At 49.2% G+C, this 70,396-nt stretch overlaps 2 protein-coding genes across 3 annotated transcripts; both read left to right on the top strand.

The window, feature by feature from the left end:
* Positions 1-11,302: 11,302 nt before the first annotated feature.
* Positions 11,303-41,236, top strand: Lrrc27 (leucine rich repeat containing 27). Its single transcript, XM_055608961.1, has 11 exons — positions 11,303-11,383; positions 11,441-11,572; positions 14,795-14,925; positions 18,320-18,378; positions 21,415-21,567; positions 23,828-24,188; positions 25,569-25,715; positions 27,890-27,983; positions 35,359-35,477; positions 36,957-37,080; positions 41,090-41,236. The coding sequence occupies exons 1-11, from the start codon at positions 11,303-11,305 to the stop codon at positions 41,234-41,236; spliced, it is 1,548 nt and encodes a 515-aa protein (XP_055464936.1).
* A 5,788-nt stretch (positions 41,237-47,024) lies between these two features.
* Pwwp2b (PWWP domain containing 2B) lies at positions 47,025-64,880 on the top strand. 2 transcript variants are annotated; one of them, XM_055608950.1, is made up of 3 exons: positions 47,025-47,177; positions 53,593-55,273; positions 64,149-64,880. In XM_055608950.1, the coding sequence occupies exons 1-2, from the start codon at positions 47,053-47,055 to the stop codon at positions 55,259-55,261; spliced, it is 1,794 nt and encodes a 597-aa protein (XP_055464925.1). In that variant the 5' UTR covers positions 47,025-47,052; the 3' UTR covers positions 55,262-55,273; positions 64,149-64,880. The 2 variants fall into 2 exon arrangements, with proteins under 2 accessions (XP_055464925.1, XP_055464926.1); XM_055608951.1 differs by having other exon boundaries at positions 53,593-54,974.
* The last annotated feature ends 5,516 nt before the right edge of the window (positions 64,881-70,396 follow it).

Below are 70,396 nucleotides of genomic sequence, written 5' to 3' on the forward strand. Positions count from 1 at the left end.
CTCCCACAAGCAATGAATAAGTGTTCCCTTTTCCCCACATCCTCACCAGCATGAGCTGTCATTTGTTTTATTTATCTTGGCCATTCTGATTGGTGTAAAGTGAAATCTCAGAGTAGCTTTGATTTGCATTTCCCTGATGACTAAGGATATTGAACCATGGTTGTCGGCCATTTGCGATTAATCTTTTGAGAACTTTCTGTTTAGATCTGTTCCCCCATTTTAAATTGGGTTGTTTTCTTCATGTCTAAATTTTTTTAGTTCTCTATATATCTTAAATATTAGCCCTCTATTTGATGTATCATTGGTAAAGACCTTTCCCCCATTCTATAGACTCTGCTTTGTCCAACTGATGCTGTTCTTTGCTATACAGAAGCTTCTCAGTTTCATGAGGTCCCATTTGTTGATTGTTGATCTTAGTGCCCGTGCTGTTGGTGTCCTTCCTGTTCAGAAAGTCATCTACTGTGCTGGAAAGTCCAAAGCTTTTCCCACTTTCTCTTCTATTATGTCCAGTGTATCTGGTTTTATATTGAGGTCCTTGATCCATTTGGGGTTTTGTGCAGGGCAATAAGGATGAATCTATTTGCATTCTTCTACATGCAATCATGCAGTTTGACAAGCACCATTTGTTGAAGATGATGTCTTTTTTTTCCCTGTGTATTTCTGGCTTGCCAAAAATACAAGTCTCCATAGGTGTGTCCGTATATGTGTGAGTCTTCAATTTGACTCTGTTAATCAACATGTCTGATTTTATGCCAATACCATGATGTTTTTAGTACTATTGCTCTGTAGCACAATTTGAGTTTAGGGATGGTGGTATATCCTATTTTGTTTTGTTTTGTTTTGTTTTAAGTTTCCGTATGAAGCTGAAAATTGTTTCATTTCAGTGAAGAATTGTGTTAGGATTTTGATGGGAATTGCATTAAAACTGTAGATTGATTTTAGCAGGATGGATATTTTCACTATATTAATCCTACTGATCCATGAACATGGGAGATCTTTCCATATTCTGGTGTATTCTTCAAATTCTTTCTTCAATGTCTTAAATGTTTTATTATATAAGGCTTTCACTTGCTTGATTAGAGTTATCTCAATGAGTTGGATTTTTTGTTTTTTTGTTTTTTGTTGTTGTTGTTGTTTCTTGATTTGCTTGGGTTTTTTTTTTTTTCTGATATGAAAGTTACTGTTTCCATAATTTCTTTCTCAGTCATTTGTGTATAGGAAGGCTACTGATGTTTTTTTGTTTGTTTTTTTTTTTTTGTGTGTGTGTGTGTTAATTTGTATCTTACTACTTTGCTGGACATGTTTATCAGCTATAGAAGTTTCCTGGTAGATATTTTAACGTCTTTTATGTATAAAATTATATCATCTGCAAATAAAGATACTTTGACTTCTTCCTTTCCTGTTTGTATTCTCTTGATTTCCTTCAGTTGTCTTATTGCTCTAAGACTTCAAGTACCTATATGAAATAGGTATAAGAGTGGACACTCTTGTCCTGTTCTCAATTTTAGTAGAGTGCATTGCGTTTCTCCACACTTAGGTTGATGTTGACCATGACCTTATTGCAAATTGACCATGAGCTTGCCGCAAATTGCAGTAAATTGCCTTTATTATGTTGAGGTATATTCCTTGTATCCCTAGTCTCTCCAGGACTTTTATCATGAGGGGATGCTGGATTTTGTAAAAAGCATTTTCTGTATCTAATGAGATCATGTGCTTTCATCCTTCAGTCTGTTTATATGGCAGATTATATTTATTGATTTATATATGTTGAACCATCCCTGCATCTCTGGGATGAAGCCTACCTGATTGTGGTAAATATCTTTTTATATGTTCTTGGATTTAGTTGGTGAGTATTTTGTTGAGCATTTTTGCTATGTTCACAAGAAAAATTTGTTTATAATTTTCTTTGTAGAGTCTTTGTGTGGTTTAGTATAGAGCATTTGTGGCCTCATATAAAGAGTTAGGCAATGTTCCTTCTGTTTCTATTTTGCAGAATAATTTGAAGAATGTTGATGTCAATTCTTCTTTGAAGGTCTGATAGAATTCTTCCCTGAATCTATCTGGCCCTGTTTTTTGTTTTTGTTTGTTTTGTTTGTTGTTGTTTTGGTTCTGGGGGATTTTTTTTTGTACTGCTCTATTTCACTAGGTAATATGGGGTTCTTTAAACTGCTTGTCTGATCTTGATATAACCTTTGTAGGTTATGTAAAACAAAAAACTTATTTGTTTCTTTTAGCTTTTCTAGTTTGATGGAGTACAGATTTTTAAAGTAGGTATGTCCTTACGATTCTTTGTATTTCCTCAATGTTTGTCGTGATGTCCCCATTTTCATCTCTAATTTTATTCATTTAGATCTTTTCATTTTTTAGTCAGTTTGGCTAAGAGTTTATCAATCATATTGATATTCACAAGGAATCAACTCTTTGTTTCATTGATTCTTTGTATTGTTTTTGTTGTTGTTGTTTCTAGTTTGTTGATTTCAGCCCTGAGTTTGATTATTTCTTGCTATCTCTTTTTTGATGTTATTTCTTCTGTTTGTTCTCGAGTTTTCAGGTAGTGACACTAACATGTGATCTCTCCTATTTGTTTATTGCACTTAGTGCTATGAACTTGCCTCTTAGAACTTTCATTGGGTCTCATAGATTTGATTATGTTCTATTTTCATTTTTATTCAATTCTAGATAGTTTTAAATTTCTTCCTTAATTTGTCTTGACCCATTTTTTTTTTCATTCAGTTCAGTTTCCTTGAGTTTGCATACTTCCTTTTGCTGTTGATATCCAGTCCATGATGTTGAATTGAGATTCAGAGTGTTATTTAAATTTTCATGTATCTTTTGGGGCTCAGTTTGTTGTCAAGTAGGTGGTCAATTTTGGAGAAAGTTCCATGAGTTGCTGAGAAAAAAATATATTCTTTTGTAGTTGGGTGAAATGTTCTGTATGTATCTACTAGGTCCCATTTGATTTATTATGTCTTTTAACTCCAGCATTTCTTTGTTTAGTTTTTTGTCTGAATGACCTGTCTATTGGCCAGAGTGGGGTATGGAAGTCACACATTATCATTGTGTGAGGGCCAGTAAGTGATTTCTGGCTGTAGTAATGTTTCTTTTATGAACTTGGGTGCCTTTGTGTTTGGTGCATAAATGTTTACAATTACTATCGTCTTCGTGGACTTTTCTTTTGATAAGTATATAGTGACCTTCTCTATCTTTTCTGATTAACTTTGGTTTAAAGTTTATTTTGCCAGATATTAAAATGGCTACTCATGTTTGCTTCTTGGCTCCATTTACTTGAATATCTTCTTCCATCCTTTGCCCTGAGGTGATGTTTATCCTTAATAGTAAAGTGTGTTTCTTGGGTACAGAAGAAAGATGGATCCTGTTTTCTAATCCAGTCTGCTAGTCTATATCTTTTTATTGGGGAATTGAGACCATTAATATTGAAAGTTATCAATGAGAAGTATTTATTGATTCTTATTATTTTGTTGTTATAGTATGTGGGTTTGCCCCTTCTTTAAATTTGCTGCTCTGGTATTATTTAATTTTTGTCTTTTCTTGGGTGTGTTTAACCTCTTCCAACTGGTTTTCCTTCTAGTGTCTTCTGTAGGGATGGAACGGTAGAGAGAAATTGCTTAAATTTGGTTTTATTATATGATGTTTTTCTTTCTCATCTATTCTGATCAAAAGTTTTGACGAGTACAGTAGTCTGGGATGGCATCTGGGGTCCCTTAGAATCTATAGAACATCTGCCCAGGCCCTTCTGGCTTTTAGTTATTCTAATAGGCCTGCCTTTATATGTTGGTCTTTTAGCCTTGCTGCTTTTAATATTCTTTGTTTGATACATATATTGCTTTTGTTGTTTTATTTATTATACGCCATGGAAGATTTTTTTTTCTGGTCTTATTTGTTGTTCTGTATGCTTCTTGTACCCTGATAGGCACATTCTTCTTTAGGTTGGGGAATTTTATGATTTTCTATAAAATATTTTCTGTGCTTTTGACCTGGTTTTTTCCTTTTTCCTCGATATCTATTATTTATAGGTTTGTTTTTCTTTCATGGTGTCTCAGACTTCCTGGATGTTTTGTACTTGAATGTGTTTTTTTGGTTTTTTGTTTGTTTTAAGATTTAACATTTTCTTTGTCTGAGATAGCTATCTCTTCTACTTTGTCTTTGAAATCTGAAAGTCTTTCTTTCAAGTCTTGTATTTGGTAGGTAAGATTTATCTCTGAGGTTTTTGTTTGACTTCCTAAATTTTTCATTTATGGTTTTATTTCATTTGGGTTTTCTTTAGTGTGTTTTAGTCTATTTCTTTGTTGAATTATACTTTAATGTTGCGAATTGTTTTCATTACTTCATTCCATTGTGTTTTCACAGACTTCATTAAGGGGTTTATCTGTACCTTCTTTAAGGCTTTGAACATATTAATTGCTGTTTTAAAGTCTTTTTCTTGTGCTTCAACTATATCCTATTTCTCTTAGCCACTGTAGTAGAGTTCCTGTGTTCTGGTGGAAGCATATTGTCTTGGCTGTTAATATTTGTGTTTTTGTACAGAAACCTAACCCAGGACAATGTAGAAGGGTCCCTTGAAAGTAGGCTGCTACAGGGTTCTGAATGGGGCAGGCAAGATCATAATGGAGGAAAGGAAGGCGAGAGAAAATTGCTGACCGGAGCCCAGCCTAGATGACTCCTGTGGGTCTCAGGTAGAAAGGGTTTCTAGGCCCACAGGAGGAGGAAGGCCGGATCTGCAGCAAGACTCAGCCAAGTCTCCAGAGAACAGAGGTAGAGTGAGGGGAGAGGTGCCTGCAAGCCTCCTTTTTATTGTTCTGTTTTCTCAAAATAGGGTCTTATATATCCCAGGCTGGTATTTTGAACTTTGGGTCCTCTACCTCCGGAATTCCGGGTTGCAGGCATGTGCCGCAGTATCCAGTGTATACAGTGCTGGGGCTGGAACCCAGGGCTCTGTGCACGCTAGGAAAGCACACTGCCCTCTGAGCCACACCACAGCTATGTGTTCATTTCCAGCACAGCAGGCTTTGTGGCCAAAGCCGGTTTAACAGATACTGAGTTCTGAATACGAATCACGAAAGCGCTTCCTAAAAGTGGACAAGCTGACCCTGAAAGGAGGTGACACAGTTCTTTGTTCCCTCTACATATGATGCACTCCATAAAGCAACAGCTCCCCCAGGTGTATTTGTTTCTGGACCGTACAGCTTGTGTGTTCTTTTTTTCAAAGACAGCTACCATCTGTTTTAAAGCTTCTTTGAAAACCAGTATAGCAAGCTGAGGGGGCAGAAGTGAGCAGGATTTTAAAAGAAATAGAACGATTCAAAGGTCACGTTCTTAGATAGCCACGGAGAACAGAAATAAAACACTAAATAGTCCCCAAGTAATTGAAAAGTCTGCCATCCGTCCAGATGCTTTTACCAAATGTGGTTTTACCAGGGTTACTTCTGACAAAACAGGTGGAAACCCACTTTCTATTCGTCTTAAACAATATTCAGCAACAAAACTTCTGGTGATCTATATACAACAGGAAACTGTGTCTGACATTATGCACAGACCCTTGCACTGAGCCTCCTTCTGTGGACCTCAACTTTTGATGGCATCCAGGAACCACCTTTGTTGGTGGCCTGTGACCAGTGCCAACTACCACGACCACCTCTTTGAAGTTAATTGCTGCCCCTCTCCCTTGCCCCCATCTTAAGTCTCAGTATTGCCAGTCACAGATATTCTCTGCCTGGCCACCAGGGGGCAGTGTGCTCTCTGGCCTAGGTGGAAACGGTTGCAGGGTAACCATTCAAACTGAAATGCCCTTGGCCTGGGCTGTGCCTTTGGGAGCCAGAAGAAGCAGTTGTGGTGTTCTAAAGGTACTTTGGCTGGCAGACTGACTGACAATCTTTTGGCTCAGAGCAGCAAAGAAGAGTCCAACAGATGCTAATTAGAGATCTAAATTGCCCCCATCTCCCATGGTCTTTACTAACAGGAAGATGAACAACAAAAGGAGAGCTTACAGTAAGAAATTAAAGAACTTATCATAAGCACTAATCATGATTGTGCTTTTGTCATTGTTTAACTTCTGCCCAATGCCCTAGGAAAAGATGGATTCTCCCTCCTTTATCTGCCTCACTCTGACACTATCATGAGCCTCCCACACCCATTTCCTGCCTCTCTCTGGCCTGGACTGAGTTACTCCCTCGTCAATTAGTCAGTTCTTCCCACCACAGTGAATCCTGCAGTCCGGTTAACAAAGCAGATTTCTTCATGGCTTTTGTGGTGACTGGGAGAAAACATGCCAGTGTGGAGGTCTCCCTGGCTTGTACGTGACATCTCCCTATGTCCTCTCATGGTCATACCTCTGTGGCAGTGTCATGGGCTCTTATTACGAGGACAATAGTCACCCTGGATTTGGGCCCACTTACAGATCCACATTTTATGATGACCTCTTTAAGAACCTTGTTTTCAAATGGTGACACTATGAAGAACTGGGGTCAAGACTCCAATGGATGAACAAAGATCCTGCTGCCCTTGATAGAGAGCTTCATTTGGAGACTCTTTCGGCCAATAAAGACTCATAAGTAAGATCATCTGCCTAGGAGCTTCCTGGAACCCTCAAGTGTGCCAAAAGCATCTATGTGTTGAGCCATACTTGTAGGCTGGGCACTTCTATGGGGCCAGTGTTCAAACCCTGATGAACCTTGCATGAGCTAGCCCATGCCCCATTTTCTGGTATATTTCCTCCTCTCTGATCTCACTGAGCCCAGCTCCACCCTCCTCTATTCCTCCTCCTCCCTTTATGAGTCCCGGAGACCTGGAGTCCGGGATGAACTCAGTTTTCCCAGTCTCAGCCCCGCCCCATGCTCTTGCAATATTTGTTAGACTGAGCTTGTTCTGAGCCTAACTGGACATGAGCTCATGTCCTGTCCACGACCCCATGCTGCACACCCCGGCCCATGTCCCACCTCCCCTCTCCCCAGCCATAGACAACGGAATGCTCCTCTGTGTTCTCTTCCATTTTATCAACCACTCTTGCTGTCATTTACTTTTGCTCAGCTTTAACCATCATAAGGGTGTGTCACACTGAGGTCCCTTCTCACTGCTGCTGGCAGCCATTGCTCACTCCGTATGAGGTGTGAGATGCTCCACTGGCTCATGAACTTTCACCAATCCATGTGTTCCCATGTGCTTTGCAGTTCTTTGATTAGTCAGGTGACACGGCTGTGGACAAGCTGGCCCAGCAGAGGCACACCCCCAACAGCTGCTCTAAAGAATCTAGAGTCATAATATGCAACCACTGGGCACAGAACTCAGATCTATACAGTTCCTGTGCTGGAGTACCCAGGGGGTTCCCCCACCAGTTCCCAGCAGGGGCACCCTGTGATTGCTAGCACATGGACATTACACCAAGAATCTCCGTTTGCCAATCAACGTCTGTAATATCGCACACCATACACACACAGTGGAGGGAGGGAAAAAGAGAATTAGACATGCGAAATGAGGTTTGCACTCTAGGGCAAAGATTTAGTGAGCTGGCAGATGGTCCACGAGAACAGAGATAGGTAACTCTAAGAAAGGACAATTCTGAGCTTGGGGGGCAGGGAGAACAGTGAGGGATTCTTTTCCGTCCAGTGTGAGTCAAGGTCAGGGTGTAATGAGATGATGAAAAGGCTGGGACTAGCCTGACCGGAGGACACAGACCCTGACAGGCACAGAGTAAAACCGGGGTGTGCACTTAGAGACAAGGGAGTGGGATTTCAGAGCAAGGGTGGGAAACGAAAGACACAGGTCCCTTCACTGAGATAGCAGCAGTGGGGCTAACAGCAGCCTTCTCGACAGCAGCCAGCAAGGAATATCTTTAAAACGCTGATAGAAAATTGCTGTCAGCAGGAACTCGGCACCAGCTAAACAGTCATTCAAGAATTAGATGAAAATAAAGAAGATACATTCATAAAGAGAATAGCCCAGAAACACTTGCCAAGAGAACTACTCGACAGAGGCGTTTTAGCTGGATAATAAGTGAGCACAAAAAAAATGTCGAGATAAGTCCCTACATGTAATTAACTACTGAATACAAAAGGCAGTTTGATGGGTTTTTAAGTGAAATCAGAACTTAAGAGTAGAAAGAGGCAATGGGCTGAGATGGTGCCGTGCTTGGAGTACAAAGTGGCTCCCCAAAGTGTGTACAGACACCAGTTCCCAGCCGGGGACCTTGTGATTGTACATGGACAATTATAATGTACATGGACAGTACATTAAGCTTCTCATTTTTGCCAACCAAATGTGTATAACGTAAGTCCAATTTTGAATAAAATTCTATTTTCCTAGTATCTGGGGAGATAGAATGTGTGTGTGTGTGTGAGAGAGAGAGAGAAAGAGAGCGAGCACACACACGTGGGTGGGTATATGCACATATGTGGAGGTTGGATGTCAACAGCGGATGACCTCCTCAGGAGTCATCAGCCTTGTTTCTTGTGGTCTTATTGACCTGGCGCTCTTGAAGTGGGTGAGGCTGGCTGGCCAGTGAAGCCTAGGAATCCAAGGAACCCTGTCTGCTTTACAAGCATACACCTGGACTTTTAAATGGATTCTGGTGATCTAATTCCCATTCCCAGGAGTGTGTGGCAGGCATTTCACTGACTGGGCCATTAGAAAGGGGGCTGTCTGATGGCACGTGTGGCCAGGCAGGAACGGCCTGATTTCTCTGTCACCACCTCTTGGCTCCAACCTTTATCAACCTGTCTCAAGCTATCAAGCATCTATATCTCTGCGGTGTGGGCTGGGACATCAGAAGACACCCAGCCATGTGTGAGCTGGGCCACTGGGCTTCCATAGCTCTTACGTTTCTAAGTTTTACCCCCTTGTTTGGGGATTTTTTTCTTTTTTTATTCCCATCTCACCTTCATTTCTAAGTAATCTACTAGTAAGCTAATTGAAAAACTATTACCTTCAGTATCCTGTTTTTGTTGCTTCAAAAATGCCTAGCAAAATTTTATCAATGTGCACACGCTGGCTGAAGACACAACTCACTCTCCTGGCCAGTTCATTTCTGGTGCTTTCCCTTATATTTGATCACGTGTCATGTTTCCCTGTGTGTGACACGGTACTCACTTAAAAACTGTGGAACAAGCCAGTTGGTGGTGGCATACGCCTTTAATCCCAGTAGAGGCAGGCGGATCTCTATGAGAGTTCGAGGCCAGCCTAGTCTACAAAGTCCGGTACAGCCAAGGTTACACAGAGAAAACCTGTTTCGAAAAAACAAAACAACAACAACAAAAACAAAACAAACAAAAATCAACTTTGGAACTTGCTAAGATCTCAAGTTCTGGCCTCCAGAAAGGAGTGATCCATATCCTCCTCACGGCTCACGAGCTTCTGGGACCCGCAGCAGAGCTTCTGTGCCCACCATATCTAGTCTTAAGGCAGTTCACCATGTTCCTGTAATCTCTCTTTTCTAAGGGGATCCCTTTCCTCTAGAGTATGATGTGGTTTAGGGTGTGTGGGCCTGATTGACCTGCCTCCCAGAATGCCCTGAAGGCTTGTGAATGAGGAGGCGCAGCCTCCAAGTTTCCACACTAGAAGGAAGGGTCTGTGCCGAACGAGGCCCTCCTACAACAGGGACGCCTGTCTCGGCCTCAAACCCCACACCGGCCTGGTGTGCCAAGATCACGGCACTGCGGCTGCTAATTCAGCGCAGGCGCAGAAGGCAGCGGTCAGCTCGGGGCAGCCTGAAGCTCGGGGTCGCTCGGCCTCCCTCAGGTCCCTAAGTCCTCCCGGAATCCACCAGCCCGCCCTCTTACAGTCTGTTTCTGGCCCGTCGCTAAGCGCACGCCCACCAAAGCCACCCCACCCCTCCGCCCAGCGGCTTGACGCCCGCGGGCCTCCGTAAGACAGCTGTGTCTCCGTGGCGACGGCGTGCGCCGCGCGGCTCCTTTGTTAGGCGATGCCTGAGCCTCTCGGAGGCGGGGCAGCCGGAGAGCAGGTGGGCGGGGAGGAGGTTTAGGAAAGGAGGGTGGGATGGTAGCTGCGTCAATCACCGCTGGCCCGCCCAACTAGATGGCACTGGCCACCGGTTCCAGGGCACGGTCATCGAATGGCGGGTGTGGGCTGAGGGGACAGGACCACCAGACAGTGGGTCTGCTATGCTGGGGGTCCTGTGAACATAGGACTTTGTCCTCTGCTCCTTAACAGTGGCCGCCACCCACCCACCCGAGGTTGGGTGGGTGAGGCCCAATTGGGCCTAATGCAGCCCAGGATGGAAACTGCATCACCTGTCCTCTGCTTCCCACTTGTCAACATATTTTTCTTACGATATAATCTAATGGAGGCGGAATTCTTTCCTCCTAGTTCCAAGGTGTGAAAAAAAAAAGAAAGAAAGAAAAATCAAACCATAGACTGTGCAAGGGCCTGGAGACCTTAGGGAGGAGAGGCACATCTGTCAAGCAGACCTAGGCTCCCCATGAATTGTCTGCCCTTGAGACCAGCTCCTTAACTGAAAAGTTACCTTCTCCTTAAAGCGGCTGACTAGTTGACAGATGATCTTAAACCTGTAAGCATTCCAGCCACTGTCTTTGCTTGGGTTAGTTTGAAAGTATACTTCAGCTAAGCAAAAGAACTAGGACGTAAGATTGGCATTGCCCAGGTTTCCTCTGGTGCCTACCTAGACACCTTTTTGGGCTGGGCTGGGCCAGAGTTGGGGGTAGGGGACTTGCTTTCTGACTTCAGGGTCTCCATCACAGTAAAGAACAGAGAACTAGGGTGGAAACAGGAAACTGCCTTACCAGAAGCCCCTCCCCATTTTGCAGGTGGTTTGCAAATTGAAAGGTCTCCCTCTGGTTTTCAGCCGAGCATGCTTGTTTTCCCTGGTATTTTCCAGTTAGAGTTAAACTGTAATCAGGTGTGTGCTTGCTTGTAATCTCAACACTTTGGAGGTAGATGCAGGAAGATCAGGATTTCGAAGCTCACCACAGTTGGAGATGGAGGCCAGTCTGGGCTACTTGAAGCCCCTTTCTCAAACCATAATCATCATTTTCTTCTTAAAATTTTGTGGTACAGTGTGAGGAACAGAGAATTTAGCCATTACTTTCTTGTGTTCCGGTATTTACAAGTTTAAAAGACAAACTCATGGTGCTATTGCTTTTTCAGCGAGTCAAGCCCCTGCAAATGTGCTCTCACTCTTCTGTCCCCCTCCCACTCCTCCCTTTCATCCATCCCCCCATGTGACTTCTGGTTGCTAGGACGTGCACCCCCCCCTTCTTGTCTCCAGGTGACTCCATACCAAGAAGGATGAGCGGTGGCCACTGGAGGGTATCAGATGGAAGACACCAGCACTTCTGCAATGGCTGAGGAAGCTACCAATGATCCCAAGGACGCTGCCAATGATGCCAAGGACGCTGCCAGTGAGGCCAAGGATTCTGCCAGTGATCCCAAAGAGGCTGCCAATGATGCCAAGGATTCTGCTGCTGCCAGAAATGATAATGAAAGGGGTTTTGAAGGGGTCATCTTTTCTTCCTCATCAGTTTTAGACTTGAGTCAGAAAGGCCTGTGCCACTTGGGAGAGTTCTTGAAAGTTCCCCACCTTCAAGTAAGTGTCCAGATCCTGGGGGAGGGGGGAGGGGGAGAGGGTGGCATACAGGTGCATGCAGCCAGCAGAAGAACTGGAACTGGGCTCTTTGTTTCTTTTGTTAGGAGAGGTGAACTCTAGGAGCAGAAGGGTTAACTGGGGTTTTACAGACTGGCCACAACAATGAGCAATTGAGATGAGGTGCCAGGCAACAGGGAGATGGGGCATCAGGATGGGGCAGCCTTCTCCAACCCATGGGTTGTGTTACATCATGAGAAAGCTGGGTGGAGATCAATGCCCAAACACCCTGGGTCTTTGATTTAAAATGCAGGCCCTTCTGCAGGCCCTGGGCACTGTGAAAACAGATGGAAGCTTCCTCTGATTTTCTTGATGTTAACACCCTGCTTTCCTTTGTGTCACTCCCTTCAGGGCACTCCCTAGTGGTGTTGCCTTATCCCTTAGCTTTCCTGAGCAAGCAGCATTGGTGGCAGACAGGATAGAGGATCCCCAAGTGGTGCTGGAACTGCCCTGGCATCACAGAATGTCCTTAAGCTGCATCCAGCTTCATCTGGAACCTAGAAACAGTACAGTGGTTTGTTGTAAGATGACAGAGTAACATACTTAAAGACCTTGTCAGGGACATTGCAGTGCTGGGGTAAAGCTGTTTGTTCTCTCTGTCCATGTCTGCTCTCAAGGTATGAGAGCTAGCTAGCATCCTTTTTTTTTTTTTTTTTTTTTTTTTTTTGGAAGATCTTGCTGTGTGGCCCAAACTGGCCTTCGATTCACAGTCCTCCTGGCCTTGCCTGGCTGTTTATTATCACTAGCCTCCAGGAGTACACTCTTAGTTATGAGGACCCACTTCCTCCAGCCTCCTGTTACTCATGTCACCTAGTGAGAAGTAAGGCTCTCCAGTCTCAAGAGTCAGGCCCAGCTGAAAGGAACCCATTGCCTTTGTTTGAAAAGGAAGGAACACATTCCAAAGTCCTTTAGGTCTAACCCAGACTCATAACTATCCAAGAAGACAAGTTTTGCTAGGAATGTATTACTATGACAAAAAAAAAAAAATCAGTGAGGTAATAACTACCCAGAGCTTTAGATCTTTAGGGGTTATGAGCTGCATTTTGCAACTGTGCAGCAATCATTCCCTGAAGCTGTCCCTTCCATGCCAGGGGCATTGATGCTCGGAGGACGTGGAAAGCAACGCTGCGAACACCAGAACCCGGAGGAAGGGCACAGCAGCGTGTGCTCCACTGGCCCCAGACAGTGCTGAGTCAGCCTTGCCAGGCTTGCTGGGGAAGGATAGTGTGTTACCCACTCTGATGTTCATTTTCCCATGTTCTGAAGGAACTCTGCCTTCCAGTCTAAGCATCAGGGTTAGCTTACACCCTGAAGAAAAGAGCGGGCCCGAACAGGTTAAAGCCTCCACTCTAACAAAGGGTCAAGCAGGGTCACGATAGAGTCTTACATGTGCGTGTCTTTGAGGAAATGTGTTCTCATGTGTCTCCTCATGTGTCTGATGCAGGCATACATAGGTGTGTGGGGACATCTGCCGCCATATGTGTGAAGAAGGCATGTACACATGTAAACTTGGGAGTGTGTCATAGGCCTGAAGATATGCACATATGTGCGCATGAGGATGTGTATTCTTATGTGCTGGGGGAGGTGTGTGCATGGGAATTTGCATTCTCATGTACACTATGGCATACATGTTCTGTGTGGGGTGTGTACTCTGGGTACTTGGGATATGCATAAGCATCCAGTCACGGGCATGCGTCACACCATGCTCCCCTAACTGTCACTCTAATCTCTAGAGACCATGCCAGATGCCAGCAGGCAGGAGCTGGTGTTTTCCAAAGTGATGTTTTACTTTCATATCTACAGAACGCCATCATTCCAATCACCATTCAAGAACCTGCAAGTCATTCAGATTAGAAAATGGGATGAGTAGAACTGGGAGCTGTGAAACCCCAACAGGGGGAAGGTGCCTGTGGCTCCTGGAGTAGGAAAGCAGCACAGGTGTCACGGCCAATACACTCCATTTCCTGTGCCACCCTGCCAGGGAAGGCCCATTACCCCACCCTACAGCCAAGGACACTGGAGAACAGAGAGATGCGGGAGCTTGCTTAAGGTCACATAGCTAACAACTTTTGAAACGTGGGAAGTCTGGGTTTAAGGTTCGTGTCCTGGGCATCTGATGCTGCCCAGGACAAGTGCGGCTACAGGTGTAAGTGTGGACAATGACGCTTTCACGGCATGTAACAGCAACATCGATGGAGGCATTTAAACAATAGTGTATAATCCAAGCACACCATGACTATAAAATTACACCCGCAAGATGGCCAGGTGGGTGAAAGTGCCTGTCAGACAAGCCTGGCAAGCCAAGCGTCACGCCCAGAACCCATGTCAAGGTGGAAGGAAAGATCTCGCATCCACAAATTTGCCTGTTGGTGTTTACACATGGGTTGCTGCATGCATGCATACCATGTACACATGCAACACAATAATAATAAAATTTCAAATATATTTATATATGATACTATATACAATGTATAGATATGTGTGGATATATATCTATACACACACATATATATACACATCTATATGTAGATATGTAGATATATATATATCTACACATATGTGTGTGTGTGTGTGTGTGTGTGAGTGGGTATAGTATTTTCCCTTATCCAGGAATGCCCAATAGAAAATTTCAGAAAACATATTTTAATAACTTATAAAATGTATCCCTGTGGCCATTCTATTGCATTATCGGTTATTGTTACCCTCTTGCTGTGCTCGCTTTGCCTGCCGCACATTATCGTGGGAATGCACAGACAGGAAAGCAGGATGTCCCAGTGCTTTCTGTGGTTTCAAGCATCCACTGAAGGGTGGACAACTCATAGGGCTCAGACCAAGCCACACGGGGCACGTCTTCTTGGCTGGGTGATGGCTTCTTTCTGCGTGGTTGGTCGTCATAGATCACACCACAGCAGAATGTGTCTGTGTCCTGTAGCTTCCCCCTAACTGGCAACCTGGAGTGAATCCACTGTGGCTCTTATTGCTTGTTCATTTGGTTTGCTGAGAGCGTGGTACTGGGTGTGGCCAGGGAGAAGGAAAAGTTATGGGCTTTCAATCTTTCTGATCCTTATTTGGTTTGACGCATAGTTGTGGTTGGTTTAGTCCTTTTGGAGATGGTTTTAAGTTTCACTGGCTGACAGAGCATCTTCTGGTCTCCTTCTGTGGAAGCAATTGCACCTACAGAGGAATTCGCTCATCAGGATTCCGAAGGATTTTTTCCAGCTGCTGCCCAACCTGATATGGCTAGACCTCCGTTACAACAAGATCAGGGCTCTTCCCTCTGGGATTGGCTCTCACAAGTAAGTGTTCCTTAGACACGCAAGTAGATTTTCAACTGGGCTGGGCACTTAGGGGGCAGAGGCAGGCAGACCTCTGTGACTTTGAGGCCAACTCCATCTACACAGTACGCTGCCATCTCAAAATTTAGAAGTCCAGATAGTTCAGACACAGCCCTGAGGCGCATGCGTGGCCAGCAGCTGCAAGTGCGGCTAACTGGATCTTGATGGGCTCTTTGATATGTAGAAATGGCAGCCTCGTCGCCTCTGCTGGAAAACCCACACGGTTTCTGAGGCAGCTGATTCCACCCTGACCCTACTGTGGGAAGCTAAGATTAGAAATACCCTGGGTATATAAAAACCCAGCCACATGTTGCTGTAGGCCTTGGGGAATCCCCCTAACTCTCAGGAAGAGTTTTGCCCCATTTTGAAAAACCAAAAACCTCCAAGCAAGCAGTGTGGACTGTCCTGGCACATTCCTGCCCCTCAGCTTCCCCAGAGTTTCCTGGAACTCCCAGTTGCAGAGCCAGTCTAGCCCACCCTTGACAGCCAGGCCTCTACCCCCTGCCCCATCTGCATGCTCACCACCTCCTTTCCTGGTTCCTTTCTTCATGCCATACATCCTCCTGCACCAGTGTTAGCTCTGACCTGGACACTCCCTTCAGACCATCACCTATCTGATCTGAAAAGGGCAAACAAGTCCCTAAAACAGTTTAGAGATTACCAGGTGTCAGGAACGTGGTAGGAGGAAGAGGCTGAAAAAGGCCTTTAGGGTTTGGAATCTATGTCCTCAACTTTATTTTGAAAGAACTGAACATGGGCAGGGATAGAATTAGACTTGGCCCCAGATCACTGCCTGAAGAAGGAAGCTGTAGGACAAAGGGTAGAAGGAGGGAGAGTTGGCAGGCAGCTAGGGCAGTGGTCCATATAGGAGGCTTGGCCAAGCTGGTTGCAGCAGGGCCTCACGGGACCTTAGAGCTGTTGGGATTGACATTGACATGAGGCTGAAAAACAAGAGTCGCCCAAGGGTGACCCCAGTTTCTGTGGGGGGGTATCCCAGTGGTGGTATCATAAGTCCACTGTATATCACAGCAGGCCTTGGTGGCATAACTAGCATACAGTTTGCAGAGGTGACCTGCTGGCTCTGGAAGCACCATCTCTTAAGTATCGATAAAAAAATGTACTGTATGGAAAACTTTTTAAATTAAAATTAAAAAGTGAGCACTTCACATAAATGATGGTGACAGCAAATGTCTTGCCTTCAGTCTTCAGCTTAGCAGGAAGCAGCTTGCTTTTGCTGTGTCTGAGCTAGGGGGTGCTCCAGGAACCCACCTCTGGAGCTCTGGAGACCTTGGGGCCTGCAGGACAAGCGTGGATGAATGGATGGGGAAAGGACACAGGCCTGGCCAGCTGGTGGTGGGACAGCTGAGCTGGATCTCCTGAATGGCTCTCTGGGCTGTTTCCACTCAGTCCTGTTTCCACCATGTGTCTGTGCATGTCCTCTGGTCTTCTGGGCCTTTGTCCTGTGTAGAGTGGCTTTCTTCCCCACAAGGAAACTACCATCTGTGCTGAGATAGCCGAGTGGTTTTCATCCACAAATTATTTAACTGTTAACACTGGGTCTAGGGAGTAATTGTTGTCCCTGAGGGTTAAGATCACATGAACTGTGCTGCTGAAGGGCCCACTTCCTGTTTCTCCCCCCAAAAGGTACTCAGTCCTCAGGTCTAGAATCATTGGATGTTGACAATCAAAACCAGCTGGTTTGTGTTATTTAATTTATAATTGGGCCTCTGATTTTATACCCATTATGTCATTAAAATTGGGTCTGCTTGCTGAAGGGCTGAAACATTAATTAGAAATTTTAAGTAATTATGGGCTCATTAAAGGATTTAAAGTTAAAAAAATAATTAAAACAATGGTATCATCAGAGCCTCCCACTCCCCGCCATGTGTGGCTGTGTGAGCGTGGGCACAGAGATTAAAACAAGGCATGTCGATTCGTTCTCCTGAGGCTCCAAGCTGGCAGGTGTGTGTGCAGCTGTACGATGGTTCTGAGGTAACCGGTGAGGACAGTCTGGCTACTCACAGAGCACACAGACTGACACAGGTTCATCATCACACGAGTATTGCTACGTAAAGTAGAAACCATCCTGCATACTTTTAGCTTTAATATTTGGTAAATATTAAATATTCTTCCAAAAGAAGCCAAGCCAAATGTCTCTGTCTCTGACGCTGGAGAAGTCCATGGCACGTTGCTGAGTCTCCTGTGTTGAGTCACCGTCAGCTGTTCAAAGAAAGCTGGTACATCCTTGCTGGCTACTTCCTTAGGAGCGGATTTGAAGGATACCATGGCAAAGCCAACAAGCTGGGTCAGGGCAGCTGCAATGACTTGCCCGCACACATCACATTAAGTTTCTTGGGTGGGAGAGATAGGTCAGTGGTTGAAAGGGCTTGCTGAGGCGTGGTCGGGCTCTCTGCAAATGCCCACATGGGCAGTTCATGACTGTAACTCCAGTTTCAGGGGATCTGACACCATCTTCTGGGCTCCACGGGTACATGGTGCATGTACATACATATAAAACATAAAAACCATGCAAAGACATAAATGTTTAAACAATAACTATTTCAAAAAGAAGTTTATTCATAAAAGCTTCACATACGGTGTGATATGGTATGTGTCTGTGATCTTAGCACTGGAAAGGTAGAGACAGGAGGATTATTGAAAATTTGGGACCACTCTGGTCTGTACATCAAGGTCCAGGCCAGCCATATTACAGAGAAAAACTTTGTCTCAAAAACAAGCTTCAAATAATGAGAATTCCTGAGAAAGTGGCACCATGGTGAATGAGGAAGTGAGCAGGCATGAGCTTTGCGCCAGGGTACAGGGGCATTAGTGCTCTTCAGCCCAGCATGCCCTCTCTCTGCTTCAGGTTCATCAGATGTAGTCACACTGAGTCCATCAGACCAGAAGGCAATGGTTTCAGCACCATTCAGAATCTGGGTTGTAGCTTAGACCTAAAGCCCTGTGCTTGGCTAGCACCAGCCATGAGACAGGCCCTACCTTCAAGTGGACAGCACAGCGAAGGAACGGGCTGTCTGAGACATTGTGCCAGCTTTCAGCCGAGTGTCCCTGAGAAGTGTCCCCTGAGAGGGGGAAAAAGCAATTAGCAGTGGGTTCAGTCTTAAGAATTAAATATGAAAAAACAGGATTAAAAAATAAAATAGGCAGACAGGGTAGGGGCAGAGCTCACTGTAGCACTCCTTCTGTCCTCTGACTGTTCAGGGGCTTGCTGGTGGTGCATGGAGGGGGTATGTGTTAGGACGTCTGTGGCCCAAGAAAAGGAAAATGAGGAGTTTCGACATATTTTTACAGTCATTGAATGTTCTGCTTTCTAAAGTATTTCTGTTTTCTCTTAAAGACATTTGAAAACTTTGCTTTTAGAAAGAAATCCTATCAAAATGTTACCCATTGAGCTAGGTAAGTACCACAGCAATAAAGTGAAAGGTGGCTTTAAGTGCTTTGAAGTTCCTGGGCTTGTGATGGAGATGAGAGGCATGACAGAAAAGGGTAGGCAGCAGGGCGTTCAAAGTCCCTCCCGCAGATTATTAGTTACTTTCCCAGTCACTGTGATAAACTACCCTGACAAAAGCAGCTTGAGGGAGAAACAGTTTATTTTGGCTCCCAGTTCAAAGGTTCACTGTGATTAGTGAAGGCGTGAGATCCATGACACTGCATCCACAGCCAGGAGACAGAAAGTGATGCTCATGTTCAACGCACTTTCTCCTTTTCCTTACAGTGCAGGATCCCAGCCCTAGGAATGGTGCTACCCACAGTGGTAGCGGTGAGGGTGCCTTTCTGCTTCATTTAACCTTATCACAATACTCCCCCCACAGGCATGCCCAGAGGGCTGTGTCCAGGTTCCTTAAGATCTCATGCCTATTGGTAGAGAAGCTGTTAACACTGTTATGCGCATTGTCTGTGGCAAGGCCAGACTGAACTTCACAGGTACCACACAGCCTAAGAAACGCTGCATATATAACTATGCATGCTCCCATCATGTGGCTTTGCTTTCTGTGGGAGCCAGGCCTCTCACCAGTTCTAGTACCCTTCCTTTAGGATCAATCTCAGTTCCTCGATTCTTTGGCTCACTTGTGCATCCAAGGCCCAAGTGGATGTGTGGGGCTATCCACACCCTTGTGTGCATTTTCTCTGCTGTAGATAAGGATGGTCATTTTTCTCCTTTGCATGTTGATCTGTCTCAGTTTCTGTTCTCTCTTATCTTTGTCTATTTAAGTTTGATTCTGCTTTTTGTTTTCAACTTCATTGAGTTGGAAGTTTAGGTTTTGATTTCAGATCTCTCTTCACTAGCATACATTTGAACTGCACTGTCCTAAACACTATCTTCACTGCATCCATTTGCTATGGCCTGTCATTCAACTCAATGTGTTTTCTGGAATGATTTACCCGTGGGCTCGGTTAAAGTTATTTTCTTCACTGCTGTGACAAATACCTGACAAGAACAGCTTGAAGGTAGAAGGATTTGTTTTGGCTCATGGCAAAGAAGGCATGACAGAGTTCACTATGACACGACTGTGCAGCTGGGATGAACAGGTCAGGAAGCAGAGAGCAGAGAGTGCTGGTGCTCACAGCTTGCTGCTTTTAACCTTTCAGTCAAGGACCCTGATCCATAGGATGGTGCCATCCACATTCAGAGCGGGCTCACCCTCCCCTTCAGTTAAACCTCTCTGGAGACACCTGTAGACATGCCAGAGGTGTCTCCTGGGTGATTCCAAATCACCGGGGTTAATTATGAAGATTAGCACAGCTTGCTACTTAGCTTATACCCAACCAGAGATTTTCTAGCTAGCTTTCTGTGGTGAGTGGTGCTTTGCCATTTAAAAGGCAGAGACTGTCAGACCAGATGAAAATGCAGAAGCCAATTGTATGCAACTCACTCACTTAAAGTTACTAAAATGCAGAAGGCTTGAATGCCCGTGGCTGGAAGAGAAGGGAGGCAGCTGGCATGAGGACAGAAGTGACTTCATGATACGAGACAGTGTTCAGTGTCATTCTGTCACTAAAGAACTGGGCATCTTAAAGAGGACAGATATCTTTGGCTTCCCTCAGTCTTTCTTCTTGACATTATTAGTTGGCCAGGAAACCCATCTAGAAGTGGGAACGTGGGGGAATGTGCCCAAAAAGGAGAATGTGGAAGCAAATAAAGACCGTGATGTGGTCTGTCATATACAGGGCAAATACAAAAAAAGATGGTTGTTTTTCACCTAGCCTTGAGACTGGGGTGGGAAATGGACCCCTAAGACATTCTTAGAAATTATAAATTCAGCCCAACATGGTGACTTATAGCTGTAATCCCAGAACTTGGGATCTGAGACAAAAAGATTGCTGTGTGTTTGAGGACAACCTGGGTTACATAGGGAATTATGATCCAGTTTGGGCAGCAGGGTGTGAGACCCTCTTTCCACAGAAACAGAAGAATAAACAAATGAATGATAACTGTCATTTCTCATTACCTGTTTCCCCATCTCTTCCTCCTCCTCTTTCCTCTTTTGAGACAGTCTTTTGTAGGCCACGCTGGCCCTGATCTCCCCATGTAACTGAAGGTAAACTTGAACTCAGGAGCTCCCTGACTCCACCTGGAATCTCAGGCATGTGCCACCATACCTGGTGTGTGCTGGGTGTGGAACCCAGAGCCTTGCACATATCAGGCAAGAACTCTACCAAATGCGCTGCACCCCAGGTCCATCAACACCCACTGCTGAACTTTCCAATGCAACTCTTGCCATGTTCAGTTCTAGAACTGTTGGTACTTTTTGATACTCTCTGTTTTCATTAGCATTGCTATTTGCTTAGGTGGTTTATTATATTTTCCTCTAATTAGTGATGCACCTTTATTTTTCATTTCCTTGGCTGTATTTATAATGGCTGCTGAAGCCTTCATCTGCCAATCCTGGCATCTGGGCTGCCTGAGAACAGTGTCTGTGACACCTGTTTCCTCAGCACATGTCCCATTTTTTTTTTCTTTGTATGTCACATAGCTTTTATGTTACAAAGGGACATTTTGGGTAGTGTAGCCACTTTCTGCTATGAGTTTCACTTGAAGGTTGCTGCTGTTCGGTTTGCTTTTATTATCATTAACTGTCTTGTCTCCCATGAAGTGTTCAGAACTGCTATTTCATCTCTTTATTTTGTATGTGAGCATGTAGTTGTACCATGGCATGCGTGTGTGCGTAGGTCAGAGGACAACTTGCAGAGTTTTTTCTCTCTTCCCACTATATTGGTCCCTGGGGTGAACCTCAAGTTCTTGGTGGCAAGTGCCTTAACCCACTAGGCCATCTTGTCAGCCCTGACAGAAGAGTTTTTAGAAGAAAACCTCAGACATCTGTCATCTCCTCTGCTCTTGATTGGTTTTCAGTGTGGAAACAGTTGCTCTCCTTTCCCTCCTGGGTCCCTCTCTAAGATGTGCGAGAGTATTGAAGTTCCCTTCCACCACAGGCCAGGTCGCCACACTGAAGGCCTTGAACCTGAGATTCTGCCCTCTGGAATTCCCTCCTCACCTGATCGTGCAGAAAGGCTTGGTGGCAATCCTGACCTACCTGCGCTTCTGCTCCGTGGAGAATGCCTTCCCTGGAGATGAGTTGCCTCAGGGTGTGTAGAGAATTTTCTATGACTAGATGAAGACTGGGGGTGCTGCTTCTCCAGCCTCTGTTGGGGCTCACATGGCAAAGGCTAGCCCGGGCAGACACTGGGCCAAACACCATGCCTTGCCCTGGCTCGAGCCCACTCTGAGTAGATGTGGTAAAAGGTCATGGGATAAAGGCAAGTGGAGAAGCCATTGCCTCCCATGTGCTTTGAGACATCCTTGTGCTCCTCCAGACAACTTTTTAGAAAGCTCAGTAAAACACATCCTGTTCCTGCCTAGATACCAGGAGCTAGCTTAATAAGCGTGTTGTCACCTTATGGTGAGATATTTAAACTGTCTCATTTTGTCAACATATTGACCAGCCATCGAGGAGGAGAGGGGAGGGAAGGGTGCATCAGTTTTCATCTCAATCCATCATCAATGTCCTGGGTTCTAAAACAATGTTTTAAAACAATCACATTCATAAAGGGCCTTAGTGTGTGTGTCCAGAATCAGCTCTGAGACAGGGATTTACGGGCCTGTGGATGGTTCTGGAAGTGTCCCTGGAAACTTGAGAGAGAGAGGCACTAGGCAGCAGGGAAGGTGAGGAGCTGTACCAAGCAAGCCCCTGGGAGGCTTGTGTTGGAGAAGGCATATAGAATGCTGGCATTAGGCTTCAGGTGTTGCTGTGACTAACTACATAGGGACCTATCTGAGGGCTAGCCCTTGTGTGGGACCTAAGGCCAGTGCCTTAGACTGCCTATGGAAAGGCACATAGGGAAAAGCAGCATGTAGCAAGACTCTGAGAGGTTGCGATGGCACCCTAAGTCCCTGACGGACAGTTTGCCAAGGACAGGATAAGAGAGGAAAGGCGGTGTAGAAAGCATTACAAGCCTGTCAGGAGCAGGAACAAGAGCAGGAACAAGAATGGGATTATGGGTTACCGAGAGGCAGGAAGCAGCAACTGCTGTCCTGGGGGGCAGGGACTTGGGGCAATACCTGCGGCAAACAGTTCAGAATACTAGAGGACATACATGCCAGACCCCAATGAGAAAGCATTCTGGGAGGCCATCTGTACTGTTCAGAAGTGAGAATGCCATGAAAAAGAAGTTAAAGCTCTACCCCAGGCTGGAGGAGACAAAGCATAGGAAGCTGAACACTCCACACATCCAGGAAGGCACTGGGAAGGCTGTGGAGGTGCAGGTCCTTGACGACATGACAGACAATAGAAGTTAGTGTGACACCCTGACTCTGGGGTGGTCCGTGACTGGAAGTCACCCCTGCTCTGATGTGTTTTACACAAATGCAAGAAAGGGGGTGGTCAACGATAGTCAAGAGTGGTCACGATGTTTAGCATGTAAGACGAAAAGATGCTAGATGGTAGAGGGGTCATTATTTGACCTCACACATCACCTCCTGTCCACCTCCTGCATCTCCTGGCTTGTGGTCCTGAGCCCATCTGAGGGCAGGTTTGCAGCTATGTCCCCACTGGGTGGCTGCCGCACTGACTCAGCAGTGAATGTTCTTTGGACTTTTTTTTTTTTTTCTCAACAGTTGACACAGAACTAAAGCCTTTAAAAGTCAGCAAAGCATTGCCATTACCACAGAACAGCAGGCACATGGGCCAGCTTATAATTGAAGTAAATGTTCATGATATCTTGGAGGAGGGGAGCAGAAATGCCCAAAAGGGTGGCAAGAATGCCTCATGCACCTGGGCTAAAAGATAATACTGTAGGCAGAGAAGGCGTGAGGAGGTCAGGGCTTTTGAAGCAGTGTGTCCATCCCCCAGCCAGCAGCTACTGTGAGTCTGTGGCAGCCTGTGGGGTCCAGCTAGTCCTGAGTGGACTCCCTCCTGCCTTCCAGACCTCTCAGCAAAGGAACAAAGGCTGTGGCCCTGGCTGCTTAGCCGATCCTGGAGAGTAGTGTTGACTTATTGGTCACCTCTCACACTGGTGTGACAGAATGCCTAACCACAGTAATTCAAGGAAGAAAGGCTTATGAGGCTCAGGATTTGAGGAGATACATCTTCATCTGGGGAAGTCATGGCAGCAGGTACCTGAAGCAGCTGATCACGATGTGTCTGCCGTGGGGAGGCAGAAAGATGAATGCTGGTCTCACTCAGCCCATAGGATGGCGCCAACTACATTGAGGGTGGGTCTTCTCAGTTACACCTCTCTGGAGACAACCTCACCCAAATACCCAGAAGTTTGTCCCCCAGGTGATTCTAAATCCAGATAAGCTGATCTCACAAACACTAAAATATCATTTTACACACCCCCCCAGAAGTCTCAGTGGTTAAGATGGGCCTCAATGACCTTTTGTACCCTGTGCTTTCTCATCTCCATATAGGCATATTCACTGAGAAAGGCCTTAATGCTCTGGGCCTCGAGGCAGCTGTGGCAAAGGAAAAGGCTGACTTCTTCCCACGTATGGGCAGGCTAGACCTAAGCAAATCCAGTGCCTTCTCTGAGAACTGGCCCAGTAAGGAGGAAATCAAGCGCTTCTGGAAGCTGAGGCAGGAGATCGTGGGGATTGAGGAGGTGGAGGTTCAGGGGAAGAAGCACCTGGCTGCCGAGCTGCCTCCAAATCTCAGGGAGGCACTAAATAACAAGGAGAAAAGGCACCAGAAGCGAGGACCCACAGTCAGGTAAGGCAGCACTGAGGCAGACTTCCTGATCTACAGAGCTGTGAAGTTATTTTCTAATCCTCTAAAGCACAGTGTCCACTTTTGAAAATGTTTATCTGTTCTAAAACCATTATTTAAGGTTTGTTGAATCAGAGCAGACTAGTGTCGTAGAACGTACTTGGCAGAGTAGGGCCTGTTGATGAGATTCAGCTCACGTGTAGTATGTAATGTGTGTACATGAGCCGATGTGTGTGGTGACTGTGTAGTGACTGCATGTATAGAGGATGAGAATGTGTTCAGTCCAGCTCACACACCCTCCAGAGGTGTGTCATCATATCTCAGGGAACAGTAATGGGCTCCTGGGAGGGATGGGGCCTGCTGACTCTCTAGCTATGCTGTGGTTGTAAACATTGTGAATGTTATCTGGGGTGGTGTGTGTATGCATATGTGTGGATGTCCTTGCCAGCGTGTACATGGGTAGAGGCTATGGGCTGACTTCAGATGTCTCCCTCTCCACCTTGATCTTCCAGACAAGGTCTCACTGAACCTGCAGCCTGCTCTTTCTGTTAGTCCATCTGGCCAACAAGCCCCTAGGATCCATCTGTCTTCGTCCCCCCACCCTCCAACCCCACCCCACTCTGCTGGGAAAACAGGTGTGTGTTACTACTCTTGGTTTCTGCATGAGTGCCTGGGAGCCAAACTCAGGTCTTACCGCCTCTGCAGCAACTGGGTTTGAACATTTGTCTAAACCTTAAAGCATTTCATACATGTTACAGCCAAGAAATTTTGGCACCCTACACCATGGCATGTTGTCTTAGTAGCCTGGGGCTACTGCGGTGTTCTCAGTTTGAAGTCACGGGCAAAGAAAGCAGCAGCAGTCTACCAGGCTGTTTAGAAACTTCTTTTCTCCCTCTTGCACTCACTGTGAGGAATAATAATGACAATTTGTTTCATCGATCATGGTTCACTCTCTAATAGTACTTTGTAAGTTTGTCTCTGTGTCAGACGTAGATACCAGACCTCAGCACTGGGAAACTGACGTGGCTTGAGAGGTTGGAGCATTCAGTGTGTGGCCACTCTCTCTCTCTAGTTCCCTGTGCTAACACTGTGCACCTCCTGGGAATGGCTTAAGGATGTCCTTTCAGTAGCTGGTGAACATCTGGAAGACAGAGTCCTCAGTTGGCATGAATCAATTAGCTGGAAACAGTGACTATTTCAGTATGCAGTGGACCCTACTTTAAAGGGCCTACTTTAAAGCTTTCCTGTTAGTTACTGGGGACAAGAGCTGGGATCTTAGTTTTGGTTTGTCACTCTTTTTTAAAGTCTGTACATATTTCAGCATTGCATCTCCCACAGATGTGAGAATCTTAGTTATCAGCTATAAACATTTTGTGATTTTAGAAAGAAGTCCACCCCCTCCAAAGGCATCCTTCCCAACATCCCTTCAACGAATCAAAACACAATTTATACAAAAAGGCTGGAGGACAGTCATATGGTGGCTCTCCGGGAGCTCCAAGAGAAGGAGGCACTGCTGGAGCAGCGGAGGAGGTACGCCTGGTATGGGATAATGTCAGGATTGGGGGACCTCCTCGTGGCCAACCATGCTGGTGTGGTTTGGTCACCAGCCTCAGAAGAGGTCTGGTGGCTTCTGTTCTCATGGCCAGGCTGAGTCAGTCAGCTTCCCTCATCTGGAAGCCCTTGCACTTTTCCATGGTCTGCAGTTCCCTGACATGCCCAGGATCTCACTCAGAAGTTCAGATGCTTCTCGGTTCCCATTAGACTTGTGCAGCATTGCAGTTAACGGGCGTCCTTTGAGCAGTTTATTATCCCTGACTTTTCCCTATGCCTGCCTGCCTTTTCCAAGTGCCTTTTGGTCCCCCTGCCATGTACGTTTCTCCTCCCCTGCTCATCCCTAGGGCCTGCCATCATAGCTAAGGAATGTTGTCAGAGGTGACTGCCACCTGTGAGCTTCTCTCATGTTGGTGGCACAAATGACACACTTCCTACCCTTGGGCTCGTGTGGCCGGCTTGTCCCCCATCCTGTTCTCAACAGCTATTATCCTCTGCCCTACAGCTCCACTGACAACCCAGATGTGTGCTGTTATAGGCCCCTGCAGCCAGTCAGTATGGACTACATCCATAGTACCACAGGGCCCCAAGCCTCATGGTTGGGTTTGGCCAGTGGGGGACCCCAGCGGACATGTGCGAGCTGGTGAAAGCCAGGGTAGACTCTACATCCCTAACCTCTGTGAACTTCCTAGTCACATCCTACACACTGCCTTTGACTTCATCTTCTCTCCCATTCAGTTTTCCTTGCTGTTCCTCCCCTGTCCTGTCAGGGTCTAGGATCTTGGCCACATCAGACTCAGGTCCCTGAAGCCTCCCACTCCTTCCCTCTGAAGCCTGGTTATAAATAAAGCTCCTGAGGCTGCAATCAGGAAGTCTGCCTCTGCTTGTCTGGGACCCAGCAGGAACAGACTACTCACAAGCAGCATATGGGGTGGCCCATGGCTGGCATTAGGCCAGACACCCTGCGAGTGGTTGTCTTCTCCCGTGGTGGGTCGTTCATCTTTGTTGAGAACATTCCTTATACACAAAGAACCAGTGAATAATTCCACTGTCCTGCTTCCGTGTTGTGTTCCATCGCTGAGCATCTGTGGGGCTCTTTCCTAGGTTAGGAGCCTCTGGAGGAGAGAGCAGATCCCTTCTGTTCCTTGTGATGGAGAAGTGGCAGAATAAATGGAATCCCTTATCCAGGAGCTAAATGGAAGATTTGGAACATGTCTGAGCATGCTTAGACTGGGGACTTGGGTCTTGGACCATCTAGACAAGCAGTAGGACACAGCTTCAGCTAGAAGGAGATATAGAGGAGAACCTAACCCTATACCCCATGTTTGAACCCAGGGTACCCTGGAAATTCTAAGACACCTACATAGGAGATGGAGTTCAGAAGGGAAAGGAGAGATGAGAAGCCCAGGCTAAGGCAGAATAAGCATGAGCCAGTGCACAGATATCTCTGAGGAGAGCAAGAAGAGGCTGATTGGGAACAGAATTTGGGGTACCAGGCACTGGAGCTGATGGCAGGTGGACTTAAGGCAGCAGAGATGGCTTTGATGCAGCAAGGCCTTATCCCTACCATTCTGGACACTGTGACCATTCTGTATCCCTTGGAGCTCACTTAGCCAATGTAGGTTGAGTGAGATGGGAAAGAGAAAGACAAAGTATCTCTTGAGAAGCTGCTGTGACCCCGAGCAGGGTCCGCAGGCTGTGATGCAGTGCCTGTAGCCCAGCTTATTACTCCCTGGGCAATGGGACCTGGGGAGCCCAGCTGCCACAGCAGGCTATCAGGCTGCAGCAGAAATGTACCCTGCATGGGGGGGGGGGTCTCGGTTGGAATCAATTACCCCTGTCTCTTCTCAAAGTGTTTGGAAGAAGCCCAGCTGAAGGGAAAGGGGAAGGGGGAAGAGGGAAGGGAGAAGAAAGGGGAAGAAGGGGGAAGGAGAGAGAAGAAGGGGGAGAAAGGGAGAAGGGAGAAGGGGAAGGAAGGGGGAAGGGAAGGGAAGGGGGAAGAATAAAGGAAGACTACCCACCTCTCACTAACTCTCTATGGACAGAGAGATGGAAGAAGGCTTTGTGAAGCTTGTAATGACAGCAGAACTTTCAAGCTCTGCTGGAAGCAACTTACAGCTTGTGACTTTAATGTGACCATGCTTCTTCTCCAGAGACAAGCTAGTTCTGAAGGAGTGGAGAGAGCAGACCCAGCTAATGAGGAGCAGGAGGGAGCTCAATAATCCCCAGCCTTTCAATAAGAACACGGTATGTGGCAGGCGAGGTGGCTCTGGTCCCGTGTTAGATCAGGGTGGGGCTCACACACAGTGTCCAGGCCATCCCTCTAAGCCAGGCTGCACACGCCCCACCCTTTGAGCACTGCAGCTGAGTTCACTGTGCACAGCCCATGGCCTTTGAGGCTGCCCTTGGCCCACTGACTACTGGTTCCATCTGAAGGACCCTGTGCTCAGAGAGGAAAAGGGGAAGGACTTGAGGAGAAAAAAATCAAACACCACTAGCCTGAGACGTGCCTGTGGGCATTGTTCTGTAAATGCTGTACCCTTATGCCAGTCAGTTTGGGACTTAAACAACAGTGGCCTTGCCACCTGTCCCTGATCCCAGAGTCTCCCCTCTCAGATTGTACAGCACCCCTTGCAGATCCTGGTCTAGTAGGGTACAGGGAGCATCAACACCAGAATGCGTCTGGCATCCTCTGTACCTGGGCCCAGGTAGGCACGGTGCTTCTTAGCTTGATAACATGTTTCTTCATTTTATATATATATATATATATATATTCCCTGTGTCTGGCCAGGTGGAGGTGGCATACACCTTTAGTTCCTGAACTTGGGAGGCAGAGGCAGGTGGATCTCTGTGAGTTTGAGGCCAGCCTGGTCTATAGAGCAAGTTCTAGGACAACCAGGGTTACACAGAGAAACCCTTTGTTGAAAAACAAAACCAAAACAAACAAACAAACAAACAAGTCTGGAGAGATGGCTCAGAGGTTAAGAACACTGGCTGTTCTACCAAAGCTCCTGAGTCCAATTCCCAGCAATCACTTGGTGGCTCACAACCATCTATAATGAGATCTGGTGCCCTCTCCTGGTGCACAGGCACACATGCAGGCAGAACACTGTATACATAATAAATAATTCTTAACAAGGCTTAAAACAAACAAACAAACAAGTATGTTGCCCATGTGAAGCAAACCATTGGTAAAGTCAGTAGCTGAGGAAGGTCCCATGGCCTTGCACAGGCTATTCTAACCATGCTGTGCTAGCCTGAGCTGAGGTCAGTGTGCAGTTCAAATCTTCTTAAAAATAAAACAAACAAATTTTAGAATTTATAGTAAAGTTCTGAAGTCAATGCAGAGTTCCACACATCCCTTTCTGCCTCCCTCCTTTCCTTCCCAGATCACAGAGCAGCACTCAGAATAAGCATGCCTTGTCCTGCAGTCTCAAAGGCAAACTGCCCCTCACCAACTTCTCCACAGACACCCTGATCTGCCACCTAGCATTCATGTTCTCTGGTATGCTCTAGCTGTGCTGTTCTATGTCACGGTCTTCTGTGACCTGATGACTTGGGTTAGTGCTGAGCAATGATTTTTGTCAATTATATCTCCATCATTTCACTTCCTAGTTAGAGATCTGCAGTAGGGCCAAGGATACCACAAAGCAACAATGTATCTTTCTCTGAGCAATGTAGAGGAAAGTTAATTCAGAACATGGCTGTTCTGGCAAGAGGTCACATCCTTCTAGGTCTGTGTGATCCGGTTGGAATACAAACATTCCTTTAATCCAAGAGACAGAGGCAAGCAGATCTGAGTTCAAAGACAGCCCGGTATAGAGCAAGTTTCAGGTAAAGAGAAGCTTAGGTCCAGGCATGGTGGTACATGCCTTTACTCCCAAACAATGAAGATAAAGTTAGTTTGTAGGTTTGATTGTTTATTTATCCAGTATTCTTCCTGCATGTACACCTGCACGTCAGATGAGGGCAGAAGAGGGCAGCAGATCTCATTAGATGGTTGTAAGCCACCATGTGGTTGCTGGGAATTGAACTCAGGACCTTTGGAAGAACAGCCAGTACTCTTAACCTCTGAGCCATCCCTCCAGCCTGGAAGCACATGTTTGAAAGTGCTGTTTAATTGAGTGGCAGAAATAGTGACGAATCAGAGGAAGATCTGACAGACTAGGATACGCTGAACTCCCAGGAGAAAAGAGAGGAAAGGGAAGCTACTTAAGGGGCAATGTAGACAGAGCAGGCAGTTTTACCAGGACAGTAATAGAGAGACGGATTGAAGAGAGAACTCAGGTAAAGGTGGAATGATACAGATAATGAGAAGGAGCCAGACTGAATAAATCAGAGGAGTTTGAGCCAGAACAGCCAAATTGAACCAGCCAGCCCTGAGCTCAGAAAGAACAAGAAAGGTTAGCTTATTCAGCAGTAAGTCTTAGAAGCTGAAAACATTCTAGGCCTAGGTTAGATTGTAGGGAGGCTAGAAGCTTCCAGGACTAGGCCTATGTTAGCAGAAGGAGGCATTAAGCCTCCAAGACAACAATTAAAGCAGGAGAATCAAAGTTATTTTTACAGAGCATATTGTTATGGGTTCACGGTGTACTCACTTGTGGTAGTTTGAATGAGAACGGCTTCCACCGGCTCATGGGTTTTAACGCATGTCCACAGTTGATGGAACCATTTGGGAAGAATTAGAAAATGTGGCCTTGCTGGAGGAGGTATCCCCAGGGCTGGGCTTTGAGGTTTCAAAAGCCCACACCATTTCCAGTTGGCTCTCTTTCTGCTTCATGGTTGTCTCAAAGCCCTGAGCTACTGCTCCAGTGCAGTGCCTACCTGCCGGCTGCCATGCTCCCCACCGTGATGGCCATGGACTCAACCTCTGAAACTGTAAGCAAGCGCTCAATGACCTCGTCCTTTTATAAGTTTCCTTGGTCATGGTGTCTCTTCCCATGGATAGAAAAGTAAGACACCAGCCTTCATCCCTTTCAGGGTAGCAAGTTTTTCCCTGGTGGTCATGCTGGCCTCTGCTCCATGGCTGACCCAGGCCTTGAGACTCGTACTTATGGATTACTACCAGGATCCTTCATCACCAGTAGGGCCTTGCTGATGGTCTGACATGCCCCTTTGTCACTGAGTTGTGTTGCAACATATCTGAAGCAGAGACCATTGTTGATGTCTTAGCAGGACCCACTGTTGCTGATGTCTAGTGGGACTTGTCTTCAATAGGGCTGGCAACTGACGGCTCACTAGGGTTTGTTCACTGGGTTCTTTTACCACCTAACGCTCCCCAGGCTGCAGCTGTTCATCCGACTCAAACAATGGTTTGTTGTCTTAAGGAAAAAACAAACAAACTGTGGAAATGTTTACTATGGTAGAATGTCCCAGGAGAGCGACAGAACATAGAGGTAGGGTCCCTGGGTGGTATGGGTGCCCTGCGCATGGCCAGCAGAGACACAGCCCTGCCACCCGTGTGCACTACTTGACCTCTGGACAAAGGGGTACCCATCTCCTAGGATGGAAGTTCAAGAGACTTGGGCTCCTCCAAGCCAAACAGGACCTGTTACCTCATGTCGCATGCACTTCTTGCCCAGGAAGCTTTCCTCAAGAGTAGTTCCTTAAAGTGCCCTGGGCCCTGAAACAGGCTCTTCCCAAATAATGTAGTCAGTATCAGAGAGGCTTGTGAGGAACACATGCTGAGAGCCAGCCTTGGCAGCTCTGTTTACCCCGAAGGCTGCTCTGTTCTGTCCAGCATGGTGCTACCCTCTGCACTGTATGTGATGTCAGAGAAGTCCACCTGTTCCCTATCATTTAACACGACCTTGCACTATGTCAAGTGTTCCTTTTTGTGTCTGTCTGTTTCTCTATTCCTCAGGTTTTTCATATGTATAAAAAATTAAATGCATTTCTATCAGTCAGACAGTGGTGGCCCATGCTTTTAATCCCAACCATGGCCAGCCTGGTCTACAGAGTGAGTTTCAGGACAGCCAGGGCTACACAGGGAAACCCTGTCTCAAACAAAACAAAACAAAACAAAACAAAAAAAGAAAGAAAAGCTAGAAACCAAAGAGGGCTGGAAAGATTACTCCGTATTCAAGGACACTGGCTGCTCTTACAGGGGACCTAGGTTCAGTTCCCAGTATCCACATGGTAGCTCACATCTGTTACCTCAATTCTAAGGGATCCAGTGACCCCTTCTAGTCCCCTTGGACATCAGGTATAAGACATGGTACACATACGTACATGCAAGCAAAGAACTCAATATATTACACAGAAAATAAAAATAAATATTTAAAAAAGATTTGTAAAAGAAATCAAAGATTACAAGAAAAATAGACAGAGGATGTGACAGGCAGTTCACTAGAGAAAAATCCAAATGGCTAGAAATCTATTGGGCAGCCTCACTTGCCCGGCTAAGGAGTCCGTGCGCACAGCCCCCAGCAGTCTTCGAAAAACCATCTTAATAATGGGGCAAGCCTGGGGGCTGAGAGATGGCTCAGCGGTTGTCTGCTCTTCTGGAGGTCCTGTGTTCAATTACTGGCAACCACATGGTGACTCACAACCTTCCATACTGGGATCTGATGCCCTCGACTAGCATGCAGTTCTATATGCAGATAAAGCCCTCATATAATCATATATAATTTTTTAAATCTTTGAAAAAAAATAAGAATGGGGCAAGCCAACTGAGGATGGTTCTCAGTTGATGAGCACTCTCCCAGCATGCACAAAGCCCTGGGTAAGAGCCCCACCACCACAGAAGCTTGGCATGGTATTGTAGTATAGGTCTGTAATCTCAACACTTGGGAAGTGGAGACAGTAGAATCAGCTTGAGGCCAGCGTGGGCCACATGATGCCTTGTCTCAACAAACAAACAAAAACCACTAGTATGTTTTGGATACTTTGGAGAGTTCAGTTTTTTTCAGGGATGATAGCAGTCTAATGGGACAAAGATGTTTAGCTGTATATTTCTGTCATCTGCAGAGGCAAACACACAGTGGGGATTCACAGTAGATGGTGTGCCTCTGTGCCAGCCTAGGAGACATCCTATGCGGGCTCCTGCAGTTGGGCTGGAGGCCGATAGAGGGTGCCAGGGTACTGTGCATGACTGGAGGCTGCTGGGCGGAGCTGAAGCTCCAGCCGTGAGCACTGTGTGCCAAGCCTGGGTAGTCACCACGTGGTGTGAGGAACTGCCTTTGCAGCTTGGCTCCAGAGTGAGCCCACTTGCCTTTCCCATGCTTCTTGTGACCCCTAAGTGTGCAGGTCATATCCCGAGCAGGCGCTGACTGCTAAGAGACTTCAGAAATTAAACACTGGTGGGACTCCAGACCTACCGTCCTATTCAGAAAAAGCTTGCATTTCTCTTCTTCATGTTCTGAAACTTAACAGCCTCGCCTATGACCTTTGAGCTTTCCTGGGCCTCCATACCAATTGTGTGTTTGACACTCTCCTGTAAAGCTGGTGAGAAGCTTTCCCCGTCACTGACACTTGCTGTGCCTAAAAGTTTGCACGGTTTTCAAACAGTTATATTTGTTTTTGCTATTCTCAGAGATCTAGGTGTTTGGATGGATTTTTCTTCCCAGTAGTTTTCTGTAATAGTAAACTATGTATAAATGAGCTTCCCCCTCCCCAAATACAAATGCCTTAAATGAGGGAAACAGACAAACAAAACAAACAGACACAAAGCTGGGCTTGGCATCATGCATTTCTTTCTGTTGGAATTTCTTTGGAAGACTTTTGACCTATGGTGTGGCAGCTGTCACAGTCAGCAAGCATGTGGAATTCCGCTGTGTCCTACCCCTCCCTGTGCATTTCCGGGGCGGGGTGGCTGTAAAAGAAGGGTGTGATAGCTCCTGTCCCCCAGCTATATCTTCTTGAGTTCCAGGCCTGTTCAGAGTATCAGGAATGCTGGGTTTGAAAGGCACTTGCTAGCAGATAAGACTCCAGCCCTGGAAGTCTTCTGGAAATGCAGATGCAGTTCTGATAGGGAGGTGAGGTCTGGCTGAGCTCAAAGTCCACCCTCCAGGCAGATAATACACAGCAGGAGCCCTGGCAGGAGGCTGACCCCCTCTCCAGACTTCACACCTTCCACTCACTCTCTACTTAGTCAGCCTTGGAGTCCAACAGCTTGCCTCCCCCAATGGCCACACAAGCGCACACGCACACGCTGTGCATTGCAGGCAGATTCACATACACTTAAGCTTGTGAATCCGGGGGATGGATAGTTTCCCAGCTCATCCCCTGGAGGCAGCAGAGTGATCAGCGCTGGTCACGCGGTCCTTGCTACCAGCATGTCCTGTCCAGGAGCATCTGCTCCCTAGAGCTGCAGAAAGAAGCTTCGGATGCCATCTGATGGCTCTGAAGGAAGCTGGCCACTTCAGGAGGTCTGAGAGTAAGATAGAAATGTCTCTAGCCTCAACTTCTGCTGCTGTAATCAGTAGGATGAAGTTCTCTTGCCTCTAGTATTAAGAGGGAACAGGCGAGCTCCTGTTCAGAAGTAGTCATGATTAGGGCTGAACCCTAGCTTGGGAAGACACAGACAGACTGGGTGGGCATGGGGATCTGGGAACAGACAGGAGATCTCTTGAGTCATAGCCAGAGGAGAGTTTGGAGACTAGCCTGATGTGTTTGTGACACGGAGCAGAGAGGTCCTGGAGGAAGGCCACAGCAGTCAAGAGACAGGATGGCCCAGGCTATAGGACAGAAGGCAGGACTGCTGGGCAGGGAGGCCAGTGTCTACATGGACCACAGTGGGTAAGGAAAGCCAAATAAGGTATGAGTGGTCATAATCTGAGTGCCATTAGGCTGTCTAGAAATAAGGAGTATGCCTGGGGGGGGAGGGGGGCTGTGAGGAGGCCTGAGTTTCCATGACGCCAAGTAACTAAGTCATTAATATTACAGAGGACAGTCTCTTGGCTGGGCTGGAACCCTCTTTCTCCCCACATTCTATTCTCCAGTGAAATCAAAGATGGGGGCCACTGTGGCAACATGGCAGAAGGGCTGTGGAATGTCCTGGAAACACACTGAGAGTGCTCTAGGCTGTTGAAAGATCTAGCACTACTTGGCCTTGAGGCCTTGGCATACAGGGGGCTGTGCCAATAGACACATCTGGATACGCCTGATATCCCTCAGGATGTAGCTTCTCTCCCCTTCTCTCCCCGGGGGAACTACTGAGCCACTTGTAGGTTTGTCACCTGTTTCACTCATGATGTCTAGATCCATGGCCAGCAACTCTGTCCTGCAGACTGGCCAAGTTCAAGGCCTACAGTTTATGTATTTGATTGGTATTAGCACTTATGTTTTAGCCCAAAATGTTGTGATTTTTAAAACTAGTTCATACCTGTATGTACGACATGGGTCCTGTTAAGAGTAGTATATTTTCTGTTATCTGACTCTGTTATCTCAGAGTATCCTGGGTCAACTATAGCAACCTTTTACATACCCAGGGTCCCTTACTCGCCTGCAGCCTGGGCTGTTGGCGCCTTTGAGAGATGCAGGGATGCCTGTAAAGAATGCCTCCCCCTATCCCCGGGTTGCCTAGCAGGGTGAAGGGCAAGTTCATGAGCCTGGCAAGTGGGCACGTGGGAAGAGTAGCCTTTTCATGAATTGCTGGAAATACCTTGTTGTTTTTTTCTAGATGGCATCAAAGATTCCCTTTGCCACAGATTGGATAGACTATAGGAAAACGCCAGTGGATCCACTTGGGAAAGTGAAGCACAGCAAAGAGAGGACAACACAAAGGAGTTCAGAACTAAGGTTGGTTACAGTCCTGCATTCTGGGCTCCCTAACTCAATGCCACGTGTTGGCCAATGCATGTATCAAGTGCTACTGAATGTCCAGCCTGAGCATTCAGCACAGTGGGTGGTCTGGAAAGACATCGTCCCTACCCTTGGTATCTCATCACCCTGCCAGATGGTCAGTAGGACTTCGAAGATGCCCACTACAGGGGTACACCTGCGGGCACCACCACCCCCATCCTGTCCCAGCATTCCCCGAGCACTTGTCTTACCCTTAGACCTGTCCTTTCAGCCCTCAGGACTACCCCTAGCCTTCCCATGGCATAGAGTTTCTGCCAAAACCAAGGCAGGAGAACACATGAAAAGGCCATTTCATGGTACCTTAGGATTTCACACCCTAGTATTTGAGTCTCTGTCCCGGGGGTCACTACACGGCTCATGGGGATGGTGACGCTGCAAATGTCCTAAGAGCTTAGGCCAACTGGCAGACCCATCTGGAGCTCAGGAGAGCTCTGGGAAAGCTAGGTGCCAACAAAGGGCCAACAGGGGAGGGAGAAATCCCTGAGGCCAGCCACTGGGACCCTGTAGAAGGATTTTAGGGCCTAGGACAGATGGCAGAGGCTAACTGTAAGAACAGGGAGGGGATCCCTGGAATTTAGCTGAGGTCCCTGGCATTTAGCGGAGATTCTTGGCCTCTTTCTGCCACTCTAAATCATTGCATGTACAGTCAACAGATAGCAACTAGTCACAGCCTAGTGTTAACAGAAACAGAGACGCGTCTAAAAATGTCAAGTCAAGCCAGATATGGCGGCTCGTGCCTTTAATCCCAGCACTCAGGAGGCAGAGGCAGGCAAATCTCTGGGAGTTTGAGGCCAGCCTGGTCCACAAAGAAAGTTCCAAGACAGCCAGGGCTGTAACACAGAGAAACCCTGTACTGACAAACTAAAAAGAAAAAAAAAAACCTCTGGTCAATGTGATGTTCTGCTGTCTAAAGGTTCAGTAAAACTGTTTTACCTATGAAAAGGAATGCTGTTTTTCTCATGCATGGAACAGGCTCCTAGATCGGCACAGCCACACATGGACGCGAGGGTGTTTAAAGATTCATGTTTATGTGTATGGGTGTTTTGCCTGCATGTATGTCTGTGTACCATGTATGTACAGTGCCTGAGGAAAGCAGAAGAGGGTGTCATATGTTTTGAGTTGAAGTTATAGTGGTTGTAAGCCCCCATGGGGGTGCTGGGAACCGAACCTAGGTCCTATATAAGATCCATAGCCATCTCTCCAGCCCCAACTTGAGGGTGTTTAAGCACAGTGGCACTGTGGGTAAAGATGTTGCCTCAAGCCTAGAATCTCTAAGGGGAAGAAGGGAGCCATGCCGTAGCATCCTGGTGTCTCGTGATGGCTCATGGGCTGCAGGGAAAAGGTACCTTCTCCGTGGTTGGAATGGGGACAGCTAGCCTAAGGCCAAGATCCAAACAGCAAGTGTCTATGTCCCAGCACCTTGCCATTAGCTGAGCTGGAGGAGAGGATAAGACGGCACACAGAGCAGATCCATGCTCGAAGCTTCCTGGGCACCAACCCACTGCAAGACATAAAGGTGGCCAGCCAGGACCTGGAAAAAGTGAGTATCTGTTGACCTGTTGGGAATGTTTCACCAATGGAAGGGAATTCTCTACGCCATCGCAGAGCAGGCACCCTCTAACCATGCGGGTTGCCTGCTATTTCTGTAGTGGGCTGGGGGAGGGGTACCTCCAGAAAAGATCCTGGCCCCATTTAGAGCCCTCAGCTGTACCAGACATAATGGGATAAGCATGGTGGCTTAGGGCCTCTGAGGACAAGGATGGGCATCAGGTGTGGAACTGCTCCATTCCACTGTGGAGTCACTGCTTAAGGCCTCATACCCAGAGGACAGGCTGAAGCCCTGTGCTGGCTGAAATGGAACTGCTTGGAGAAGGCTCATGGCTGTTGGCTCAAAAAGAGAACACTGTGCCAAATCAACAGGGATCTGAATGACCCCACCCCTGAGCTCCTAAACAGAGAAAATTGTGCCCATAAACCCTTCCTAGACTCTAGAAGTCTAACCACATTCCAATACAGTGACTGATACCATCAGCACACACTTGTGCCTCAATGTCCCTGCTTATAAGAGAAGCACAGAAGCTGCCCTGACAGGAAGCTGGTGGAAGGAAGCAGAGGTTTTGTGATAGAGGTACCTCGGTGCCCATGACCCCACCATTGCTTAGTTCCAGGTTAATCTGGCATTGGTACAAGACCAGGCTTTCTCCACAGCCTCTCTGTGGCTCCATGTCTGTTCTATCCAGATAGAGAAAAGTAAACACTGGCCTCAAACTTGATATGAGGTTGAGTCCTCGAAGTCAGCACATCACATTTGCACCCACATTAATCATCTCTCCCATCACAGCAAGAAAAAACAAAACTGGTGCTACCCTTGTAGACAGAGAAAGTGGATGCTTGGCAGCTTTGAGGTGAAAGTCATGGATGCCCAGTAACAGTTGCAGGGAGCTTACAGCATGGAGAAGCCACATCCCCTGACATTAAGCCACTGTTACCTGACCTTTGGCATTTGGCCTAATAGCTGAGCCTGTATCCTAGCACATAGTGAAGCCAGCAAAGTTTTGTAAGAAGAAAGTCCCTAGAAGTATAGCATTAAGAGCCTGCTGAGAGAGAGAAAAAACACCAGCCAATTGTAAGAATCATTCCATAGAACCCCAAAACACAAGAAAGCAAACCTAGACCAAATAACAGCTTGGTAACAAGTCCCTCTCCTGGCAGAGAAGCTATTGACAAATAATACATGTGTGAGGATACCCCAGGAGTCTGCCCCCAGGTGACAGTGTAGCCCCTCATCAATCTACCACGTCGCAGTGAGCCACACATCCAAGAATATTTGAACAGCAGAAATTGGTCTTAATGAATGTTAAGGGACACAAAGTTAGGTGGGTAGGGAGGGGGTATGGGTTGGGAAGAATTGGAAGAGGGGGTTAAGTAAGATTAAAACATGATGTCAGATTTTCAAAGAACGAATCCAAATGTTTGTTTTGTTTTGTTTTGTTTTGTTTTAAAAAGGATGCAAAGCCAGGGACAGTAGGTAAAAGTTGAGAGTGTGTAACCCTAGACAGTTACCACTGTCTCCACTAGCCCACCCAGAGCCTGTCCTTCCTAGGAAATTCATCCTGACAAGCAGGACAGAGGTGTACTGATGGTGGCCATATAATGACTTTCTGAGCTCTGAGAAAGACCTGTCACCCTGGTGTGTCAGGGTATCCTGGGGGTCTGTCCCCAGGTGAGCTGTAGGCATGGAGAAGCCATCCTGGGGTCCTGCAGACCTAGAAAGGGGGCCATGGCTACCCAGGTGTCACTATCGCAAAGCCTGTGCTTTCCACCAGCTGGATAGGTTGCACCTGTCAGGGCAGGAAGAGCTTTCTCAGTGTGCTACTCTCCAACCCTCTCACCTGACAAACAGACTACATCGGTGTTCCCTGGAACCAGCCCAACCCAGGGTGGACAGTGGGCACCCAGCAACACCTATGAGGTTTTCTCATTGTCTGGGGTCTCATCCTGATGCATAGGGAACAAGCCTGCATTCGGCCTGCCCCCTGGAGAGGCCATAGCAAGCCTGTAGGAAAGCCGCAAGGGAAAAGGAGAGACCAAATAAAGAAACGCACAACAGGACTGCAGCACTGTTCCTCTTCTGGAGAACCTGTTCAGTACCAGTGCCCGCATGGTGGCTTATGACCATCTGTAACTACAGTTCCAGAAGACCCAGTGCAATCTCTGACCTCCATAGGCACCAGGCACTCATGTGGTGCACATGCATATATGTAGACAAAATACTCATACACATAAAACAAATACATCTAAAAAAACTTACAGAATAATAATAATAATAATAATAATAATAATAATAATAAGAAGAAGAAGAAGAAGAAGAAGAAGAAGAAGATGATGATGATGAAAAAGAAGGAGAAGAAAGAAGAGGAAGAAAGCATTAAGAAGAAGGAGGCATTATTAGAAATAACTGCTGCCTGGAGGTAAAATTGAATAAAGGTAAAATTGAGAGCAGAATGAAAAGAAAAGGAGAGCTAGGCAAAAGAGTTAAAACAAGGTTTTAAGACAACAGCTAGAAGATTGGTCCAAGGAGGTTCAGCATGTGTGAGAATATTTCAGGAGATACCAGAGCAAAAGAAGGGAATATTTTTGTTTGTTGGTTGGTTGGTTGGTTTGGTTGGTTGGTTGGTTGGTTGGTTGGTTGGTTGGTTGGTTGGTTGGTTTTTTAAATTAGCTTTTCTAGCATGTGTGAAACCCTGAGTTTGATCTGTAGCACACTGGACATGGTGACACATGCTTACAATCCCAGCACTTAGGAGTAGAGGTAGAGGAGTCCAAAGGCATACTTGGCTACATAATGGGGCCCAAGCCACAGTGGGCCTACATGACACCCTGTCTCAAACAAGGAAAAAGCACAATTAGAGATAGGGTTCTAGTTGTCCGCATGTTAGTAGCTTGATATCCTGAGCAAGGAGGGAACAATCCCTTTGCCAAATAGATCATGGAGGTTGAAGCCAGAGCATAAATGCAATTGCAGACACTCAAGCCTTCAAAAATGTTACTCCCTGCCCAGCCTCTTTTGAGGGTTTGGAATGAATTCTACCCACAGGGAGTTGTCTGAGAGGAGTGAGCAGAGCAAGAAAAAACTGCTAGGGGGCCTTACTTGCCAGGGGACCAGAGCCTCTGGCCAGAGGTTCCCTGGGGAAGACAGGTTTGTCCAAGCAAAAAGACTTGGAGGGGTGTCCAGTCTGGGAACACTGAATGACAGGCACAAAGGAAACAGCACAAGTATAAAAAGAAGCCCCACGAGGCAAGGCTTTAAATTAACAGGACCAACAGCAAATAGGGCTGATGGGTGTAGTGTGGACCTGAGAATGGCCACATCCACAGCTGGGCTGTGGCTTCTTGGGGGTGGGGCATCCCTCAGGGCCGGTCCAAGACAGTGGGGCTGGGCCTGAGGAGAAAAGCAGAGGGGTGGAAAGCAGCTGGCCACAGTGGACAGAGACACTGGGCAGGCAGAGGTAAGGACTTGGGTTACTGATAACACTGCCCACCTGCAACCATCAAGCTTCTTCCAAGCTTCTATACCTTTTCCTGACTGGCACAGGACACAAAGCACACACCTGACTCCAGGCTGGGCAGTTTCCTTCCTTGGCCCTCTCTGGCTGGCTGGCTCTATTCCTGAGCAATTAGAAATCTTGGCTGGGATTGTGTTTAGGTTGGTCTCCCACCACAAGCCCCAGAGGTATCACACCAGCCTCAATGTGATGCTCATTTCCCTCATTTGTATTGCTGCCTGCAGGGGAGTCTTGAGGAGATGCTGTGGGGACACCATGGCAAGTGGCCCCGAAGGTTGTTACCTCTGCGGAAGGATGGTACAAGAGCTACCAACTGTCTAGGTTGTGCGGCCCCTTCACATCACTGACTATCCTAAGATGCAGCCTGTGGGTGCTTGAGGAAAAGGCATTCTGAATGCTCCCTGTAAATACTCCGTGTGCACCAAAGTGGGGGTTCATTCGTCCTGCCTGTCTAACTTATACCTCTTCATCTTCTCTCCAAAGGCCAAGAAACTTCAGGAGGAGTTAGGGACACTGAAACTGAAGATGACCTTGAACAAAGAACATCCATTTGGAACTTTAACTGGAAACCTTTCACTTCACCCACCAGCATCACAGCCTCAAAAAATATTTTTTAACACAAAATACTAGGAAAGTGGTGGTGTCATCAAGGATAACAAGTACCTCCCACAGTGAGGAGTTGCTGTCCCCTCTGTGGTGTGGGGATGGAGGGTAACTGATGGGTCTTCAGCTGCCCCAGAGGCTGAGGCTTTTAATAGACCTGACTCCTTTCTAAGGCAGGAGTTTTAGCTGCATTAAAAGGAAGAATGCTGTAAGCAAACCAAACTGTTCTATTCTGTTGTTTTTACCAGTCTAGTTGACAGGGGCTTTCAGCCAAGCCATAAATGTGTCCTAGCTTCCAATGATCCAGTGGGAAGGGGGCTACTGGCCTGACTTATACAGCTCCATCTTTGTGGGGCTTAGTAGAGCATGTTATTCTGTTCAAACCGAAGTATCCTTTGGCATTGACCATTTGTCTGCACAAGGGACAGTGACACATAGCCCCAGGCATGCCTCTGCCCTACAGTATCCCACCACCACCAAAGTTAAAATCTCTTGATGATGCCACCCGCACACTACCCCCAGTAATCCTTCTGCCACTCATTCAGAGGCTGCCTGGCAAGTCCCAGCTCTGAATGTGGCTATAAACTCAGGGCTTTTTCTTCAAGATGTTGGGGACAGACATAAACTATTCAGACTTTCTGTTTCATTTTGTGTTAGTTCTGGTTAAGACTTGATCCTGACTTGGGCCCCTGACTTCTCGACCCTTGGAGCACCTATGGAACTTTCCGCTCCTAGCAGATTCAGGGGATGGTCTGAGTTGAATACCCCTCTACTGGAGTAAGCAGGACTAGCCTCTCACCCTGGGAGATTATCTAAGTGGGGTAGTCCCTCTCTTCTGATGGATTTAGGATATTTGACTAGATAAAATCCTTCTCCTGATATATCAGATTGGGTCAGTTGGTGGGCACTCTCTCCTGGCTTCTGCTCTGTTGATGTGTTGTCAGAATGTGTAACCAGGGAACATGGGTTGCCCTGTTGAATTTTTTAGTCTTATAAACAAAAGAATTTGAAAACATATTTGAGGGCTTAAAGAAATGGCTCAGTGGGTAAGAGCATTGGCTGCTCTTCCCAAGTGCCCAAACAGCAGCTCACAATCACCTGCATCTCCAGTTCCAGGAGATCCAACACCCCCTTCTGGCCTCTGTGGGCACATGGTGTACACACATAATGCACACACATACATGTAGGCAAAACACATATGAAAAATAAAAGTAATTTTAAAAACACACATGGAAGGAAGCTCAAGGACCATTTTATTAGAGTTTGAGAGGAAAACAAGGCAGGAAAGGAAAACTGGAAACGCCAGCAGCTTCTTACAAGGGAGAGTTATACAAGAAAGCCATTCCTTAAAAATGCTATTAAATTTGTGTGTGTGTGTGTGTGTGTGTGTGTGTGTGTGTGTGTGTGTATGTTAATTTGAGGGAGTCATTTCTTTCTTCCATCATGTGGGTTCTTAGGGAATGAAGTTCAGGTCATCAAGCTTAGCAGCAGGGATCTTTACTGAAAAAGCCATCTTAATGTTCCAAGAGACATTGTTTTTAAATTAGTGAAAATCTGCTGTGAACAGCTACATGGGGTGGGGGTGGGTGGGCCTTCAGAGAAGTTGAGAGTACCCTGTGAGTCGGGCAAACAGACTTAGGATGCTCAGCTGACTTCCAAAAAAAGATGTAGAGAGAGGGAGGAAGAGACCAGGGAGATGGCTCAGCTGTAAGCATGCTGACAAGGCTGGTAGCCTGACTTCAGTCCCCAGAACCCATACGGTGGGAAAAAAACAACTTATACTAGTTGTCTTCTGACCATCAGAGTGTGCCATGGCACATACTGGCACGTGCACACACACACACTTGCATGCCTGCACACAGTGCACGTGCCCGAGCATACACACGTAGTTATTTAATTAGAGGAGGCTGGGTGTGGTGGTGGTGGTGCACTCAGGAGGCAGAGGCAGGTGGATCTCTGTGAGTTCTAGGCAAGCCCCAGTCTAAAAAGCAGGTTAAATCTTTCCTTAAAAAAAAAAAAAAAAAAAAAAAAAAAAAAAAAAAAAAGATAGAAGGGAAGGGGAAAAAAGGAGATGGACAAGTTATGCTTTTTGAGTTAGAATTCAGAAAAACAAAGCAGGCAGATGTAGCAGCAGAGATCTAAGCATATGTATAGGGTGCTTTCTTATTACAGAGATAATTATATACAGTATTTATACAGTATTCTGTCTGCATGTGTGCCTATATGCCAAGAGAAGGCAGCAGATCTCTTTATAGATGGTTGCGAGCTACCCTGTTAGTTGCTGGGAATTGAACTCAGGACCTTTGGAAGAACAGCCAGTGCTCTTAACCTCTGAACCATCTCTCCAGCCCTTGCTTTTGTTTTTTCCGAGACAGGGTTTCTCTGTATAACCGCCCTGCCTGTCCTTTTCACAAAGACCGTAAAATATTTTGCATTAACTACTTAACTTCCATGTAGACCTGGAGTTTTACCCTATCAGCTGTTATCTTATCCAGTGCACACCAGGAGCCATCTTGTTCTTACTGACTGAAAAAGTTCCTTAGCAACCCCTGAGACGTAACTTCAGAAGCCACCAAATTCATGTGTGTGATTCCTGTAAAGAGTGACTCTTAAGAGGGCCGTACCCATGCTTGGTCCTGTCTTATCCTTTTCCTGAGTGTCTTTCCCTTCCCACACCTCACCCACTGCTTAAAAGTTAAAATCTCCCCAACTCAGAACCATAGTATAAGGAACCCCAGCTTTGCCTGAATGAAGGCCTATGATCTTAAGCCGTGTGGAAGTGGCAGCATGGTCACACAAGGTCACACACGGTCACACAAAAGACTGTGATCCTAACCCAAAGTCCACACCCTTAGTGCTTTTATGGCAAGTTCTCTTCCTAGTCTTGAGATCTTTCCTAATGGGAGAATGCCATGATTATCCTGATTTCTAGGGACAGGATCTCTTCAGAGCAGTCCATGCAGGGTGGCTAGAAAGGAGCCAGTCCAGCTGCCAAAGCTCTGTGACCTGTGGGAGGTCCAGGATCTTCAGCTACAGACTCCCTGAGGCCTTGCCACAGAGGACTTTCAGGGAAGTGTGACCTGCCCACAGCAGGAGGGGGAGGGGCAGGGAGTTCTGGTGTGCTCCAATGCCCCACTCTACAATGCTTATGAACCAGGCTTCAGGGCCTGCATATCACTGGCCTTATTCTGTGTCTCCACCCAGACCAGGTCCTTTAATTCTACCTCAGAAACCTAGGCTCTGACAGTCAGGCCTTGTTGAAGGGACTGCCCAGCTGGTTGGGCCTGGTAAGTTCAGAAAAATGAGGCAGAGTCAGGCCCAAGTATATGTTTGTGTGTTTGTGTGTGTGTGTGTGTGTGTGTGTGTGTGTGTGTGTGTGTATCACCAATTGACTGACCACGCAACCCTGGAACAGGCCTGTGGCTGTGGCAGCACCCTTTGCAGTCCTGGGTTGGGAGCACTTGCGAGTGTCCCCACTAGAGCTATGTAGTGAGTCAGTGAGCCGCTGAAGGACAGTGCCCTGCCAGGGCCTGCAAGGGAGGAAGTCATCTGTAAAATGGAGGCAGGCACAGAGCTAGCGGCAAGTGGGGGCCCGCCAGCTGTGGAAGGTGAATCCTGAAGCCTAGTCCAGGCTCCAAAGAGGGAAGCAGCTTGCTGCTGGCCACCTTCCCTGTGCAGGTGGGCGGGGCTGGGATGAGGCCCTATAAAAGGCCTGTGTTTAAATTGCAAATCCATCTCCTTGTTGGCTGTTTAAATATTCTACCAAACAGAGAACAGGTTTTTAAAAATGGCTTCCAAATACACATTAAAATACACAGCACAAACCTGGCAGGCAGATGAAGAAAACAGCACAGGTGGCCTATGGCCCCTTCCCTCTACTCCCTAGCTCTCTGACCAGCAGCAACCCAGGAGCTTCCTGACACAGGCTGTTTGTTCCCCATGTCCCTTGGATTTCCAGACCTCCGAGACCAAACTGCTTTTCTTGCTGACAGAAACAGCAATAAGCAATAACCTATACAATAAGCTGGCAGTTTTCAAGGTGTCCCTTTGTTCATGCCCCACATCGGAGCTTGGCATCTGGCAGACTGTCTACCCCTTGCCTCTACTATACTACCTGGGGTGAGGGGCTCCCTTCACAAGGGCGCCTGCTTGCTCATGTCTTTTTCGACCACCCCTTCCCTCACAGCCCCAGTTGCTCAATTGTGGGTGTCCCCAGCCTGGGAGCTGCTGAACTGGGGAGCAGGGGTCGTCTCCCTGTAGTCTGCACTTAACAGGCATTCTCAGTACTCAGGCACAGATGCTCAGTTAGTATCTGGGTGGAGTGAGTGGGCAGCCTCCCACCAGCCCTCCACCTGGGACTGGGCTGGGAATGGTTCCTGTGGCCACCGTTTTCGGCTCCAAAATTCTGCAGCACCCCGCTCGCTCCGGAGAGAAGGCGTGGGGAAAACAGACGCTTGGGGGAGGGGAACTGCCCCTCAGCCGGACTCCGCCCAGACTTTCTCATCTGCTCTAGCGTCGCCTGAAGGCGAGGTAGAGCGGCGCCGGGGCGGCCTCGACTGTCTTTAGCGGCGTCAGCGGTAGCAGCCCCGAAGCAGGTCCCAGCGGGCCAAGAACTCCACTCCCAAGCTGTGAGGGACACGGGCTCAGTAGAGCAGTGGTCAGAGCCTCTTTGCCCTTTTGGTGCCACCAGTGCTGCGTCAAGGCGATGCAAGTCAGGCTTAGGGGCTCGGTTCGCAGACGCCGTTGGTCATTGCTACACGACCGACTCTTCGGGGCAGTCAGTTACCGGTTCTGAATCCGGATCTCCAGAGTGCAAGTGCTTGCGGAAGCCGGAGGAGGTCTGGGGTGGCGGTCAGGCGTCCGCCGGGCGCCGCCACCTCCCACTCATGGCTAGGCTGCCCCCGCGGGCCTGGTTGCGCGCGCCCGGAAGCCTGGCTCTTGCTCGCAGGAGGTGGCTCTTTTGTACCGTACACTAGGTGAGGCACGCTGCAGCGCCTAAAACTCGGAGACGCAAGAGACTGGTCCTGATGAAATTATCTTCCCAACGCTAGGGGTTGCCCCGACCCCTGCGCCCTGCGAGGTTCTCAAACTGACGCGAGCCCTATAGTCGCCAAGGAGGCGCTGAGCACACCTGGGTAACCCAGAGCCAGGTCGCCCGTGTAATGTAAGCAACACTAGGCCTCTTGCAAGGGCCCCACTGGTGTCCCTGGTCCCTCGTGTCTCCTCTGCCAGGCCTGACTCTCTTTAAATACACGCGCCCACAGACTTTCCCAAGTACCGAGTGGACATAGGAGTCGTACGTAGGAGACGCTGCCGGGGTACACTAGCACAGACCCGTAGACAGAGGACCCCCCCAGTGCATGGGGGAAGGGCTCCAGGCTGAGCCGGGTTCAGGGAGTGGCCCCGGGACAGGATCAGGAAGGAGGTGGGGCTCGGGGTGGGACCCAGAGCAGCAGAGTGGGGGAAGGGCTCGGGCCCGGGGAGCGTCCCCGCTACCCCTCGGTTCCTGGCAAGGCCTCCTAAGGGGGGCATTCCTAGCCAGCGTGGCGGCAAGATTAATGAACCCTTCTCTCCGCCGGGTGGGGCCCCGCAATGCGTTTCCAGCCCAGGTCTGAGAGCCGGCCGTGGGGCGCACACTGCGGGCGGACCGCCCCACGCCCTCCGGCTCCCGGGAGCGCAGCCCGCGGCCGCGCGCCCCAGCCCAGCTCCGCGGTGGCGGCCGGCAGAGAGAGCTTTGTGACGTCAGGCGGCGTCACGCGGGGCTGACCCGGCGGCGGCGGCGGCGGCGGCGGCGGCGGCGGCGGTGGTGGCGGGCGGGGGCGGCCTCCGGAGGCGGCGGGAGCATGGAGCCGCGGGCCGGCTGCCGGTTGCCGGTGCGGGTGGAACAGGTCGTCAACGGCGCGCTGGTGGTCTCCGTGAGCTGTGGCGAGCGCAGCTTCGCCGGGATCCTGCTGGACTGCACGAAAAAGTGAGCGGGGCAGGGTCGCGGGCCCGGGACTCCTTGGAATCCCCCGGGACACTCCCCCGCCGATTCAAGGTTCTGATGCGGGCTCCGGGAAGAGCGGCCAAGCCCGGCGCCCGCTTTCAGTTTCCGCCGTGCCGGGGTTTCGAGGCGCGCCAGCTGGCCGCCGGTCTGGGTGCGAAAGTGGCTCTCTCCCAAAGTCGCGGTGACTTTCTGGGCAGGAGAGCGTGCGGCCCCGCAGAGGGGCTGCGGGTGCCGCCCGGGACATACGGGAAGCCTTGCCTGAAACTCCGCACATCTGCCATAATTAACGCACTTTTCTTTGTTCAGACGCACTGTTGGATTCGACTGCTTTGCAGAATTGTGATTCGTTTAAGGGGCTCGTTTTTACGCCTTGGCCTCACCTGTCACAAGAGGGGAAAGCCCTGTTTTCGTTGTGGGTCCCCAGGCTCGTAGGAGTGGCTGGTGGGGGCCAGCTGCGGCGACTGCGGGGTGTAGAAACACTGCTGTGGGCGAGGTGCTTTGCGGGGGAGTGGAAGATAGAAGTTACAAGGGCCAGCGCCTCAGCTGGAGGGGGACATTGGGCTAGACTCCTTCGACCACCTGTGCACCCTTTGCAGGGGCTCCTGCAGCGCGGAGCAGCTACCTGAACCCAGAGTCACATGGCAGTGCGCTGTCACTGCCGGATAAATGATTAGGCATTAATCAGGCTGTGACTCTTCTGCTCCAGCCAGGCTTTATTCTGGAATTGGGAACAGGGAAAGACTCTCCTTTCAAAGACCCAACTTTTTTCCCTTCCCAAAGCCCAGATTTTTCTGCGTTCCCAGCACAGAGCAGAGCCTTTCCTCCTTTGACAGTTACCCTGCTGACATTATGTCTTCATTAGATGTGCCAGAAGCCATTTATGCATAAGTCATGTGACCTAACATATGGCCTCCCGTGTGACTGGTGCCCCTCTCTTGTTGGTTAGTACAGGGAGTGTCTGTGTGATGGGGTGACATTCGGGGGCTGCAGAATAGCCACCTGAAAGCTTCCAATGCAAGCCCTCCCCGACCCCTGCACTACCTGTGCAGCCTGCTCTGGCCTCTCTCCGAGTGTCTGCAGCAGAGGACCTGCCTTTCCCCAGCTCTCCATCTCCAGGGCTCAGGATAAGATAGGCTGAGGTAGTCCTAGCTTGTGGTGGAGGGTGGCTACAGAGATAGTGAGATCCCTGCCCCGAGGCCCATGGCTAACCTGGCTTGCAGATCCGTACCACCCTTCATGAAAACAAGCTAGTTGCTGGGATCCTGAGCATGGAAACTGGCAGCTATAGGACGAGTGTCTGTGCCCCACAGTCTACCATAACCGGAGCGCCTTGGAGCCAGGAGCTCAGCCTCAGTGGTCACGGCTCTTCTTTGCGTGGCTTTGGTTGCTTCTGTGCCCTTGCAGAGAATTTGAAGATAAAGCTGCCCTTCCCTGCCCCTCCAAGACTTGGCCTTGAAACTGTTTCTCCTTCTCCCCCGCCCAGTCTTTCCTTCAGGCCACCGCTGGTTTCTGTTTCTGTGTTCTATCCTTAGTATTATGAGTTGCAAAGCTAATGTTTATAGCCCTGCTTGTCAGGCAGGACTTAGTGAGGCTTAGGAGCTGTCTGGGTGTTATTGGCTTTCAGCCTACAGGGTTCACTTGCTGCCATGTCCTCCCAGATACCAGTTTCTCCTCAGGCTCCACTACCTGTCCTTGTTCCTATGGAGGCCCAGTCCTTGGGGATGCGAGCCAGGAAAGAGCTCCTAAGTTCTATTTCCTGGATGCTGGTGGGGCATCAGAGCTCCCATAGTTTGGATACAGACCTGGTGGCCCGGTTGTCCTTTATGGTTCCTGATCACTGTGTGTCCCCTTTGCTAGACTGAAAGTGTCACCTGGATGGCCTCATTCATGTAGGCCGCTTGGGTGGTGGAAATGTCGGAGGCTGGACCCAGCCGCTAATCATGGAGTGCTCACCATGGAGTTAGACTGAAAGATGTTCTCTCTTTTCCCTTCCCTGTCTGCAGATGGCTGGGGAGCTCTGAGGGGGTCTTGCCTGCAAGTCACCTGGTACAATGCCAAATCCCTCCTCCCACTTACATCCTGAATCTGCTGCCTGACTGTAGAGCAGCCTGAAACCAGGTCTCTGCTGTAGCTCTGGGTACCTGCGCATATTCCTGTTTGTTCACTGAGCAGCTACCCCGGGCCAGGGAGTAGGCCGAGCTGCTAACAAGCTGCCTCTAGGACCCCTACTTACAAATTGGAGGATCCCTTCAAAGTGTGCTGACCCAAGTGGGGTGGGGGTTGCCACTGTTCTGCGGGTGGTGTAGAGGTATAGCTCGTATTGATCACTTCAGGTGACGTAACCCTGGCTGAAGTTAGCCTGCAGACAGCTAAGACAGCCAAACAACAGGTAGGCATCTGCTGGGATGCTCAGCATGACATCCTCTGTGACCAAGACCACAGTCACTGCCTGTCACCAGGCTAAAGAGCACCAAGTTCCGTCCTGGAATGTGCGTCCAGAGTGATGAATCAGCGCGCTGAGGGTACTCCTGAGATTATGTGGTAGACACAGGCAACAATGGCGTTCAGACATCCTCTCTGTCCTCAAGGACCTGGAGAGTCCCAGGTACCCTGTGCATCACAGCTGGTGGACTTAGGGTCCTGGCTGACATACTGGTCTAAGAGATTTTACTATAGAGATGTTGACTGAGTGGGCAAGGAAGACATGGGGGTGAGGTGGGCCTGGTCTGAACTTCCGGGGGAGCCCTAGGGCTTAGGGATAGTTTGGTGCTAATATATTCTTGTTGCTAATAAATGCAGGCTGCAGGGTCCCCCCTCATTCTTCCTTCGAAAATCTGGGGTCTGTGTACAAGGATGTAAGGCAGGTCCAACTGTACGCTCTGGAGAAAGAACTGCTCTGAGGTCCAGGCTGTGACTTGTCCTGAAAACCTACTCACCTTGATTCCCAGAGCAGAGGTGGCCCCTGGAGGCCTCTGTGCATTTAGCAGTCCCAAGCAGTCCACTGTTTCTGCAAGACCTTCCTGTTCCTGGCTCTGTCCAGCTCTAGCCCTACTGCTTGCAGGCTATTTCTTGGGCTGCAGAAGGACTGCAGGGCCTTTCTAAAGCAAGCAAGCAAGCTCTGGTGAACAGCCCAAGGTGGGGCCTTGGGTGTTTGGACTTGGGCCTTCCTGGGGCTGCAGGCTCCTGGCAACAAAGCTATGTAGAGAAGTTTCCGCACAGACTCCCGCCCAGCTTTGCACATCCGCATGCTTCTGATCCAGGAGCCTGTTGACTGAACCCTCAGGCAGTGAGTGGCAGGATGGCCTCTGCCACCACAGGCTGGGGGAGGAAGGTCCCAGGCAGATGTAGTAGGGGTGGGAGGGTGCCACTTGGGCTCCAGCGGCCCCGTGAGTCCTGGGTCTGCCTACCGGATGGGAGGCAGCTGCAAGCAGGGCAGCCCAGAGCTCTGGCAGGCAGCCAGAGCTGTATTCTTCCTCTCCATGGGCTGGCCATAGCCAGGCTACTCTGGGTGAGTAGCTGAGACATAACCCATGCAGGTGAGTCCCCAGGACATGAGTTAGCCACTGGTGTCTTGCTCAGGACTTTGAGCCAGGCCATACGCCCCCAGGACTATGTCCTCATCAGAATACCGGAGAGCCTCAGTGTCCCCAGGAGCCCTATCCACTGTCTCCTTTGAGTCAGTACTCCTTTTGCTCTTACAGCCTTCTCGGCTTCTCAACCCTGCTTAGTTTCCCCACCTTTTCCTGAAATCACAGGTTCAGTGCTATGCTGTCTGAGAGATACTGGCTCCTACCCTGGTGAATCATTTCTCAATCTCCAGGCATACCTCTCCTACATAGCTGCCCTCTATCTAAAGTTAGCCACCCCCAAAGCAGCACCCATTCAGCAGGCCCTCTCACTCCATTGGGAACCCTAACAGGCTCTTCTCACTTCCAAGGCCTGTGGCATTTCCTGTGGGCCTCTGTTCTTGAGATTGGCCAGCCTGGAGCACAGCCTGGTCTTATTGGAGGTGCCAAGCCTTGGGAGCCACACTCCCCATGCACCTCGGGCCAGGTCAGTTTGTCCACTTGTACCAAGGCCATGTCTATACTTGGAGGCAATGGATTCCAACATCACAGGACTGCCCAGCTGGGGCATGTTTGCAGTTCTCTTCACCTCATTTTCTTATCTGTGAAGAGGAAGTGTAGAGGAATTTTAATTCCAAACATGGCTGCTCTCAGGCAAGAGATCACATCCAAAGACCTTGAGGTCTGTGTGATCTGGCTGGAATACAGACATGCCTTTAATCCCAGGAGACAGAAGTAAGCAGATCTGAGTTCAAGATCAGCCGGCCCGATATGGAGCAAGTTTCAGGTAAAGCTGAAGTCCAGGCGTGGTACACGCCTTTAATCCCAGCACTCAGGAGATAGAGGCAGGCAGATCTCTGAATTCTGGTTTGTTCCATTCAGTCATTTTGGTTGAGGGTGAGTTGAGAGACAGTGCAGTAGAGTTTGTGACACTTCAGTTCATGGAGTTCGGTGGCAGTCTTTACCGGGAGAGTTTTACAGAGGGTGAAGAGAGAACAAGCTAGGCACAGGGGAAGATAGAATGATGAGCCAGAGAGTGAGAAGGAGCCAGAAGATTAGAACAGATTGCTAGAGTTAATTTGAGGCCAAGCAGAGCAATTCAGTGAGCAACTGAGAGAAACCAATTTGAATTAGTCAGCTTGGAGAGTTTTGAGACAGAAAGCTGAGCTGAACCAGCCAACCAGAGTTCAGAAAGAACTAAAAAAAAAGGGGGGGTGGTGGTAAGGGGGAGTGAATTTATTCTAAGTCTCAGACACTGAAAGCATTCTAGGCCTAGATTAGATTGTATGGAAGCTAGAAGCTTCTAGGCCTAGGTTAACAGTAAGCCTCCAAGATGACAATTGCCTCAGGCAAATAAGTTATTTTTGCAAGGGAGTGTCACTGCTGGTCATTCTGTGGAACTGCTAAAGGGTTGAGGGAGCTTAAGTCAGAGCTACAGCCACAGCTTCTGCTGCCTAAAGGCTGCAAGCACCAAAGCAGGACCTTGTTTTCCATGGCTTCCCAAAGTCTAGCAGTTGGCCTCCGCTGCTTTCATTGCTCCTTAGGGTAAAGTCATTAGCTACCCTGCCGTGACCTGGGGTGAGCTGTTCTGCTGTTTACCCACTCGGCAGGCCTTGGGTGTGGCCAAAGCAGGGGCAGGGCAGCAGCTCCAGGAAGGAAGAGTGGCCAGCATGCTGCTAGCCCTGAGCCATTTCTGAGGAAAATCTGGGAAAGGAGCAGCTCCAGCCTGTGATGGTTCTTAAGGGCCCTGGCCCAGGTCAGGACCTGGATTTGCAGACAAGCACTGAATGTCTTATCTTCAGCATGAAGTCTGCCCTCGGCCTCTGGGGATGAAGCAAGCAGATCCCCTGGAGTACCCTCTGCTATACAGCCCCTGTCAGGTGGTTAGCAGGAGGAGGCTGGAAGGATGGACAGAGAAGAGGGAGAGGCTAGAGGGAATCTTCACTTCCCTGCTGGAAGCCGGCAGGGAGGCAACTCTCCAGCCTTGTGTGTCCTGCCTCCCAAACCAGCCACTTGCCATTCTTTCCAGGGTACCATGTTCCCCAGTTCCTGGGATGACCTTGCCCTCTGCTTCCTTCCCTGGGACCTGGATGCCTGTTACTCTCACAGAACGCTAGTGCTCCCTGAGGCCTGTATTCCAACTTCCTCTTTCTTCCAACACTGTCAATTTGGGACACGGTGGTGTTTTTGGGGGGTGGGGTCCAGGGATGTGGATGGCTGCTAACCCTCTCTTAGGGGCCTTGGAAGTAGAGGCCAAATGTGAGAGTTTGCGAGGTTACAGAGCCCCCAGGGCTTTGCTTTGATGCCTCTGACCTCAGGGACAGCAACAGCTGTGGCTGACTCTGCATCTGGTTACACGTGGCTCCCATCCTGCACAGGGACACAGATTAGGCATCTGGGACCAGAGTGCTCCATAAGACATTACTCAGGGCCAGGAGGCTTGCTTGGGGTCCCAGCAAGCTGACTCATAAAGGAAAAGGAAGGGAAATTAAGACACATGAACAGAGACCTGGCTGTGGGTAGTTGGACTCCCTCTCAGGCCACAGCCTGTCTCAGGATGCAGGTGCTCTAATCAGTCTTCTAGAAGCATTCCAGCCTCAAGCCCACCATGCAGCTATACACACATGACCATTTAATACTCTATGACCAAGAAGAATCCCTCAAGCACATGTCACAGGATGTGTGGAACCTAGGTACCTGTTTAATGTCAATCTACCCCTCTGGACCTATCTCCAGATGGCCTCCCAGGCCCAGAGATGGTTAGATAACAGGTGCTGGGCATAGCTAGAATCCTTACCATCCTCACTCTGACTTTTGTTCCCTTCTACCAGGTCTGGCCTCTTCGGCCTGTCTCCGTCCACTCTGCTGCCTGTGACTGACAACCCCTCTGTCATCAGCTGTCATGGCCAGGTTCCTGAGGAGGGAACCGGAGAAGTGATGCAGCTGGAAGCAGGACCTCTGCCTCCTCACCACAAAGACCCTGAGAAGGATCAGCCTCCCAAGACAGATGGACCTGAGCTGCCTCCACCTCTCATACCACCTCTGCCTGCTGGGAAGCTGCCTCCCTTTCCACCTTACTTTGAGGGTGCTCCCTTCCCCCACCCGCTATGGCTGAGGAACACCTACCAGCAGTGGGTGCCGCAGCCCCCACCCAGGACCATCAAGCGGACCCGTCGGCGACTGTCCCGCAACCGGGATCCTGGCAGACTCATTCTTAGCACAATCCGCTTGAGGCCTCGCCAAGTACTGTGTGAGAAATGCAAGAGTACTGTGAGTCCTCAGGAGGCCAGGCCTGTCCCCCTGAACACCCCCAAACCCCGCCGGAGACAAGGCAGTGGCCCTGACAGTGAGCACCGCAAGCCAGAGGAACCGGAGGACAGCGAATCCATAGCTGCGGCCACCCCAAGAAGGAGCAAAAGGGAGAAGCGGGAAGAGGACAAGGTCCCTGGAGAGCATGTTCCACGCAGCCCAGTCATCAAGATCTCCTACAGCACGCCACAGGGAAAGGGTGAGGTGGTCAAGATTCCATCCAGAGTGCATGGCTCCGTGGAGCCCTTCTGCCCCCAACAGTCTCTACAGAATGGCAGCCAGGACTCAGAGGTAGTGAGGGATGTGGAGCCCAGAGGTGGTGGAGACCGACCACCCAGTGGGCCTTCAGCCTCCATCCCCAAGCTGAAGCTGACTCGTCCAGTGCCTCCTATCTCAGACCTGCCCCCTCCCAAAATTCGCCTGAAGCCCCACCGGCTGGGGGATGGGGAGCATGAGCCTCTATACAGAGCTGAGCTCGTAGAGGAGCTGAATGGATGCCCACGAGGGCCCCTGGCCAGCTCTCCAGCTCTCTTTGCTGATGGCTCTACCCATGGGCTGGAGGACTTGTCTTCCGGAAGTTCTGGTGAGGACGACGACCTCAAGAGGTTTCCCCAAGGTAAACATGGACGTGATGGTTTGGCTTTTGTCGACTGCCCTGGCAGGAAAGCAGACTGTACCAGTGAATCTGTGTGCAGCACCGACAGCCTGGATGAATTGAAATCATCTGGTTCAGAAGTGACATCTCCAGACACGGGAGACCTGTCATCTGGCGACAGTGCCTCTGTACCTTCTGCTGACACTCGCCAGACAGTCCCTCCCCTCACGGTCAGGCTGCACACGCAGAGCGTCTCACAGTGTGTGACTGAAGATGGAAGGACGGTGGCTGTAGGGGACGTTGTGTGGGGTAAGATTCATGGTTTTCCTTGGTGGCCAGCGCGTGTCCTTGACATCAGCCTTGGCCAGAAGGAGGATGGAGAGCCCTCTTGGCAAGAAGCGAAAGTCTCATGGTTTGGGTCTCCAACTACATCATTCTTGTCTATTTCAAAACTGTCCCCTTTCTCTGAATTTTTCAAACTGAGATTTAACCGTAAGAAGAAGGGGATGTATCGGAAAGCTATAACTGAGGCTGCAAATGCCACACAACATGTGGCCCCAGAAATAAGGGAGCTCTTGACCCAGTTTGAAATGTAACTTTGGTTCCAGGTGAGTGTTATGTTCACTGGGTGCCTGCTGTTCCTGAAGCAGCCATCAGGAGCTCGTGTCAGCATCCAGACACCAGGGAGCCAGACACCAGGCTTTTTGCTCAGAAGGGGCTTTCCTAAACACCATTGCCCTCACTGATGTTTGTCCCCAGAGCTCACACAGCCCAAGAGAGATGCTTTAGAGAGTCGGATTATCAGATGTTTGTTTGTGCTAGGGTTTTTGAGAAAGGGATGCAGTTTGCCTGACTCTGGCTGGGGTAGAAGGAGAGCAGAAGGATAAAGGGCAGGCTTTCATCTTCTGTCACTCTGAGGGAACTTCTGTTCCTTCCTTCACAAACACTAGCAGCCTTACACATCCTGCTTATATGGTTATATGCTGTGCTGGTCAAACATCTGACTGGTAGGGAGGAGGAAGGCAAGGCAAAGAGATTGTCTCACCCTCCTGTGGAGCTGGCCTCAGCTCCTCAAGCTGGCTGTCCCCTCAGCATGCCCCCTCCCTCCTTTGATGTAGGTGTCATGGTTTCTGAATACTGAATCCTTCTCAATGTGGCCAGGTACCACCAGTTCCGGGTGGTGGGAGCTCTGTACAGTGTCTTCAGCTCTCATAGGAGAACTCTGTAGGTTATTAGTCAATACTTAGGTGGACTGTGTAGGGTCTGGGCATTGCAGCATGCATGATGAGGACATGTCATCATTCAGGCTTGTGGGGTATCACAGAGTGTTATCTCATAGAGTTGGGGGAATCTCTGGTGGCCCTGTGGTCACCATGTGAGGTGCCTGGGAACATTATGAGGGATACAACCTGCTTGTACTTCTCACTGGGCATACTCACATCTGATAGCTACTTCCTAGAGCTCTTCTTGGGTCCAGGCACCCTCTTTGTTTTTTTTTTTTTCTTAATCCTTAGCTTAATGCTGATCTCATAGCACAGTGATGGGTCAGGTGGTCATACTCAGAAGATAAGAACAATCCATCTGCCTCCAGCTAGACCCCTGACTTGGTCTCACTTCCTTCAGTGACTTGTCTGCCCAGGCCACTTGCTCACGCCACTATTTTCGCGTCGTGGTCTCTTGGCTATAGTCTTTCATTAGTCTTTCGAGCCAACTGACCTGACATCTGTTCAGGAAGAGGAGTCTGGGATACCTCTCAAGCCTGTTTACTGCTCTGCCGGTTGCACTGGAGGTCCCAGGAGAGGAAGCAGTACTGGGAGGAAGGACCCTCTCCAGTGGTTCCTGGTTATGCATAAACCTTCCTACGCAGCCAAGCCTATTTCTTCTCAGTTTGGGGACCTTTGTGTAGGATGAGGCAGGTACAAACTGGCCTGGGGGCTGTGGCAGCAGCCTCTGCATATCTTAAGGCAGGGCATCCGTCAAGTGAATCTCAGAGAAAGGTCAGGTGACTCACCCTAAGTCCTCCCCCTTCCCCCTGCTGCATCCCAGCCCTTATAGAACTTCAGCTGCAGCCACAGCACAGTCCTGTAACACTCTCCACCTGGCTTGGCTTTGCCTCACCCTCTTCCTGCCATCATTTCAGCAGCTGGTCTTGGCACTGGCTGAAGGCAGTTTGGATGATGGCTGAGAGACCCTCACATGTGCCCCGATTGTGTTGCCCAAACCCAGCTCCTGGGGAGGGAGTCCAGCCTAGTCCTCACAACCAGACTTTTAATTCCCATCATAATAGCTGTGTAGACTGTGGTGGTGCCTGAAGACATCTACCCAAAGGGACTCATGGGCTCTGGAAGCCCAGTCAGGCCTTAGCTGCTCTTTGGAGAATGTAGTCTTGTAGGTTCTGGGCTGGCCCTGTTTATCCGGAAGCAGAGGGAAAAATCTCACCAAACTGGTTTGCCTGGCCCCTGGTCCTGGGCTGTGCCTGGACCAGCATGCACCCAGCAGCCCTTTGCCTTCTGGGAGTGTGGGGCACTGTGTTCCTATAGTGGCAAAGTACTCTGTCTGGTGTTTTGCATTTGTAAGGACTTTATAAACATGTAGAGAGATTCCTGCCAGGCAGGTCAAGTGCTCATCAGGGATCCTTTGCAGCTAGGGCCTCCTGCTGTGTGAATTGGGGGTTCCCTGGTAGACAGATAGATGCACTTTGCAGAGTCCCTAGTGCTTGCAGCCCTAAGCCCTTCCAGCTTTTACAGGAGGGGGACCTGGCAACCTGGCCCTCTCTAAGCAGAAGCTGTTGAAATGCCGGTGGAGATCCAGTGAAGGGCATATTGGCTGGCCTGTACATTTGAGAACAGGAAGCTACCCAGGGATGGAGCTCAGGTAGGAGAGGCCTGATGGAGAAGGTCAGCTTCCGGGTCCAGCTCACTGGCAGACCATATGTGACCCTGGAACTATCTGAAGACAGCTGTGACAGAGACAATTCTTCAAGGTTTGGGGGGCGGGGTACCACTCTCACACACTGGGAGCCATCACAGGAAGCACAGCTGTATCTACTCCCTTCCAATGGCACAGAGCCCAGTGTCCCATCCCTTAGAGACCCTTTACTCACCTGGATGTGTGGCTGAAGGACCGGCTGAAGGGGGTTGGTGTGGACAACCCTGGACAGGGGTGAGGGAGATGCCCTGACCCTTCATCAAGGACTTTCTTGGGGACTCGGTGTTACTTATGTGTCACACTCAGTGACTCCTCCAAGCCAGTCCTGATCCATATATGTAGGCTAGGCTACCCCCGCTTTTGCGTGCATAAGAAACCCGGTTTCCTTCTCTGTCACAGGATGGGTGTGATGGGTACAGCACCACTGGGCTTGGGAATGAACCTGTAGGCAGTTGCCTTTGGAGGCGACCACCGTACCTTCTCCAGCTAGGCACCAGGGTTATTTACCCAGGGGCCCTGGCGAGAGTTTGGTGGCTGGGGCCAAGAAGCGAGATTTCTGTGTACAAGCAGAGCCCGTCCCCCTCGTTGGACAGGTCAGTTCTCTTCTGCTCCTGCCCATGCTACTGCCTGGAGCCCTGCAGGAGCAGACCATCCAACTTTGTCCTACATAGGAGTAGGTGTTCCCCAAGCAGAGGGCTTGACTCTACCTACTCCCAGACCAGCAAAGACTGGAAAGGGTTGGTTTGAGTTTGTGTTCTTGAGGCTGTGAGGCTTTCTCTCCCGCCCCTCGTGTTGCCTTCCTCCCCTGGCCAGTGAACCTGCCATCCACCCTTCAAATCCCAAACTGGATATGGGCTAGCAGGGTGGGGAGAATCCTGGATACATCTGAGTCACAGTTCCCAAATTAGCGTATCATAATCACACAAACATGCTCCAGGAAGGAGGGGACAAGGGATTTGAAGCAGATTACTAGGTGGCAACCCAGGCCTACACCTGTTATCTGGGAAGGCTTCCTGGAGAAGGTGACTTGAGCTGAGATCCGAATGGGGTGTAGCAGACTGTGGGAGGCAGTTCTAGGACAGACCCTGCTCCGGGTGGTGCGGACTCTGTCCTGACCCTAGAAACAGAAGTCCCTGCAGTACCGGGACTCAGAGAAGCAAGCATGTGTGGTCATTTATGCTGAAACAAGCTGGAGAGGCTTGGGCAATGTGTGGTGTTGTCTCCTCAGACAAGAGGGTGCCACCTCTCCCTTGTCTCACAATACAGACCTCAGGGTGGTCCTGGTGGGCTAATGCAGGTGAGAAAGTGCCCAAGGCCTGACTGATAGTGGCTCTAGTGGAAAGCTCAGAGGCCTGGTACCACAGGCTAGAGGTACGGGGCTCTCTCTGACTCAGTATGACATTGTGGGAGACACAGTGGGAGAGGACCTTGCTGTGTCTGGCAAGGCTCCATTCGGAGCCTCAGTGGGGAGGGATGCGGTAGCAGTGATGGGAGAGTGGCACCAGGGACTCAGGGAGAAGGAGAGAGAATAGGTTGACTATCCTTGAGGAGAGGAAGTTATATAGGGTCAGGGAGGAGGCCTCGGAGCTGACAAAATGGGATGGAGCCTTGCCCACCTGCACCACAGCATTCTTATGAGGAGAGATACTGGGTTGATGGTTGGCAGGTTCCGCCTGGAGATTGGCCAAGAGGTGTACAGCATACCTGTCTTGGTACCCTGGGAGCTCCAACAGTTGATGGTGCCTCTTTTCTGTTTTCCTGAGTGCCCCGGGGCAGTGTGTGGACAGAGACACAGAGTTGCCAGGTAACCCACACAGTGCTGGGCTGCTAAGTGAACTAGAAGTTATGGCACTTCCTACAAAGATGAGATGCCATCCCACAACACAGCCCCTAGGACAATAGAGACATCACAGGCTCTAGACATGGGAACATTTAGGCCCCAACTTTGAGTGGCCAGGCTGTAGGGTTCAAAGCTTTTCCAGAGAATATATAGCAGACCCATGTCCTGGATGTTCCCCTTTGCTGAGCAGTCACCCTGGCTAGAGGCTGTTTGTCCCGTGGCCATGGTAACAAGCTGCCACAGAGTAGGGCCTACAAACACCACCAATGTCCTTTAGAGTCAGAGGTCTGAAATCAGGGTTAAGGCCAGCCGAGCTCCCTCTAAAAGCTGAAGAGGTTAGCCAGCCTTCCAGCTCCTGGTGGCTTCAGGTGCTCCTGGCTGTGGCAACGTCCCTCTGGTCTGCCTCCATAATCTTGGAGTTTCCTCTTCCTCAGTGTGGTATCGTAAGCTGCCTTTCTGAAAAAGCACCCGTAACGGCTTTGGGCGCCCACCTGTATAGTCCAGTGTAATTCTGAATTCATAGTTCAGGTATATCTCAGAAATACCTACTTGGGTTTTATCTGTGAAAGTACGTCATAGAAGCTGACGTGACCCGGTTCCAGAGGTTAGGGTCTAAGTCTATGGGGTACTGTCCCATTCAGTCAGCATTGCCAGCACATGTTCCTTAGGGTGCCTACACACACTGTCTGTGCCCAGCCTCTCATGTAGTGGAGGGGAGCCTGAGCTTCAAGGATAGGCTGGTACAGGGCCCACAGAGGCAGCAGGGCCCACAGAGCTCCCACCACACCAGCCTGATTGTGCAGTAACACCTGCAGAGGGCCGCTGTGATGTGGCCTTCCAGAGGATTGTTCTGTGAGGGAAGAAACTGTTGTTCCAGGAACTGTAGTTGACCTGTACGTGAAGGCAGTGAGACAGCCAGTTCAAGGAGCATGATGGTCCTTCTCGCCTTCCTGCTTCTTGGTATTTATTTCTCCTGAGAAAGTAGTCATGGATCAGGAGTTTGCAGGTTTTAGTGCACTATGCCTACTGGGTGAAGAAAAGAACATAGCCCCAGACCCCAAGTGCACTGTGCCCCACCCCTAACACCCACCACAGTGTCCCGCCATCCAGCCTTTGAACAGCATCCTTCAGTGGAACACACCAAGCCAGCCCTCTTTCTTCCAGCACTTGTGCTCCCCCGACGGGTTGTCAGCTGACTTCTGCATTGCTTTCAGGGAATTCAGGTCCTCTGGGAAGGTTGTAATTATTTTGTTCCAGAATGAAACTAAGGCCTATAATTCTAGGCCTTCTACAGGGGCTCAGGTCTTTCCACCCACTGGCTCCCAGTGGCCTGTCCCTTCCATTGCCACTGGGTATCATGTGGGAGCCTGCAGGTAGGCAGGCAGGCTAGTTTGGGGGAGCTAAGTGGGTATTAAAGTCTGGGGCATCATGGGCCCTATCCAGAGCCTATGAATGCCCCTGCCTGTCTGAACCTTTTGGGCCAAATGCTGCCTGTTTTCTCACGAGAGGCCATTGTCTCAACACCCATCTCTACATGTTGGTCCTTGACCCTACCTGCTTTGGGCCTCATCTGGTGCACCTCTCCTTGTGCTGCTCCTTGGTCAGTCGAGGGGCTGCTTTGAAACTGTCACATAAGCTGCTCTCTATAGAGAATATTTCCAGCCTCCACCACTGACGGTGGTCTCAAGGCTCACCTAATCACTGGTGAGGTCAGCCATCCTCAGGGCTGCGTGTTCTCCTCCCTCTTTGTCTACCCAGCAAGGCCTGGCTGAACAGTGAGCTCCATCCAAAGCCAGTGTTTCCTAAAAGCATATGCTCCTCAACACATCCTGTTGCTTCCAGGCAGCAAGAATTTCTCTGCTGCTCAGATTGCCCACCTCAGTCACTTGTCCTATCAGCTCCAGGCCTTCAGTGACCATGGCATCTGGTAGCATCTCTTCTTCCTGCCATACCTACCATCTCACTCTCGTACACTGTATATTTTCTGGCCAGGCCTGAGGCCCTCTCAGTTCCTGAAAGCCTAGGCCTGGAACCAGGCTGCTCTTGGTTATTGCTTCTGGTATTAACACTGGGAATTACTTTTTTTTTTTTTTTTAATAGCAAAGCTTTGACTCTTAATGGTACCCTAACAATACAATTACTAATTTTGTATATACAAAGCTGAATTGCTTTTAGTAATGCATGTTATACATATCTTTTGCTTCATTACAATGCATATGATAGTTTTGGGATATGAGAGCATTAATGCCACCCACCCGGAGGGCTGGCCAACAAGGCTGCCCTAGTAATAACACAACAGTCCAGGACCTCCACATTCCTGTGTTTCAAACGCCTTGAGGACAGTTTCTCTGAGTCAAATTGTAACACAAACATGACAGTACATGTTTATTTCATTTGCATTCATTACTGGATTTTTTTCTTTTTAATCTAGCTGTGTTTTGTACTGCTGTGAGCATTTCTGTGGCTCCGCCACTTGGCATCCCTCATGGTTCCTCCTGACCCTGTCAGAGTCAGGATCTTAGTAGGATGCTGTCCCTGTGATTTTAGCACAAGGGGGTCCATGACCACCAACCCCTGAGGGCTGAGCAGCATCAAATGGCAACTACTACTGGGTTGATCTGTCCTTTCCTTTGGGGGAGCAGAGGATGAGCCCTCTAGGTTTCTTAGCAATGGAGAAGGCTGAGTCTGGGGAGAGAGGTGCCCTAAGCTGCAGGGTGGGCTGGGCTGGAGCAGGATGTGTCTGATACCCTCCAGAATGTGGGGTTTCTGGGGAGGCCTGGTCTTCTAGCGTGTCAGCAACCCAGAGCTGCTAGCTTGCCCTGCAGTGCTGGCCACAATGCTGGTAAGGGGCCAGCTCCCTGAGAGTGGGAGAGAAAAGGCTTCTCTGAAGGCCACGGTTATAGGACAAAGAGAGGCTCGAGGCCAGGAGCCGTCTTCTCTCAAAGCTTTTTGTGCTTTTCCCCCAATGAAGGTTTCTGCTGCTGGATGTTTAAGGGCATTTCCAAAGGTCAGGCCGTGGTGGCTAGAGAGACTTAGCTTTAATTGTCTCCCAGGACTGGGGCCTTCTTTTTGTTTGTTTGTTTTTGTTTGTTTGTTTGTAAAGCACAGCTTAGATTTGAGCCCCTTTCAAATCTTAAAACACTTACTAGAAGGGACAGGAGGAGTGCTTTTTAGTTGTGCTCTCCCCCATCACCCACCCCACCCTGCAACTCCCCACCACTGCAAGTATGACTGTTACATCTGCACAGAGCCTAGCCAGACCTTTCCAGGCACCCAAGGCCATTCAGAGACCAGAGACTCCCTACCCTGGGTAGCTATCTATCCTCAGATGTGTTCCAGCCTAGATGTGGTCAGCCTGTGGTACCAGAGTGGGTACACTCTTGCTGGGCACCTAGAGTGTAGTGTGGTGTATATATATGGGCCCAATGATACTTTGCCTGCTGGGGTGATGGGTGAGGTACCTCAGCCCAGAATCTGTTTGCAAGTGGCTTTCTAGCTAGCATGCATTTTGATTAATTTCGTTCCTCCTTTGATTCCCAAGGGCCTCCTTTCAAGGGCCCATAGAACCAAGGTCCTTCTGGTTCTATAGACTGCAGACCTGCTGCGATTGCTCACTGTGTTCATGGAAGCATGCACACAAACATACACATATGTATGCACAAACTGAGGGTCCCCTGTATGCCTTTTGCGTTGGAATCACAGGTAGTTGCCATACCCATGTGGGTGCTAGGGATCCGAGCTCCAGTGCTCAAATTTGCACAGCAAGCCTTTTATGTGCAGAGCTGTCTCTCCGGCCCCTGATTTCCAGATTCTGTCTTTTGGGTTAGATATTCCCTATAGTCCTTTTCCTAGGGAAGGTGGAGATTTTGTGTTCTCTGAGCACTCATCACCATCAACATGTATAGATTTAGCTTGCTGAATGAGATTTGGGGCTCATACGAATAAATGGAGCCTGTCATGAAGATCATACAGGGTTCTGCCCTCTGAAGTTGGCTGTGGACCTGCTTCCTGTCGGATTTGCTTTATAGTCTTGCTACTTGCCTATCTGCAGCTCTGAAGAGAAGTTCTTTAGTGCTTCAGACATGTTAAGTATCCATTTAAGACTGCTGAGTTGACACATTTCTCCAAAACATCTCAGCTTAGCGCGGTGCTTACTGAGATCTGTGCTCACTGGGTACTAGCACTGGCCAGCCTTGGAGCTAAAGAATAACTGTATCCATGAGCCAGACACCTTGTGCTGATACAACAACCCCCTCCATCTACATGCACACCACCACCACCACCACCATCATCATCTGTTTTTGGGGTCTGCCCTCCCTCACCTTGGGGGTGGAGGCGGTATCCTGGTGAATGAGGGACCCAAGGATTCCCTGAGCTCATTACTACAACAGCAGACTTCCCTCGAAGTGTCCCAGTGTTTGGACTCCTACCGGACTTATCTGATCCTGTGGTCCAGGGCCTCCCACCGTCTAAGATCTACCTTCTTCAGACATGGCTGGGGTATGAGTACCAGAAGTTGTGGGAACAAGGGAGGTATGGTTCATTGGCCTGGTGAGAGCTGGTGGAGTCCCTGTAAAGCCACAGAGCCCAAAAAAGAAGGCTCAGGAGACACTGATACAAATGTGCAAATGCTCTGACCTGATGCTTGAACCCTCTAGGTCATGTTCCCTACATTTGACCCCTTGGTAACCTCTACCTTTTCTGCTTCTCCCAAGGTCACCGACAGTGAGGGTGCAGCTGCTGTCCTGGAACTTCTGACTTCTGTTCAAGGGGTCCATGTGCCCCTGGCTGTCTGTGTGCAGAAACATGCTGGGCACAGTGGTCGGCATGACTCCAGGTCCCCAGAGAAGCAGGTGTGCATGGGAAGGGGCCAAGCTCAGGACACCTGACTCCCCTTGGCGAATGTATCTGTCCCCGTGATTCAGGCTTCGGCATTCTGTGCTGAGAAGTGTCCTGGAGCTTGGTGACATGTTTGCCGCTTTGTGTGCTAGCAGCTGCAAGGCTTAGGCATCCTGAAACAGAAGCAGGGACTTCTGCCCAGCCTGTGAGGCTGCTGGTGTGGGTGCCAGGCCTCCCTACAGGGCACCCTCCTGGGTCTGGCCTCGGTTATTCAGCTAGAGCCACCCTGCAGGCTTGAGGAAACCAAATTGCACGTATGGGGTTCTCCTTCTCCAGCCCTTGGATGTAGGGTCTCTGTGCACTTGAGCCAGGAATCTGGTCGCACCTCCTCCACATTCCACTCAAAGCATTGGGCCTTGGGCTCCCAGCCCTGGCCTGCAAGGCCGCCTTGATCTGAGATGCTGCTAAGTCACCAGTACTGTGAGGGGGAGGGGGAGGGCAGAACTGAAAACAGGCCTCAGGTTAAGAGATACACAGGGCTCTGCCCTGTGAGGCCACATTCCTTTCTCCTCTGTCACTTTCAAGACCAAAAAGAAAACAGAAAGAAAAGAAAACTGTCTCTGTGCCTTTGTTTAAGCATGAAGAGGACTAAATGGAGTCTATGCGTTGAGGCTCTTGCCTGAAGAGCCTCAGAGCTGCACCTGCCTGACCTGTGAGAGAGGCTACAGTCCTCTAATGGGGTGAAGGAGGGCTGTGGCCACCCCTGTCCTGGCGGCACCTGCTCATTGTTTTGCTCACTCAAGGTCACCTGACAGGATGCAACTCTGAAGCGAGCACCACTCTTTGCTCTGGCTGCTGGTTTCAGTCTCCTGCCTCAGGCCTTCCTCCTGGTTTTCTGGTTTACCCTGAATCCTTCAGGCAGAGACTTGGACCTGGAATCGTTTGGCACTTCCGTCCTATGAAGCCTTCCTTCTGCATTTTTCTCCCTTTGCTCCGTTGGAGCTAAGGGATAGTGATGGCTTTTCTTATTCCTGATTTTGATGGAAAGCAGTTTGGGTTTTGAGTTGGGTGCCATAGCTCTCAGGAGGAACCTGTGGGCAGTATGGGAGCACTGGTTGCCTCCAAGGTCTTCTTCAGGTTCAGGAGAAGGAGCCTGGTGCAGATCCATCACCAACTAACTGCTCTAACGGTGCCTTGTGGGTCTGGATCTGCCCTTTGGAGTTGGGAATGTTTTCCCAACCTTCTGTAGCAGCAGCAAAGCCTTCTCGATGTTCAAGCTCTCTAGAAAGATGTGACACCAGACAATGTCTCCAAGACCCTATACACACACCAACCATCTCTCTATTTTCAGAGTCTCTCCAACCATCCTGGAGGCCCTTGTGTCAAGAGGGATGTGTCTTGGTGAATGGGAGCTTCTGGGCTTCCTTGTGCAGTCAGCTCATGGCTAGAGCAACAGGTCCCCACCACCACCACGTGCACACACACACACACACACACACACACACACACTCACTCACTCCCCAGTATCCCCAGTGTCTGGCCCGGAGAAACTTTGAAAATGTACATGTGAAAGTGAGGAACCTTGTATGAGGGGGAGCTTTGGAGAAATGATAGCAGGCAGCCTTGCCTTTTTGCACCCACCATACCCATTCTGAGGCTGGGAGAGGAGGATGGAGGAGTCACCCACTACTGTTTCCTGGGCATGGCCTCCTCACCTTTGTCCTACAATCTAGGAAGACTGAATTTTGGCCTCTGGACAAGCAGGGGCCCTTCAGCCACATAAGTGGTCATGTTGTGCCAGGTCCTGAGTTGCTGTACTTCCTCTCAGGGGTTCCCCAGGAAAGGCTGAGCTAGGGGAATTCATGCTTCCAGTCAGCTTGAGTTAAGTGGATCCTGCCATCTGGGGCCTGGGACAGGTTTGTATCTTCAGGAGGCCTGCTCTGCTGAGCAGAAGGATAGGGATATATTTTATTCATCTGTGCTTTGCCTGTGGAGTGCATTATGCGTCTTCAAGGGCATTGGGTCAGGGCCGGATGTAATAGACAGCAGCAGAAGGATCTAACAGTGAGGTAAAGGCCAGCCAGGGCTATGTAGTAAAACCCTGTCTCAAAAAAAATATCAGACCAGGAAAGGCCATTGGCACTTGTCCCAGGCTCCAATGAAGACTGAAGAAACAGGGCAGCATGGTGTGTGAGTGTACTGTGCCCTGGCAACCCCAGCAGCAACTCAGGGGGCCTGATCATGCCTTCTGCCCATAACTGTCTATAGCACCACGTCCCTGAACCACAGGTACTGGCTGAGGCCAGTAGAGGCTGAGGAGGGGAAGACCAGTTTCCTCCATGGTGTAGAAGAGTTCCCTGTGCTAGGGGAGCTTAGGCCCAGAGGCACCTTCCACAGGGCAGCTCTCAGCCACACACGACCTTCACTAGGCCAGAGCTCCAACTTTAGGCCGGTGACAGTAGCATGGACTGCTGTGTCTGTGAAGACATGAGTTCTAGATCAGAGCAGTGTGAGCACAACTCTCAGAACTCAGTTATGGGCCTCAAACTGTGGGGTCACATGTTATCCACCCACATGCGCGGAGGGTTCTGCGAGCAAGGTGCTCTGCCTGGTGGGTCTCGGATCGGTCAGCCTTGGGCATGTTATCCTAGGGAACTGAGAGACTGCAATGACAAAAGTGTTCTCTGGGTGTGGAGGTGTCTTCAGAATAGTTTGCCCTGTGAGGTTGTCAAGGAACCTTTGCCTGACCAGGAAAGGAGGTGTCCTGGTTAGGGTTACTAATGCTATGATGAAATACTGTGACCAAAAGCAAGTTGGGGAGGAAATGTTTTATTTGGCTTACACTGTCACATCATAGTCCATCATTGAAGGAGAGCAGGGCATAAGCTTGGAGGCAGGAGCTGACCATGAAGAGGTGCCACTTGGTGGCTTGCTCAGCCCCCTCCCCTGCCTGCCTGCCTGCCTTTCTTTTTGATTTTTTTATTATATTTTTACTACTTAAAGCATTTTTAATTTTAAATAAATTTTTATCACATTCTCCCTCCAAGTTTTTCCAGATCCTCTCCCTACCCACCCAACTTTAAGTTCTTTCTCAAAAAACACTAAAATTCAATAGAACAAACACCCCAAAACCCCAAAATAAAACAAAACAACACCCCCCCCCCCCCCCAATGAAACTGTAACCAAATAAAAGCACAAAAAGACTGGATACAACCATTGTTGGACAATTACTCAACATGAGGCCTGCCCTGGACTGGTTGATATATACCTAGTGTCCATTGGGAAAAAAAAACTATTTTCCCTTTTCCAGCAGTTCAGTTGTTAGCCTTTACCCTAGTGGCTAGGATTCATTCTTTCTTTCTTTCTTTAAAACCATAACAAAATAAAATAAAAACTATGACAACAAATTTGGACAAGACAAACCAAGAAGAAGGAAAAGCGCCCAAGAGACAGCACAAGAATCAGAGACCTCCTTTGCAGACTCAGGAATCCTATAAAAACATTAAATTGGGAGCCATAATATGAACACAGAGAACTTGTCTCAAGACCATGCAGGCCCTGTGCTTACACTTCCCTGAGCTCTGAGCAGAGGGATTTCATTCAGCCTGTTTCCTTATTGTACCCAGGACCACAAGCCCAGGGATGACACTACCACAATATAACTTCCACATCAATCACTAAAAAGATGTTCTATAGGCTTGCCTAAAGCCCAATCCTTTTTTTTTTTTTTAAGATTTATTTTATGTATATGAGTGTTCTATCTGCATGTACACCTGCATGCCAGAAGAGGGCATCAGACCCCAGTATAGATAGTTGTGAGTCACCATGTGGTTGCTGGGAATTGAACTCAGGACCTCTGAAAGAGCAGACAGATCTCTCCAGCCCCTAACGCCCACTCTTATGGAGGGATTTTTCTCAACTGAGACTCCCTCCTCTCCAATAAACTTTAGGTTGTGTCAAGTTGACATGAAACTAACCAGCACTGGTAGGAAGCACTACCTTTCTGGATATCTATACGCTACACCCCAGAGCACTGGGGAGTCCTAAAACCCAAGAAATTCTTGCATGCCTGACACTAACCAGACTTTGAGGACGTGAAAGATCCTGTCATGTCCCTTGGGAGCACTTCCTCAAGAGGCCAAGAAGGTACTGAGTACATACACTGATGGCCAGGCCAGTCCCTTTGGCTGCCTAGTCCTTAGAACCCTGTCTGCTCAGTTCTACGCCCTAAGTTGGCATCTGTAAGTTAGTGCCCCCTCTAGCTGACCATGAGCTCAGAGGCCCAAGGCACCAAAGCTTTCAGGAAGGGTGGTCAAGACAGTCCTAGAGTCCTGGAGTCCTAAGCTAGCTTGTGCTACCGTCACCTACCACACGAGCTGGAGACAGCAGCTGCCCTGGGGCATGGTGCGGCATAGATGATGATTACGATCTAATGAGAAGTACAGTTAACTTTAAGTCATCAAGACTTGTGATCCCCTCTTTTCATCAGGGCTGACCATGCACAGGGACTCCATTCTGTCGCTTGCTTCCCCAACCTCCACTGTGCCTGAGCTGCTCAAAGTACCAAGCTCCTCGTACCCCTACCAAGCTTCTACTCCCCCTGCACCTCCATGTTGCGGCCAGGGCAGCCTGCCTGCTCCGATGGCCCTGGAGGCCTTGGGTGCTGCAACTGTGGCAACGTGGGGCACGGTGAGGGTGGACAGAGGACTGGACAACAGACCTTCTGGCCTCAGGATAGGCCTGATCTGGCCCTGCACTTCTGGGGTCGCCTCAGCTACTCCTGTGCGCGCACACACACCTCTCAAAGCCTAGCTCTCTCATGGCCAAGTAGAAAGTGGGAAGAGACAAGGGCAGAGTCATCACTGGTGGGCTAGACACACGGTTACACCATGAATCCAACGTGAAGCCTGAAGCCCCGTACTCAAACTGTGAAAACAAAGGCTCAGGTCCCCAAGCTAGCTCCCGGTCTCTGTCCACTGAGTAGCAGGCCCCGAGCCTGGCGACTTCCAAATGCTGCCTGGTGGTGCCACAGCCCTGTGTGGTCTCTGGAGGGCCTCTTTTTCTCTTGCTCTGAAGTGACCACTGTTGGTGGTAGAAAAATAGTAAAAGGAGATAAAAGTATATGAGCTCCTCCCATATGTGCTCTGCTCCCAGAGAGTCTCCTGGCATTCACAGCTGTTTGCTTTTCAGACTTGGCCTCCTGCCACCAAGAAGCTCCGCCTGGCTCTCTCCCTTCCATGTTCTCCATGTCTCCCCATGTCCTGGGATTCCCTCTGCCTGCCAGGCTCCTGGGAGGCTCACAATTGCCTGGTGTTTGGTGGCATCTTGTCCCTCTGGACACTGCCAGAGAGATGGCCTCGATGGATGAGCCTCCCCTCATGGGAGCCTCCCCTCCCCTGTCCCTGTCTGCCAAGGAGTGAGCCAGGAAGAAGAGAGGCACACACAGCAGGGGACATACACACACAGAGGTGGGGGTGGGCTGTCTGCATGACTAGGTTGGGTCTGTCCCTGGCTGGGAGTGGCCATCATCTGTTCAGGAGGGTTAAGCTGTTTTGTGCCCCAGAAACCCAAAGCAGCTTCCAAAGCTGACCAATGCCCAGCCAGAAGGAGGGGCTGTGGCTTGAGGGGGAGCTGCCCACAGGTCTGATCCAGGACTGAGTTCCTCCTCCCACAGCTCCTGTGGATTCAAGGAAGAGTCGGTGGCCCCTCCTGCTCCTCCTAGGACTATGGCTACTGCTGTCACCAGCCCAGGCTCCCTTCCTGCCCGCCCCCTCCGGAGGCGCCAACCAGCCTCTGCCCCAGCTGGTTTATTTTTAGCTCCTGCCCTGCCTGACACTGCCTTAGGTTTTGCACTGGGATCTACAGAAGCCCTCCCTAGGGCAAGCAGGCCCTGACCACTGTAGGGCACAGTGAGGGCTTCCCTCCTTGTGATTCTAGGAGGTGGCAGTAAGAATGGGATTGCTGACCTTCCTGGCAAACGGAGAGATGGAGTCTGGGAGTGGGGTCCAATAAAGTCCATAGTAGAACAGAATCACTGTCCACAGCTAGAGGGGACCATGGAGTGGGGGGGGGCTGGGAGCTGGAGTAGAAGTCTGAAGAGAGCAGAAAGGAGCAGTCGCAGCAT

The sequence above is a fragment of the Psammomys obesus genome, unplaced genomic scaffold, assembly GCF_907164565.1.
Source record: "Psammomys obesus unplaced genomic scaffold, mPsaObe1.curated_primary_1811, whole genome shotgun sequence".
Classification (NCBI taxonomy): domain Eukaryota; kingdom Metazoa; phylum Chordata; class Mammalia; order Rodentia; family Muridae; genus Psammomys; species Psammomys obesus.

Coding starts and splice junctions, on each gene's coding strand:
- Lrrc27 (XM_055608961.1), top strand. CDS start 11,303: ATGGAAGACACCAGCACTTCTGCAATGGCTGAGGAAGCTACCAATGAT. Junction 11,384..11,440: donor CCAATGATGCCAAGGACGCT/GCCAGTGAGGCC, acceptor AATGATGCCAAG/GATTCTGCTGCTGCCAGAAA. Junction 14,926..18,319: donor TCTGGGATTGGCTCTCACAA/GTAAGTGTTCCT, acceptor TTTCTCTTAAAG/ACATTTGAAAACTTTGCTTT.
- Pwwp2b (XM_055608950.1), top strand. CDS start 47,053: ATGGAGCCGCGGGCCGGCTGCCGGTTGCCGGTGCGGGTGGAACAGGTC. Junction 47,178..53,592: donor CTGCTGGACTGCACGAAAAA/GTGAGCGGGGCA, acceptor CCCTTCTACCAG/GTCTGGCCTCTTCGGCCTGT.